Source organism: Paramormyrops kingsleyae, chromosome 6 (genome assembly GCF_048594095.1).
Source record: "Paramormyrops kingsleyae isolate MSU_618 chromosome 6, PKINGS_0.4, whole genome shotgun sequence".
NCBI lineage: Eukaryota > Metazoa > Chordata > Actinopteri > Osteoglossiformes > Mormyridae > Paramormyrops > Paramormyrops kingsleyae.
Genome location: NC_132802.1, coordinates 24,854,869 through 24,920,440, shown reverse-complemented (window position 1 = coordinate 24,920,440; position 65,572 = coordinate 24,854,869). Strand labels below are relative to the sequence as shown.

Below are 65,572 nucleotides of genomic sequence, written 5' to 3'. Positions count from 1 at the left end.
GGGGAAGGGGGGGTGGGTGCCAGTGTATGTATATGGATAGTATGACAATAAAGCCTTCAGGGCTTGACCTGACTCAAAGAGCAAACGCACGAAAACATAAAAGAGAGGATGTTATTATATTTGCCCATCTTTCTATTTTGGTATCCTTATCCACTACAGGGCCCTTGTGAGGCACCGGAAGCAGAGGGCAGGGGAGCCCGGGGCTGGCAGCCATTCTGTCACAAGGTAAACAACCACACAAACACACACAATGGAGCTTAGAGGCACCGATCTGCCCAACGACATGACTTGGAAAACCTCACAAACAAGATAACGTGTAGAGCTCCACACAGACAGAATTTGAACCCTGGACCGGTGAGGCAGCAGTGTTGCCCACCAAACACAATTTCATTATTTGTGGAAACTGCATGTGCCCACACTTACATGGGGTTCCTCTAAGTGGATGGATGGATGTTATTGAGGTTGGAAATAAAAGTGAACGCAAATTTAAACCAGTTCCAAGCAGAGAAATACTATTAAGGGATACATAACACATATACTTTAGGTGGCAAGTCAAAGTACTTAGGAAAGGAGAATAAATATGTTTTAGTTACTGGATCTGAGGTGTACACTGATAAGGCTTACATTATGCCAGGAGAAAAACAGAAAGTGACATTTAGTATTTTGCAGCTCTGTTAACTTTAAGCTTGTTTTGTTGTGGTGGACAAATGGCACAAGTGTGTAAACATAGTGTGCTCTGTCATCACATCCATTGTGTAGATCACAGGGAACCCCAGTGAGAGAGGTCTCACTGCATTCTCACTGCACCAGAACCATTACAGATATTTATGTAACAAAGCAATCTTACCAAAATCAAACAAAAACAACAAAACAGAGAGAAAACATGTTTGTTAAGGATAAAGACCCACAGTAAATGACCTAAACGTCACGTCACTGGTCTATTGCTTTACATTTCAGTGTGGATGTCAGCTTTTGCTTGGGGATGAATAGTCCTTGGACAGAAAACTGCTATGACATAATTCGCTAAATATAATTTCTCGGTAGAATTTCACAAGGCAGTGAGGAAAAAAACACAGATGGCTGTTGTTTTTGTTCTTACACAGACCTGTTTGACCTTTGAACAATAATTGCCAGACGTGTCGTCTACTTTTTTGTCTTGCGAACACTGATTCCTGGCAGCTGAGATTGAGAGCTTCCTCTCTGCAGAGCACTAGGTCAGAAGTGGCAAAAAAAGAACCCAGTCTTCTTCTTGCAGAGTCAGATTAATAAAAATATTATTGTTACGACACTACTGAAAAAAGCAAGCCAGCGTAATACTAACATAAATCACACCCTGATATAAATATCCCTCTACATTTTTTTTATCCATATGTCTCAATATGTTAATATCTGTGAGACACACAAATAGGCTAATAATATAATATTATCATATGAAAGGTGTGACACTTCTGCAACAGTGAACAGCATCAATTGGTGAACTGGCTAGCCAACTAATACAGTCAAAAGATGTCAGAGTGTCCTGAGGAAGCGGACAGTGCAAGTAACGTTAAGTAGTGAAGTGCACTACCTGCAAAAAAATAGGGAGGGACACTTGTGATGACCATTTGATTCGTTTTTTTATTCCCTGTGGAATCCCATTGATCGATTGGTCAGATTTAATAATGATTAAAAAACTGTTGTGGGGCAGATAGAACAGTCTTGCAGGCCTGTACTCTGAGACTCTTGTGCTAGAACAATGCATAAGCTGATGTTCATGTGACCCATATCACTGATACTTAAAAAAGTTACAAAAAGAGGAGACATATTTCATGCAGCTAAACACATTCATAAGAATTAAATGAAATGAGTTCATGCAATAAATTTTCCATGTTTGTATTGTGTTCCCAAGCTGGCTCGGACCTCCCTCCCAAGCACGCTGTGGTTTTGAGAAGCGCAGTGAGGCACCTTATACTACAGCAACATGAAGCAGTTAAAAACAGACAGGGAAGGTTACTGGTTGTCATATAACCAATTAACTTTGAAAACCAGAAAGATTAGAGAGTCAGTAATGATCTGAACGGGAAATGCTAATGTCTCACATTAATAAATAATGTCATAAACAAATATCTGCTTCTTTCATTTAATTTATCTTGGCTCATTAACCCAGAAACGGTGAGTAGAGTAATTAATATTACATTGTGATTATGTATCGTGGAGTAGCAGGATGGTACCGGCTGAGCAGAATGAAAGCGATTCTGTGGACCATAGGTAATTCCCCAGTGAATCACACTGTTTATGAGCCTAGCTGAGCTCTTACACATGGCTTTGTCCTCTAATGAGCAGTGGTCTGGCATAGCTAGAAGTCCTGTAATTATTCTGACAGAACGTTATATTATTTGTTAACAAACATTCTAAAGGACATACCGAAGAACGAGTTTCTGTCTGTCAAAGTTCTCTGTCCAAGTACATGGCTGAAAAACCAAGTTTGATTTAGTCAGAGGTCCGAATGTCAGCTGTAACGTGTGACTTTTTTTTTGTTCCATTGCTTGTGTTGGCTATGTTCCTCTACAGGTGGAAATTCCCAGCTATTCCCGCTATGGGATTCTAAAAGCATAGCTACTGTTTTGGCAGTAAATTGGCATGAATTCACTCAGCAGTACACATAAGACAAGTTAGAAGCACCAACACATCAGCTTCCCATCAGCCTGAAGCACTGGGGACGATCACCTGTCACTCATCTGACCCTCTGTACTGTGAATTTTCACTGTCAAGACATTTTCTCAGTTTAAGACATCCGTTTAATGAAGCCCATGATATTGAGTGTCTGTTGACCACACATAGAAGCCAAGGGTAAGCATTAGCAGGACAGAGAGGTGAGACAAGTTTAATACAAGAAAAGGAGTCAATACAGCTGACTGTCACCCATTACAGTGCGCTGACTCACACATCATAATTAAACATTGGTGTAATTGATCCTGGTACATTCTTCTGAGGGATCTTTCAGGGCATAAAGGCTGTAAATATATGTTCTTTCAATGAGGTGTGAACATTTACCAAACTATAAAAAAGGACCTAACTGCAGTGACAAAGCCTTCATTTGCTGTGTAAGAGTCAGAAAGAATATTAGTGTTTACCTAATACAAGTACAAAATATATAAAATATATACAAAATATATAATAGATGTGAGAAAAACAGGTTATTCAATGAACTGTTATTGAACTGATTGGATTGGACTGTGGAGTATGTGCATCACATGCATGGAGTTTGTGTATCACATGCATGGAGTTTGTGTATCACATGCATGGAGTTTGTGTATCACATGCATGGAGTTGTGAGATGCATCATTTTGAATAATTGATCATTGTCCTGTAGATGACAACTAATGCAAATCAGATGTTAGGAAAAAGTAACTATTTTTTTTTCTGAATAAGATCTGTGACATGCACAGCCAGGCACAAAGTCGCTGTTCCTGTGTGATTTATGCACAGTCAGTGTGCCCAGTTTGAGCGTGCTCTGTTTGGTTGGGCGTGCCAAGGAAATTAGGAAGACAAAGGCTGAGCTGCACCATGGATGCAGGCTGACGCAGGCCTTCGCTGTTGGGGATCCTTTTTTACTACGGGCGGATTTATGGGTCCATTATGCGACCAAGGTGGCTCAGCATTCCTCGGATATCTCTAAAGCAGGAGTGGAGTGGGCTATAAAAAGTAAATACGTCCTGGGGACAAACCTCCTATCGAATTCCTATTGTGGATATATTCATGTTTATTTGCCTATATAATGAACATGCTTTTGATGGCGACATCAATGTTACCATTTTAGCAACAAATTCTGGCACTTTAGCATTTTCCACAACACTGCTCCAACGTTGTTATCCGTATGTTTCAGTTTATGGACTTTAACTACGCCACGCTTAACATGTCTTTCTGCACCTATGCTTCAGCAAAGGAAGCAAAATACGGAATGTGGAAGGAGCACCAAGCACTTATGATATGAGTGTTAGAGAATTACAGAGCACCCGAGAGGAAGATGTAGCACCTGAAGGAAAAGGCACAAAAGTCAAGTTCATAACAAAGAAACGGGCTGAATATGGTATAGATATAGATGATAACAGCTGAATATAATCTGTAAAGTATTCACAGTGACTGAGACCACCCCGGCTCATCCGCAGCTGCTTTACATGAAAGAGATACATTAGCTCATTAGTGTATCATGTACATGTTATGTGTCACAGCATGATGAAGGAATGAAACCAGGCAACAGTGCTTAGCACAGAGCAGACTTGGGGCTATAACTTAATTCAGGGCATCTTATATAACCTCATTCAAGATAGATACATATTTAAGATATAGGCTGTGGCTTCCTATAGCCTATTTGTGGTGTGCATTCTAAATGTTATACCCTCTACAGATTAGTATCCTATTACCTGTAATTAGAGTAACACTCAAACACAAAATGGCTGCCTCATATACAGCATATCTTACTGTTGACGCCGCAAGAACATTAACCTGTGGTGAAAAAAATAGACCATAGAGAACATTTTATAGGAAGGTAATTGTCTCCATATATAAGAAATGGTGGGAAAGCTCAGTTTTGATATTTGCGACATTCTTTTCTTGAATAACTGTGCTAATTTAAACTTTTGAGGACTGGACATGTTCTGATGCTAGAGTGACAATGTGTCTTCTTTCTTCCAGACTTTTTTTGGGACCTGAAAATAACTGAGATCTCTGGGATTTTACTTTGTTTCATGTTGACATTTGAGTTCTACAGTCAACATTGCTTTGGTCCCTCTCTTTGCCTCCTTTCCCCAGTATTTAGATGCATGATGGATGGATGGATGGATGGATGGACAGATGGATGGAAATATTTGCAATAAAACTCTGAGAATAATTGACCACCTAAGTTTCCAGTGGTATACAGGAATTTACTGAGCAGGGGTCTGTAGAGGAGGCCCACACTAATTTTGAAATGCCAACAAATGTATTGTGTACAAAGGTAACCTTTCTGTCTGGCCATTATCTTTCAAGCAAGGGGGTCAAACAGAACACATTTTGGTGATGATGCAGACAATGAAAACCCTGTTTTGTATAACGCAGAGGAATGCAGTTGTGTGTGGACCGTTCTGGGTTCTATGAGGGAGATAGTATTGATGATGTGCTTGTGTGTGTGTATTACAGTAGATGTATAAGTGCTCTTTTACATTTAATAGTGCTGCACCACATCAAAGCAGATGAATATCAAACAATTGAGGCACGATTTGCTTACTCAGCCTTGGAAATCCCCAGATGCTAGGAAGTGCACTTAGAAGAAATATGAAGGAATTAGAATTAGACAGCAAAATTAAAAATTTCCAAAAAAGACAAAATGAAATAGGAGTATGAAGTATTTGAATATAGATTTCAAAAACAATGCTTTGCATAAAAAAAAAACAAATTCCCTAAGTAGATTTCCTCAAGAATTATTAATAGAAAATTAAGTTTCAGTTTTTATGACACGCTATTGTGTTCGTTCTGAAGCATTGTAAAACGTTGCGTGAGACAGCTATGTGTGACAGGAAGTGAGCCAGCATTGGCTTCCTTTCAGTACTCCCTCCCCCAGGAAGACCCCTGCCTGCTGGCTTCATTACCTGGCCACAGAGCTGCAGTTTTGACGATTGTCACCAGACAGACAGACTTTAATGGGACAGCAGCCTATCTATCAGACAAAGTACTGAGAGCTGAAAGAATGTGGCAGGAAATCAGTAGCACCATACAATTGTTTTAGGTTCCTACTGTTAGTTGTTTGTGATCAAAGTTATTTGCTGTTATTCTATGTACAACAGCAAATCAGTAACATGGTTATTAATAGTAGTTATTCATTCCACGTAAGGGCCCTAGTGAAGCCGTGGATCAGGATTACTACTTAATTCCAGCTCCTATAGTCACAGGACTAATGCTGTAATTATACCCCAGGGAATGCCACTGAATATGGTATCGCAGGGGTGCCACCTCTCACGCATCTGGCGTGACACTCACGTTTGCATAAGAAATCTTACTGCAAATCTATATTATTCCATTATAAACCTAAAATTAGCTACATCAAAAGTGTTGGGGTATTTTAACCCCACAGACCATTTACAAGATAATAAAACATTACATACAGGTAAATGAGTGTGCAGGCTTGTCTTGAATTGAAAATCTCACGCCAGCCAGCTGACCAAAGTCAGTGAAACTGACATCCAAATGGAAAATTTTCCAGTCCCTATAAGCAGTTTCATAGTCAATTTCAAAGGCAAAACCAGTTCTAGTAACAATCCTGCTAAATCTTGCAGTGAAAGATCAATTACTGCAGGTTATAAAGTATTACAATTTGCTCTATGCACCTTGAAACACCAAGAAATTGATTGGTTCAGTGGTGTGTTAACCATTACACAAAACATAACTGTTTTGTGTTTTTAATCTGATGAGACATTGTAACAATAAACAACTGAATAAAAGCAGGATGATGCTGAAAGTCTCACATACTGCTTTATTAAATGGAATCACTCACTCATGTCTGATAAGCAGATTGCAAACAGGATGACATCTTGGTAATAATCTGGCAGGGAGTGCACCCAAAAAGCGCCACCTCTCACAGGGGAATTATCTTTAATAAAAACTCCATACCCCCTAGAAGGTTCCGGTATATGAAGGCAGCAATAGCTCATACCCCCAAAATTTTGGTCAATTAATCTTTTTAAAAATTATTGTTCTTATTCTTGGCCCCATCCTGGGCTGTTCCCTGCCTTGCGCCCGTAGCATCCACGATAGGCTCCAGACCCCCTGCGAAGCTGAAGAGAGCAAACGGTTTCAGAAAATGGATGGATGGATGTTAGCAATTTTGCAGTATATACTAGACCTTACCTGAGCCGCAGTTAGGCACTATGCAGTTATACAGCATAAATGTTGTTTTGGTAGATTTATGCATCTAAATGAAGACATAGATAAACATATTCCATCCATCACTGCTTAAGCCCAGCTGGGGTCACGGGGGGGCCAGAGCCTATCCTAGGAAAAAGGAGCACAGGCTAGAACCAACCCTGGGCAGTTGCCAACACACCACAGGGCACACACACACACACACACAGTGCTAGTTTAGACTCACCAACAAACCTGCATGTTTTGGACTGTGGGAGGAAACCCACGCGAACACAGGGAAGGCGTGTGAACTCCACACAGAAAGGACCCAACCCAGGACCTTCTTGTTGAGAGGCAGCAGCACTAACCACTGTGCCACCGTCACCCACAATTAATGCATTCAATTAATGAAAAGTAGAAAGGGTCTAACTTGGGCATTTGCTGTAATAAGGATGCTCCAAGCATGTCGTCCTTCAAAAATGGCCAGGTTCTGCATTAATATTTTTTTTATTATTATCTATTTATTGTAAATTCTGCTTCAATGCCAACCTTCTGTATCAATTTGCACAATCTCTTCCTACCGATTAAGTGATTAAATGTCTCTTCCTGTCTCTGTCTTAATGTCACTGTCATGATATTTGAGGGACAATAGACTCGAGGGAAGGTGTTCAGGAAAACAAAAGGGGCTTTATTGGCAAAATGGTGCAGGGACACAAACGGGATCACAAGGGGTCTAAAGGGAAGACTAACTCTGGGCTGGGCACAGGCAACAAGAGAAATGATGCTAATGACTGGACTGGGGAACACAGCACTGGGAAGCAGGTATATACAGAACAAATGAGGGAATGAATGAGAAGCAGCTGGGAGATGATTAACTTGCAGGTAGGAATGAGGGGTAAGACAAGCAAGTAACAGGCGTGACTTGTTAGGGTCACGCTAGCGAGGAAACAGGAGGATCAGTTGGACATGATGGGCAGGATGTGAGAGACATGTCCTAAAATGTTATATCGATATTACTATTAGCAGGTATTAAAATTGGATGGATAGATTTCTTAGTATTTAAATTCTGTTTATTACTTTTCATTGTAGTATATCCAATGAGAACAATATGTCATCTCAGTGTATGAGTCAACACATCATATATTGGAAGCTGACAGTAAGATATACTTTAACTTTGAATAGTCTGTTTTATTATGATGAATGATGCAATGACCACACCAGCCTTAACAAATCAGGGATACAGTATGCAGGGCATATAACTGAAGAATATTTACTGAAATATATAGTAATAATACCTATATTATTATTATTATATAATACCTTTTGGCCCATGGACCCCAGATTATATCACATTGGATATATTTTGTGTGTGTACCAAGTGGATACGATACAAAAACATTTCATGAAATTTTTAATGGTATTTATATTTTTCCTGGTCTTCCGACAAAGAAAGACAACATATAGATGCAAACTACAAGCTCCATATCCTTCATAGTTTTCTTTTTGACCCCCCCCCCCATGCCTGTAAAACTGCATTCATGAGTGGGCCCCTCTTCCTTCATTGTTATAAAAATGACAATTGATTGTCCTCTCGATGCACTGTTTGATGACAAGAGAAAGGGATTATGGCCCAAATGATGCATCAACCCTTAACTGTCCACCAGCCAGCATAAACCTTCCATTCAATCCAGTGATTTTTGAACAAAAGAAAGTATAAAGTAGCCAATGGCTTCTGAGCAAAACCCTGTCTGGGTAAAGTTATGATCAGAGACAAGGGTCTGCATTTCAAAGTTATAGAAATGTAGTAATCAACTGCAATCACTTGTATCTCCATGGGCTTGTTACAAATAAGGCAAGTGCTTTTGTTGTTCCACTGTTGCACTTACATAACATATTTTCCAAACCTCAAGCTTTAACAGCCTCCACAATCGACCCACTGCGTCCCTGTGCCTCCACAAATCTGCTTCAATTGCTTGGCCTATTTACAGTAGGAGACTCTTACTATCTAAACGTGATTACGACCTCAGAAGAATACTACCCATAATTTTAGGTGCACAGAATCACTATTATACCATTTAAGGATAACTAAATGCAAGAACCTAAAATTAAAACCACCAATTAAGAAGTAGTTTAATTATATACAATGTTTAAAATAAGATTATATTTACTTATATAAATGTCGATTACACTATTGTAGCCCAGGGTTTTCATTGGGGGAAAAAGGGATTCGCTGGTTTAATAAATCAAACCTGGAACTATTTAGTAAATGAATATATGAAATATTAATATAGAGTATATTTTTTATATCTTTTTGCATAGTAGCCTTGCTCCATTCCATCCTCTGCAGCCCTCAAGCTGCAGCCCGGTTTGACATACAGACCACCACAAAGGCATACAGTGTTCCCTCATCACCTGAGAAAGGAATTATGGGAAACTGAGACTTATTGTGACTTGTGAAAGGCTGACGTGTAATTAGACTATTAATTGTTAAAACGACAGGTTAGTAATAGAAATATCAGTAACACTTTCTATAAGAATCTATAAACATTCATAGCATATTACAATGAATTCAAAAAGCTATTAACACATGGCTATAAATATTTATAAAAAGGCATAACACATTATAGCCATGTTTATTATGCATTATGAATGCTTTATGAAACTCTCATCTATAATGCACTATAGATACCTTCATAAAGCAGTATAAAGCATCCTTAATGCTTATACTGACCATTATAATGCGTTATGAAGCTCTCTAATCACTTCAAGCTATTGAATCACTTCAAGGCCCACACAGACAGATATTATTCATTGTATGAAAAGCTATATTGTCACAACTACATTAAGCAAAAAGCTAAATGAATGGTTTATAAACAAAAGATAATGTGGTAACACTTAAAGCTGTTATAAATAATGCATTATAGGTACATTAAATTATAAATACCTTCATATACAGTCATAAGGCATTATTGTGTTGATTATAATACTTCATAAGCGACAATGAAGCTTTCAATGATAATAATAATAATAATTAGTATGATTATTATTTAATAATTAATAAATATGTATTATTTATAACAGCTTTAAGTGTTACCACAATATCTTTTGTTTATAAACCATTCATTTAGCTTTACAGTGACAATATAGCTTTTCATACCTGTGACCAGATCCTGCCGATACTCCTTAATTCAATAGAAAGGAATAAACTGATAAGGGGTGAATGGTGGACTGCTGTAATATTTGAATGCAATGTGATGTTTGTGGTTCTGTCAGGGGTGCTGACCTGCTAGCTGTTGCTTTTGGGTCAGTGCTTTCCTGCTTGATGGGAGCTGGATGGCAGCATAGCTTCACCGTGACCTAGAACTTACAGCTTGAGTTCTAGATCTCTCAGATTCAGGTGCCCTTTACTGAAATCCCATCTAAAATAAATATGCATGTATAAAAAGTTAATTGCAGCTCTCTGCTGCCCATTTGACTGTGCACCCATCTCAGTAACTAGGCTTGGCATCCTAATTTATACGCCCGATCTTAATTGTCCCACCAGAACTGGCCATTTCACGGGCATTTATGGGCTCACTTGCACAAGCAGGCATGCATCAGCCCAGGCAAATTTCCAGTTCGTTGTGCCAAGAAAATGAAATATGGCCGCACCATCAAGACAATCAGGAATCCACTACCTGCTTAATTTATTAGCAATTGTTAGCTAGGGGAGGCAGTCGTGGTGAATGTTTTACTTAGACTAAGTGGGTTTTGAGCCATCCATCATGGCATTGATTGACTGCAATTAACTTTTTATACATGTGTATTTGTCTCAGATGGGATTTCAGTAAAGAGCAGGTGGCAAGCACATTGTGTCTCATCCATAAGCGAGGCATTAAGAGAAGCACTGCAAAGATATACTCAGGAAGAATTTTGTTTAATCTGTGAAAGAAAAGAAAGTGCTGTGCAGAATGTATGATGTTGGGAGGTATTAAGGTTCTTTTTCAACACAAAATTTATTTCAGTTAAATTAGGATTCCTTCATGTGAGGTAAAATCAAGATAATGACAAGCGCAAAAAAGCAGAAAACAAGCAAATATTGGGACAGTAGATTATTAGGGAAAAAATTGTATTATGTTTTTGAAAAAATTACAGCGAAATATAATTTTTCTCTGTATTATATTATGCTCTATTCTGCAAAGGATAAATGAAAAATGATTTTATTAAGGTCCCAGGTTGCTTCATCTTTGCACAATCCTGCTGCACAATCAACACACACTTCTAACTGCTACAAAAAGGCTGCATGGTTTACGTTGCATGAAATTGCACAATTACATCTCCACCACAAACCTACATCAAAAATGGCTGCAGCTGGACTGCAGTGTCTGACTCTGAGCCCTTCCTCACTCATCGCAGCTGGACTGCAGTGTCTGACTGTGGGCCCTTCCTGACTTATTGCAGCTGGAGTGTAGTGTCTGACTGTGGGTCCTTCCTGACTCATTGCAGCTGGAGTGCAGTGTCTGACTGTGGGTCCTTCCTGACTCATTGCAGCTGGAGTGCAGTGTCTGACTGTGGGTCCTTCCTGACTCGCCGCAGCTGGACTGCAGTGTCTGACTGTGGGCCTGTCCTGACTTGCCACAGCTGGACTGCAGTATCTAACTGCGGGCTCTTCCTGACTCACTGCAGGAAGTTCCTCTTCACACGGTCACTCTGTTTCAGGAATTTGGTCTCACTGAAACCATATCTATTTAAAACTCTGAAGACTGGCTTGTACCCCAAAACAAACACACAACCAGGCAGGTTTACACTAGCTGTGTACATGAGAGTCAGGTTGGTAAGAGGTAAAAAAGCCATAAGCACAGATAATGAGAAGTCTCCTGTTTTGTCTTTAGATTAGAACAATTGTTTTTCAATAAAAGCAAACTTTTAAATAATTATGACTTGCTAAAGCAAACAATCTTCCTTTGAAAATTTTAATATAGATATATAATATATTACAGAAAGCTGAAAACCTGATTCACAGCCTTAGTCCCTATCTAATCCCTTTGTTACTGGGTAGAAAGGAAAGAAAAACAACCACATGACCATAAACACGACCGTTTGGAAAATTACAATGTTTATGCAAAAAATAGAAGGAAAGAATTGTTTCTCCTACAGCCACCAATTACCACATTCTGTCATATGGTTTCTAGGAATGCAAGAAATTACTTCTTGATTTTTCAAAACAAAGCAACGATGGAAGACCTGTGCAAAGCCAGGTGATTGCTATTCATCCCTGGGCAAAATGACCATTGTATTTAGCTTTGCGCAGATATATTACAGTACCTTCTATTACACAGTTATAAATAGAAACGGAAACTTCAGTCATAAAAGCATTGACTTATTTATGTCAGCACATGCAGTGTATTTCTGTGTAAATCTGCATAAAAAGCCCCAGACTGTCCATCACTACAGCCCCTTTGTGAAAGTGGTGAATCAGGGCCCAAGAGGGTGAACAAAAATAAATAAAATCCCTGCTATTGTAGGGATATACATCAACTTCGATACTGTTAATATATATAAAAATATGGCTACAGTATGAACTGAAGGATCCACAGGCTCACATTTTCATTTGTATGATCACTACCAGGAATGGAGGGGGACTAATTTTCAGTCGTATGCCCATTTTATTCTGGGGGAACTTTGATAAATGATGCCAGAGTTAAAGTCTTATTATCACGTACTGACATTTCAAGAAGAAAATAAATATTTAAATTGCATATTGGACTGTTTAATCAATCTAACTTTTTCAGCCTCGCCTGGTCTCTTTCTAACATCCATCGTTTGAGAAACTTGCAGTGATTAGCAACAGCAAGCGATTAGCTACAGTATGACACCTCCGCAACTGCGCACTGCGCTCACTCTGCTCTAAATGACAAGCGACCACACTGGTGTGTTTGCTGCGTCTTTCTGCATTTCTCTATGCAGAGCAATTGTGGTCTATTGTGTGTGTGTGTGTGTGTGTGTGTGAGAGAGAGAGAAAACCCGGGGACTAACATTCAGAAGCGTTGTTGTAGAAATTTTAACTTGTCAAATTTTTTTGATTCTAACTGGCACAACAGCGGCCCACTGTGAATTCTCACGAGTCTCCTGATTGGCCACTTAGGGCTTCATCACTACATAACATAAATGTCCCAGAATAAAATAGGGCTGTTTTAATCAAGAAGCACATTATTCAACAGACACTAGAAACAGGGGAATTGTATGTATGTAATGTCAACAGGAGCAGCGATTCTCAGCTCATGGGTTGCGACGCAAATTTGGTTTTCGGCAAGTTCTGAAAGAGTCGTGAGGCAGAGTTGGAGATGTAAGCATTTTAGAACCAGCAAGCTCCTATGCCGATCCACGGTTAGATTTCCCAGCCCCAATCCTAGAATTAACCTATATAAACAAGTCTTGGGTCTGCAAATGCTTAGCACAAAACTAGTGAACACTCAACCAATCCAAGAAGCTATATAAACCTATACTTGATATAGGGTCACAACTGAGCTGACATGGTAAAAATTAGGTCATGGTGCAAAAAAGGTTGAGAACCACTGAAGTAGAAAGACATATTTCCTCTCCATACAGAAGGTCTTCCAAACTGAAATAATAATAATAAAGAAAAAAAAAAACACAGCAGTACTCTGACGTCACTGCCGTCTTAACACCCCATGAAATGCTGGAGAAATGTTGAGTGCTTGGCCATTTGACTTGATGCATTAAGCTAATCCCACAGGGAGACCCAAGCTGTAATGGAGAACTGTTTGTCCTCCAGTTCGCACAACAGAAACGAAGCCAGGGAGAAGGTCACAGGTGTGAGAGCAGGCCGAGCCCTCGCAAGAACGTGGAACACAAAGAGGGGAAAAAACATGTGAGTCAAGGCCACTGTGTTAGGCGTCCGCCTCTTAATCAGGAAGTGCCCGGCACACAAGGTTTCCAGGGCTCCGCCCCTCCAGCAGGAAGTAAACAAAGCATGCGGAGTCTAGGACTCCTCCCCTATACAGGAAGCCACATCACACACAGCTTCCAGTGGCCCTTGCCCTCAACCACACAGAACACAACAGCATTATTAATTTCTACCAGTCCCATTATCATGGCTCACTGCCGCCCTCCAGTGTGCGAAAAACAAATAGGATTTTAAAAGATTTAAATGAAACAAAGGTATTCATATATTTTGTATAACATGTTTATCAGAATCAGAACCACCAATGACCCTTATTCACCAAGTACTACACATGTAAAAGGCTGGTTTGTTTGGTGCCGTATGCAAAGAACATGAAATGAATACACTGTAATAGCTCATATTAAAGAAAAAGTGTTTGAAGGATCTAACAGACCATGTTTAAATACTCAAGCAGGAAGGGAATAAAGTTATACTCGTACATACTCTATAGAAAATGGTGTATCTTATACATTATAGAAGAAGAGAATGGGCTAATAAAATGGTGTGCTTATTCTGCATGCAAACTCCTGGATCAATGCCACTTTGTGTCTCAAAAGCAGGGATTTTACAGCTAATTCTTTGCTAAGTCCAAAATGGCGACTTCATGGGAAATATTCATTGAATATTCAGAAAGAATCATACACTTTTAACTAGAAATACTAAGACATTTTTTCTGTTATTTGATGTTGGATAATGGACACCATATTAAAAACCAGAACCCTTAACTATGTTGAACTTTTTCAGTTATGTTACAGGCATAAAAACAGACATGACCAGGATTGGTGCAGTTTGATTTAGTCAGATTTAGTCAAGTGAGACCGAACATAACACACTGTAAAACACACACACATATAGACACACCTTGTACTTGACGTGGACATTCTTTGCAAAACTGTTGCAATGAATTGGTTTCTTTGTGAGACCTCCCACGCTGTTAATCCTGCAGACCCCTTCGGCATTCAAAAGGAGAGCACACACGCTGAACGTGAAGTACAGGAACACAGGGGCATTCCAGCTTTTACATTTACAGATGTTCCATATCACAGGCTACATGCAGTCTGTAATAATATGTATTACATTCAAAGTTTTTCCTTTACTAAAGCAGAGGGCAGTAAAGCACAGGCAGTGGACACTGTCAGAATGGCTGGAGTGAGTTACGCTCTTGCAGTGCGCACTGTCAGACTGGCTGGAGTGAGTTACGCTCTTGCAGTGGACACTGTCAGACTGGCTGAGTCAGTTACGCTCTTGCAGTGGGCACTGTCAGACTGGCTGGAGTCAGTTACGCTCTTGGAAGGACAATATCCCTGGGATGAGATGGAGTGTGAAGTTAGTTATCTATTGGATAGAACATGTATTAATGGCAAGTAGGGGAAGATACAGCGGTGGGTCTTGAGCCAGACACTAATTTGAAAGAAGATGGAAACTGAGTATGGTGAACGGCCTAATCGCTAAGTTAAAGTTTCAAAACAGAACTGGATCTTGGCGGCACAGATAACTATTTGGGACAAAAAACGAACCAAGCCCACATCTCTTCCAAGATAGTCCTCAGCTTGCCCACTTCCCACTGGCAAACATCCAGTGTCGCCTGGTGGAATTGGGAGATGGGTGGGTCATGTCTGACCTCTAGCAGAAACAGGATGGGTGGGGTACCAGCAGAGGAAATTCAGTCATAAATTTTTTCTCCAGATTCTTCGTTACCTGAGCTGTTATGAAGAAAAACTGAGCAGTCTTCTAACAAGTGATGCTGGTAAATTGCGATACAGAAAAATAATTTATCACTTCATCCTATAGATCTACCTCCTTTTGCATTTGAACTTGGGTTAGAATGAAAGTCATACACAGTTTATGTTGTACCTCCGTAAGTGAAAGAAAATGACACCTGCAGGCAGAGTCCGTTCTTCTGGTACAGGCAGAACGTGGAAGCTATGGGGATGCAAGCGGCTGCCAATAAGAGAGTCATGGCAGTAAAGTATCCACTGAGGTCTGATATAGTCCCACGACCCGGGATGAGAACAAGTCATTACTTGGCGAGTCAAGTCTCCAGTCAAAACAAGTCAAGTCTCAAGTCATTTGCCCTCAAGTCTAAGTTGAGTCCAAGTCTTTCCTTCATTTTTTCTGTCGTCACAAGTCATCAGATTTGTGACTCGAGTCATATAACTTGAGTCCCTACCTATGTCAGTTTTTTTTTACCTTTAGTGATTAAAACTTGTTGCAGCAAAAACCCACCACAGTACATTGTAAGATACGTTCCTTATAGGCAGAGATAGGTTGAAAAGAGAGTGTCTTCTCACAGTTGTCCTCACACAGTTTTTATGTCTGTGTACATGCAGGGAGTGATGCATCTTTCCAGCAAACTATCTCAGGAGACCTTACATTCAGCCGATTGAAAATGCAGACAGCAGAGAATTAATATATATTGAAGTTATAAAATTAACATTATGGTATACAGAAGGAGGACTATAACCTCAAGTCTTCTCGAGTCATAGGGTCATAGGGTCCAAGTCGCGTCCTAGTCTTTCCATCAGTTTTGCTGAGTTGAGTCACAAGTCATGCAATTTGTAACTTGAGTCCGAGTTGAGTAGTGAGTCAGTGACTCAAGTCCCCAGCTCTGCTAACGATACAGCTGATAAAAGGAGACACTGCTTATGTGGCAAACATATGAGGACAATGGAGTCAATCAACATGGATCTTATCTAATAAATCTTGAAAGATTTACTGGATAAAATGTAACTGTATGTTATATGGAATGTATTTTTGTCAATACATAATTTCTTACTAATATGTGAAACCCTGGTTTGATACACAGTAATGAAAACGCATATTTGATATCCACTGCTTTGATTAATGACTTGATTCGTGAGTATGAATCCTTAAATAGGTGTGCCTGGTGGGACTGGCTGAGCATGATGATGATGCCTTTAACAATGACGTTATTTATCACCGCTCCCACTGCAAATGCCATTTTTTTTATTTTGAAAATAAATGATGGCAGAGTGACATGGTGCCTGCAGGGTTCTGGTTTGATTGTTCTCCCCTGTGATACAACAGCTTGCTGGGAATCCACCACCATGCAGGTTGGCAGTAACCGTGGTCGGCCATATGGAGAGCCAAAGAAGCGTGCAGCCGGTGGTCGATGCTTTCTCCAGTCGGGGGACGGGACCACCTTACCTTGTAGGGCCTAAAGCCTGAGGGAGGGGCAGAATAAGTCAGCTGTGCAGGCATTCTCTCCGTAAGAGACAGCTGGGGGATGAATGACCCAAAGCAACCACTGCCTCCTGACTGACCCCCCTTTTATATGTTTTTCCCTCCCCCCCCCCAATACATCTTGCCCCCCAAGAGGCATTTTCTACTTCCTCCCAAGCCCTATCTTCTTGCCCAGCGCACGTTATGTGGTTTCCCTCTCAGAGACATACAGCACATATTAATGCATGGATTTACTGTCCGCCAGGGTCTGGTTGGTGAATAGCGATGCTTTCCATTTCTAAGAGCAAGGAAAGCTGCGTATTTCAGAATCACTGGGGTTCACTGCTGGCTTTATGAAAGTGAAGAAGCAGTTTAGCATCTAATTGTAGCTCATCCAGCTGCTCGCAAAAAGGCTGCCACAGGTTCCAAGTGCCGACTGGTAACTCAACCTTCCACTTCTGGCAGCTGGTCAGAAGCTCTGCAATGTTCTTCAAGAATGTGGCACCTCTGTGTAGTGAGGCTGGATAGTCACTTGGTCCATATTTCAGCCAGTCACTGCACTGACTTCATCGCTCCACTGCACTTCATCGCTACACTGCAATCCAAAATGTCAAGTTTCCATGAAACATTCAATCAAAAATCCAAAAATGCTGCTAATAAAATTCAGATTTTATTTCGTTCTAAATAGTGAATTTTAATAAATAACATTTCTCAAAGTCAAAATCTGTGTAAACTAGAATGTGTGCCACTCTTTAGGCACCTCTTTTATAGGATAAAAATATACTGCTTTCTTGATTGATTCCTTTAAGATTTATATTGGCAAGGTCAGTTTTGCCAGTGGCAACAGGACATTCTAGATCAGTCTATGAAACAATGAGCTTTGAAATAAAATTTTAGATGCTTGAAAGACCACAACAAGAAGTTTAGTCATAGAACACTTATGTTTATTTGAACTAAAAAGTATCTGACTCTTTCTAATGACCATTAATCCATAATAGCACAGCACTGTTTGCAGTTAGATGACCAGAGGTGAGTCTCCTGCAGCCTTCTTAATGCGACATCGTTTGTAAGTTCTGTTTTTTAACTGAATAATCTGAATGACGTAGCGTTAAGAAGGCTTCGGGAAACTCACCCCCAGGGTTATTAACATCAAGGAGTTTCTCTTGTTCTTCATTCTCTGCAACGTTCTGCTGCCGTATTCTTCTCTCTATCACCCAAATAACTTAGATACTCACTGACACAAACCTGTAATCTCCTACTATGCCACTGTTTCCCCATAAAATCCTGACACATCAACCTTTCAGGCCATCATTGTAAATAAGAATCTGTTCTTAATGATTTGCCTGGTAGAATAAAGGTTAATGATTGAAAGAAATGAATTATTTCTGTTACCCTGAATCTAAGCTTTTGTATTAGGACAGCCCCACTGTGCCATGATGGTTTGTCTCACTGTTCCTAATAAGTTAAAGACTGCAGTTGAGGCAGCTTTCACAGTGACATTTTGGAAGATATAATGACAACTTTCAAACACTTCGGATGTTAAACATTCAACAAAACTAACACAAAATCCAATACTGCAGTATTCTCACTGAATTATATGCAAACTGCATTGTGAAATAACAGCTGGCTGTTTATATGATTTTAAAAGCCTGTTTTCTTACAGTAGATTTGAAGTTGGGTTCAACTCTGCCATCTACTGGAGCTTAAATGCTAAAGCCTTGTTTTTTTAAGTTTATTAGGGAAGGAAAAAAATATAATTTTACTGCACTATTCCATGGAATATATTCATACATATATGATGATTAAATATATAATTAAATGCTAATTAATTCATTTGGCAGAGGCTTTCTTCTGAAATGACTGAAGTGACATTTCCAGTAAAAGATATGATAGCAAAAAAGGTTAGACCTGTGAGGATTGCTTATTATGACCATTCCACAATCTCAATCTATCAAAAATAAAGAATTAAAACATTTAAATGATCACATGCAGCTTGAACATTTTAGTTTAAGAGTTAAGGTCTGTGCAAACATTTAAGACAGTTTATTCCAAAATCTTTTTATTTTACTATTAAACAAGCTTTGCATGGACAATTTTATAATACTTCTAATGTTCTATGTGCAATTATAGCATTTTTGTATATCTGTTCATTTTCCACAAAATGACTAAAACACAAATGACCAAATGTCTTCTTGTACAAAGAAATACCGTAACATTCTCTCTGCATCAAGACCTTTCATTCCAAGACCCTCCAATCAATGGAGACATTCACTCAAGCATCAAGACCAAAAATGATGTGTTTATCATAATTGTGATAAAAAAATGAACACTAATAATTCTATATTCAAGGTCATATATAAAATGAAAATTGTGAACTTTTAGTTAATGAAGGTTTTCCCAAAAAGGGAAAAGAAAATGAAAAGGTTTTGTTAAATAAAACACCATAAAGCAAAATTGTGAACTAATGGCAAAAGGCTAATATAGGTATATGTACAGTATATGTGAATGATGAGTCTAAATGGTTATTATGAATTCCCCAGTCAGGTAAGTCCATAAAAAACTGAAAAAGGATCAGAGCAGAATCAAATAGATGGATTGTTTCAAATTGGGACTAGGGATTATCTTCTAAATCATGAAATATATAGAGGAAAAATGTTTGGGACAACTGAGGTTTGCTGTATTTTTCATGGTATAAATGTGGAGTAGAAACCCATCTAAAGTTGGTGACAGATATCTCTAAGCAGGACAAATAGTTTTAAAATGATTTCGCAGCCCCTTAGAAAGCACACAAGATAAGCCTTACCACAAACATACATCATATTCAAAGGCCTATTATCCAAAAAATGTAGCTGTTCATACTCCCAAAGTGAAAAGCATCTCAATACAACTAAAGTATGCATGCACTATTCATATTTACTCAGGTATTAGCATAGTTTTAATTGCCCTTTGTTTCCTGGATATCTCAGTATGAACATCTTACATTTATGTGTAACAAAATAAACAGTTGATTTCTATAAAAAGGTCTATCGAATATGCTTCCAGGGTATACTCCAGCCACCGTCCAACAGGTAAGTTTTATCGTGTGCTTTGACCAATTGTTCAGTTATATAACTAGCGTTTACAAAACTGAAACCAGTTTGTAACTGTACTGTACTTTAAGTTAATTGCAAATGTCCTTTAAATGTTTATATAAAAGTTTCCTCTTTTGTGATTTCTGTTTGTGTTCTTGGTTATGGTGTTAGAAACAGCCATCGAAACATTGTTTCAAACATGCAGCTGAAAAAGCAAATAGCATATGGAATCATGTTTATCTGTATCCTGGCATTATGGACGGACTCTGCCCAGGCAGGATCCAGCTTCCTCAGCCCATCTCAGAAACCACAGGTATCCATCCATCCATCCATCCATTTCTAACCATCTATCTTGGTCAGAGTTATAGGGGACTTGGAACTTATTCCAGACAGCGTAGCATATAAGAATGAGGTATATCAGGTCGGTCCAATGCAGGGCACAGTCTCTTACACAATTACACTCGATGGACAATTCAGAGATGCCAGTTAGCCTAACCGTATGTCTTTTCCTTGTGGGCAGAATCCTGTGTGACACAGGAAGAATATGCAAACTCCACACATACATAATAATATTAGGACTTGCTGCATTTAGTTTAATATCACTAAGTATTTCATTTTAAGTATGGCACATTTTTGTATTCTGTAATTGGAAGTTAGATATTAATCTTTCATGTATACTTCCTGGGTACATAGCAAAAGATGTGTGTTTGTTTTCCTCAAGCCACATCTTGTGACAAAATAATATATTTACAAGAGTGGATAAGAAGCTGAAAACCGCTGATTGAAATGAGCCCTGTGTCTACAGGGGAAAAGTGAGAAGAAACCAGTGCGTGTGGGCAAACGCTTCTCCGAGGGGCTGCCTCCTCCGTTTGAGACTCTGGAAGGAGAGAACAAGCATGTTTTGGTTGGTGGGAAAGACATTTTCAAACAAAACCAGAGAATACTGAACGGTGCCAAACGGAAATGTCTCGTTTGTTTGTTAAAACAATTATTTGAAATAAAAAAAATTTGTGCCAAACAAATAACATGCCATACCACTTTGAGAATAGCGTGAATAATGTTTAAATTATAAGAGTGCAATATTAGACTGAAATGTCTTTCTAAATATTGTTTTTTAATGCTGGATTAGTTCACCTTTCCTTTTGAGATGGGCATCACCATGAATGAAGAAGAGTTTCAAGAATACGGAAATGTACTGCAAACAATTGTACAGGAGGTGCTGACAGATGGCCCATAAATTGGGAAAATATTTGCCTGTGAGTACAAGGCGCCAACGTAGCTACACTGCAAGTGCTGCCTTGCTATTTTGAATGAATTGATTAGTGCTCCTGTGTTGTTTACATAGATTTTTCTGTGATGTGTAAACACAAAAATATTGTATATTGTATTGTAATATCGAATATTTGCATCAACTTCTTCATCTACGATCAACGATGTTTATGTATTAGATAACATTAGCTCAGTCCCCTTCAGGTAATTCTTTTTTTCACATGTTGCAGGGTCAGTGAACGACGCAGACTCCCATGAATACGGTGTCGTATGGGACAGCCTGTTGCTGTTACTACTCTGAGTATACTCTTTGAACTTAAAAAAAGAAAACACATCTATCAATCATTTATATGCTTCCAAGCCCTCTTCAAAGCACTACACTATAAAAAAATTAAGAAATAAACTTTAAAAAGCTAATGCATGGGATGCCTTAATGTCTGTGTGATTGTTCTGAAGTAGATGTTTTAGTTTATGTGAAGTTATTCTGAAAGTGAAGCAGTGCAAAATGACCTATGGAACAGCGAGAATGAAGATAATGGCAGACACTGCTTTATCAAAGCAAATTAAACAGAAAAAATATTTGGCATACAATCTCTTTATACTCAATTTCAAGGGAATTATTTTGTCATGCTTGAAAACTTTTCATTAAGACTACATAGTTTTCCAGTTTTGAGTGATCACAGTTCTAGGCATACTGACACTGACTAAGTGATGATGACTAATAAGCAAGCTTATTTTTTTTAACTCTATATTACATAATTTCATTTCTGAGAACTTCAGTTATAAAGTTATAAATTGAAATTGTAATTAAAATACAATAAAAACAATTACACAGAAATTTTAGATTTTACTTTATTAAATGCGGTCCCATAAAAATAAAAAAAATATATAATTTTTCAGGTTTCTCAATCTTCAAAACTCAGAAAAAAAAATCCTGACTGTAAGTGCACATAAAATGCCCAGTTGAAAGGCAGTAATCTAACTTACTTTAGTGTATTTAAACAGGCAGAGATAGAAGGTGGTAAAATATGAATCCATCCAATTAAGTCAGACACACATTCATGCATTAATGCAGGACTATCTACAGCACTCACATGACAAAAGTAAATGACTCCGTCATTGTCAGTAAAGTCACCCATCACCCAGAATGTTGGTATTATGTCAACAATGCCACCTTGTCTCTTAAATAAAAAAACACTTTGACACAGAGGACCAGCAAAATAGGAGTAAAACAATCAGTAAAAATAGAACAATAAGACATGCTCAGATTAATATTCAATACATTTCAGCTGAACTGATATCTCGTTGTACAGCATTTAATTTTGAGGGAAAAAATGGCACACCAATCCTGAATTACACGGGCAATGTTACTAGGCCTTTCATACCTTTAGGTGATCATTCCCGTGTTGAGCAGAACAGATAACGGAAACTCTAACATAAACAAAGAAATTTCCTCTGTTCAGTTTGTTTAGCAGTTTTAAGGTATAAAAATAGTGATAAATGATTATACAACAAACAAAGGTTGTGGTCATTTATACTAACTACTCCTCTTACAACTGCAGCCCTTACTGTAAAATAGAGAGTTCGTTTGGTAATCAAATGATGAATCAACGATGAATGTGGCCTCTGATTGTTGATGGGCGCCCACACTGGGTCACATTCACAGGTCGTATAGCTTAGCAGTGGTCTGCCTCAGGGTAGAAAGGACAGTAGAGAAGAGCTCCCCCTTCAGGCGACTGATCTCATGCAGGGTATGGATGGCCATTCCTGGGTGAGAGTACCTGCACACACTCTTTGAAACCTAAGGAGGCAAAGACATGCTTTCAGCTAGATGCATAAATTACTCTCAAATTACCCTTGTATATCTCCAACAGATTTCATTATAGCTATGCGTCTCATACATGGATATGAGACGCATAGCTATACAGAATAGGCACAAAATAAGACACAAAATTAAGCAAGGCAATGACTCAGTCCCATATTTGAAAACGTATGAACAACCAGCATTGCCTGTATTCATTTTTTCACAAGACTGTATTAGCGTACCTGGTAAGGAAGGAAATAAGGTGCATCCGTTTCTACTACAATCCTGTGGAGAGGAATTCTCTTGATGGCATCCTTGACCTCCACGGCTTTAGGGTAGGTGAGCAGGGCTGTGAACCCTACTGACATGTTGGGGAACTCCTGGAGAAAGGGCTCAATGACATCATAGCTGTTGGTGAAACAGTGTCTGTAGCACAAAGAAAGTCAGTTACTAATGTATTTTTGGAGGGACTGACAACACTAATCAGGTTCAGAAAGGATTTCGACGCGACTGACTTTTCTGAATACAAGTTACTTATAAAATTGCAATTGCAGTCTTCAAACATAACAACCTCATATCAGAAGTTCTGAGAGCACAGTAAAAAAAATTTTTTTTTTTACCGGTCAAAAAATTTACACAATTACATTCATTTGGCCACTTCACCCTTGCGCATCATCTATGCCCTATATCAACCTGTGTATTTTGTAGTCTCTGGGTACAAGTCTCTTCAAGATTTCCAGGAGATCTTCATCTGCATCTCTGCAGTGGATCACCAGAGGCTTCTTCATTTGTACAGCCAAATGCAGCTGGCGCTCAAACACCTAATAAGATGAAGAATATGGGAAACGTACCGCATTGCCACATACACAAAGAAAATCCCAGTGGGTGAACAAACTACAATACTTGATTTAGTTTTCACCAAATAAAATAAAATCCAGTAGATCCATTATCAAGTATTAAACCTAAAGTTCAGTACCTAAGAATAATAAGTTCATTAAATAAATATACACAGAAGATGGACAGATAATCACCAGTACAACATGATATAATCCCCTATACTGATACCTTCTTCTGTTGGCCAACAGTAGTGGAGCATTTGCTTGAATAGTCTAGCCCAATCTCCCCAAAGGCAACTGCTTTTGGGTGTCTCATAGCGGTCAGGATGCTGTGCTCATCAATAATGTCGTATTCCTTGGCAAAATGTGGATGGCAACCAAAAGCCCCCCAGACCAGCTCCTCGCTCAGAAGGGGTTCCCAGAGCTGCTCCCTCACCATGAGGCGTGGGTTACAGAAATCTGCAATGCAGCCTTCAAACTTGGAGGAAAAGGAGCTGTGGTACAGTCTACGGAAGTGAGCAAATGTGCCACGAAAGCCCAGTTTCGTATACAGCATGTCCAGATGACAGTGGGTGTCAATGAAACTCAGTGGCCTTGCCTTTTGGTCACTGTCAGAGTCCCACATAGATTGTGCTTCCACAGACACTTGTCTGGTTCTGTTATTCGATGAGGTTTTTAAGTGCATCGGGCTACAGTCTGAATCGCTTCTAAGTTCATCACCAGAAGAAAGTAAATCTGGGCTCCATAAAGGAAAACTGTAAGTTAGCAAAGACGACCCCGCTTTAACTGTACAACCCGGTGTTGCAAAAACATCAGACCTCTTAGATATTTCACTGCTGTGGGACTTGTGATTTCCAGTACTGCACATCACAATAGAAGGTTCACGAGATTTATGATCTGCGCTGTTCCGCTGTCTCTGAGAAAATTCCACGGGTGACTGGACAGCTGTATTCCAGTGGTGTGAAGAGGAGTCAGGTTTCCGGAATGCACTATTCAACTGCCGTGGAATGAATCCACAAGGTGACTGAAGTATATTATTTCTCTGGTTTTGAAATGGTTTTGATGGCATCTCAAGTGCATTGTTCCACTGATTTGAAGAGGATTCACACGATGTCTGATCTGGACTGTTCCACTGGTTTTGAGAGGATTCACAAGGTAGCTGCATTGCAATCTCTGAAGGTGGCTTACGTGGCACCAGGATTTCATCATCACATGCATTAGAATGTTTGAAACATGCTGCTAGGTATGGTAGAGGACTGGTTTCATATTCACTGCTGTTCTTCAACTGGGATTTTGTGAAAAAGCCCTCATCCTGTGAAAAATTCTTTATTTCCACTGGATCATCCACATCAGACCAATCAGGCTTTTCCAAGAACTCTCTCTGGAGAAACATTGAACCAGTGTAAGACTCAACATAAACCAAGAGTAAGCCCAAGCGCACACATTTGGCTTCAACATCTGTGGGGACCAAATCAGCCCTGAACTCCCTACCCCCTAAACCAGGGGTGGCCAATCTTAGCCGTTGTGTATGCAGGTTTTTGGGATAACCTGTAGGTCAGCTGTTCAAACCCAGGTGTGAGGACTCTTCAGCCAATCAGTCCTCTAATTAGTAATCTAAATAGGGAGTTGCATCGAAATCCTGCATACACACTGGCCCTTTGCGGAAGAACAAGGGTAGGGAACCAGAGGTGGAAATTTCATGTCCAGAAAGTACAAATCCAGACCAGGATTTTGTTTCAACCAACCAGTGGAGTACTCTGTAACTGTGACTCTTTATGCTCAACTGGTTGGTTGAAACTAAATCACGGTCTGGATTTGTACTTTCTGGACCTGAAATGATCACCTCTGGTAGGGACATGTGCCTACGATCCATACCCAAATATACGGCCCTGAGTAGGCAGTTCATTTTGGTACTGCTGCAGTAACAACCCCAAAGCATGATAGTCAATAAATGCCTTAACAGAAATTTTTGCCAGGCAACATTTTTTAAATCAAATGATTTCATTATTTTTTCCCCCTTCATGTGAAATGTTGAAATCCTCTACTTACGGTAATAATAGAATATATCCCAGATAATAGAACATTATCCCAAAAATGTACCTGATTATCAGTTTCAGTTGAAGCAAAGCAGTCTGATCAAGAAACCAGTGTAGTTTCTCCACTGTCTCTCCTGCTTGGGTGCACATGCTCTCATCTAGCTCTAGATCAGCCATACTATCACACTGGTTTTCAGACACTTCTCTCTTGAGGTGGCTTTCCCCGATTTGGCTCCTTTGTAGACTTTTTAGTGCCAACTGCAAGAGCATCTGTTACAGCCCTAATAAGTACAGCTTTAAAACCTACCTCTGGTGTCCTGTCATTGTTCTTCTTTCCACATGGCAGGACTTTATTGTCGGATAAAATAGATTCTGTCAAGATGGGTGATATGTCACAGTTTGATACCTGAAATAACAATAAACACAGTAGCTTGAAACACTATCGTAATATATTTCTAATGAAATATTTCTCTCTCAAACACAAATACATATCAGTTTTGATATTTAGCAATACCAACTTCTCTTTTTCTCCTGAATGTGCTAACTTCATGATTAATACCAAAAGTGAATTAATACTATTTTAAAGTACCATGCCATTCTGTGGAAAAGAATTATACAGAGCAGTATATACCGTACAAAAAGCAATATGTTCACAGAAAACATGGTACCAGCAGAGAAAACAGAACACATGCACACACAATTGGAGCTTTAGGCATTTCTTTTTGACAGTCATAATATATTACAAGTTACCATGCTAAACATTATGGTGCTTAAATGCTCTACTTTGTTTTATTTCCTGCTACATACCATTGTAAAAAGTACTGTAGGCGTGGGGGATATGATAATATTCTTGCTGCAATATTAGCAGCCTTGAAACAGAATGCTATTTTTACTTTGGCATGATAATCAGTTACTTTTCCAATTAATTGTGCACATGGGTGTAGCGGTGCGTGAAAATTGCTCGAGAAATACAGCCCACACTCTGGCCTGTATGAGCATCTTCATATATTCAATTCACTAATCAGTGTGGCAACTAATCTAACAATTTCTACAGCAAAGATGAGTGACCATGCCTCCTTAAACTTAACAAAAACCTGTGGGATTTGCATCTCACAGCCAGGACATGTAAAAAGTGATATCTAGGACTACAATCCCCCCCTCAGAAATGGAGTACCTTGGCAGGGGAGACCGTCACTTCAGCACCTGTTCTGTAGGACTTCCTTGGCTTCCTTTGGCCTGACGTCCTCCTAGTGGGTGTCCAGCCCAGGGCTTCCGTTTCAGTTGCCCGCAGCTTTTCTGAAGGTGAATGAGTTGGCTTATGCATGGCTGTATTTAGGCAGATGTCCTCCAGCATTCCAGGGCCCACTGAAAGGTCCTCATCCTCTTTCTTCCAAAGGCTGGACCCGACTCTGTCATTGCTGATTCTCCTGTTCTTTGAAGGGGAGAATGCAGCCGCACTTTCCCATCCAAATTCCTCTTTTGGCTTGCGGTCCATTTTACAGAGCTTGACAAGAGAGAGGAACAGAAATATGATATACCATCATATATGTGTATAAACCTCCCAACAAGATGCGATAACTCGAAGAAAGTTCTGGGTGCTGAAATGTATTCACAAATAGTGGAGTGATATAAATTTTATTCTAATTGTCAATACTATTATGAAAACAACACGGATGTTCAGCCGAGAAACAACGTTATGCGTGTTAGCTACGGTAATATCATAGTTCTGTGGTTCGCATGAATCATACATTTAGCTACCACGTCAAATATGTTTTTAAAGGGTATTAAAATCTAAAGCGGATTAGAAGACATAAGGCATAAATTAGCGAGCGAGCTTGTTCTTAAACAACTAGCATAAAAATGAGCACGCGTAGTGTTTGTTTCCTATTTACGTCGCTTTTAGAAAATGCATAGAAATGTATGCAGAAACCCTTAAACACGTAATAATATATTACATTTTGCCACGACGTGCTGCAGTTACACACGACAGCCCGCTCACACACCGTAGCTCACGACCCTCACACGTCGTACTGCGGTCGTTTTGACTTGCATTTATAACCTCCGATTTAAAACACAGCTTACTAATTACCCAATAAAACGAATTTTCTATGACTTCCAATAGGTACTAGTGGCTTTGGGGATAGGTCACCTATGCCTGTGGGAAGAGGGAAGGAGGGAGGGTCGTTATTCTGTCATTTCATGTCACCTATTCAGTTGGTCTACAAGGAGATATGTAACGTCGACTTTTTCTCATTCCTTGCGGCTTGTCCGTGCTGCTTAAGTATGGTTTTCTTTAACTTGATTTGTCATGTTAATTCTTTCTTTCTTTAACCGTATCGAAACTTCTCGATTGTGTTAACACTTGAAATGAGCAAGGCCCCCACCAAAGGCTGGCCACGGCTACCTTTGGAAACCTCCCGCTATTCCGAAGTGCCGCTGTAGAGATTTTACTTGAGAAGAGGAACCATCGAAAGCTGCAGTGCCCCACCGAATGGGTGACGGTGTAGCACCTGCCTTCAGTCGAATAATTAGTCTTGTGTATATAGTTAGCAATGTTCAGGCAGAAGGGACAACGCCGTAGGAAACAGAGTGAACGGGGAGGAACGACACAGCCCCCCAATATCGGCAGACTAGGGATGAAACTATTACCGGTTTCGTGGTAAACCCCTGTAAAATTAGTTTTTGCGAGTTCAGTCAAATTCAGTGACTTTGGCTTCCAACAACAAAAACATCAATAAAACGGATATTGATTATAATAATAATGGTGACAACAGCGACGACAGCAACAATAATAATAATATAGCATAATTGCAAATAGCATCTGCCTTAAAGAAACTGTGATCGAGTTAAGGAATTCTGAGTGCCATCCGGGACAGAGTTAGGGAACTGGAGGGTCTCATCTCCAATGCTGAGGATGTCACCTTGATGTTGTCAATGATGATGAGCAAAATGAAAAATGTATGGACGCCCTGTGGAGATGAATGGAGAAACCTGAAAATAGAAGTCAATGTAACAAGTTCAGACTGATAGGACTGTTAAAATGTCCATTTTTATTTTTGTACCTCTTTACAACCTTCCACTGAGCTGTACTAGTAACTCCATGAGTTGACTCTAAAATTATCTTAGGTTAGGTTTTAGTCATCCACCGAGGCACCATACTTGTCTCAGAAGTAGGCCATTATAAGGAATAGTTCATCATTTTTTATTTGATGTAATGTAACTGTTCTACTTTGGAATTCAATGATTTTCTAAGAAAGCTGTTGGCAGTCAATACAAAAATCGTCATTCAAAGGAATGGGGCATACCATTGCTTGGCCTGCATTTTCTGGCTGCTTTTGTGCTGTATCTACATCAGTCAGAACTTTTGAAATGTCCATAAAAGGTGGTATAATGTGTAACAGTGTTTGCCACCCATTTCTTTCCCTGTTTCTTTTTCTGTCTGCTTGGCAGCTCACTTGACTTTACATATGCAATCATTCTCTGACATTTTCTTCTCTAGTAACTGAAACAGTAATGTAATATAGTGTAAAGTCATACATCTACAGTTTACAGTCTATTTTATTTTGGAATAATTATAAATGACAGCTGATGAACATGTTAACAAACAAATTTTTTTTTGTCCAGGTAATGAAAAACACACAAGAGCAATATATACTTCATGTTCCGCTATTTTTCATTTGAATTTTTAAAAATATCTTTAATATACTTTTCTCTACTCCTAACAAGGTACTCCTCTCTTGCTGCAGGGTCAGGAATGAACACTCTGCCTATGGCAAGCAGAGTGATTGCCATCTGGTAAAATAAATTAAAATAGAACAGTTATAAATAAACAAATATGTAAATGAATATATAAATAATAAATTACTAACACATGGATAATTATCAAAGTGAAATTACATGCTCTAATTTTTTTTCCGTATTTTTCTCATGATAATGTACAGAGATTAAACTAACTTGTTATTGGTTAAAATGACTCAAATTGCATATAAATCTATTTCAAATAACACTAAAATAAAGTACCTTATGTATATACAGTAAATCAGTAATTGAATATAAAAGCACAAAAACTGCCAATCTTGAACAAATATTTATCATGGAAAACACTGCAATAGTTGCACCAGATATTATTTTCAAGTTCAGTAAAAATTTACAGGCAAAAAACTGGCCACCTAAACAAAACAAGTTAGCTTCCCAAGAAAAGGTCACTGTGAAATTAAAAAGTTATATATATATATATATATACACACACACACACACAGCCGTGGGAAAAATTAAGAGACCACTCAATATTATTAAATAAATTTGCATTTTTAAATCATGATTTAATTGTGGTTCTGCTGGCAGAAGGCTACGCTGAGCAGCAGGATGCTTTCAGGTTCAAAATTTCTAAGACAGCAGTACACAAGAATAAGGTGAAGCAGGAGACACTGGGAACAACCAGAAACCAGCCTGGTAAAAGGCGGAAGCGACATTCTAATGCTAGAGATGACCATCAACTTATCTGACAGTTTCTCATGAATCGGAGGATGACATCAAGTGACCTTCAAAAGGGATGGGAAACATTAAGTGCAGGTGTGAAGTGCACTGCTAGGACAGTTTGTTGACACCATGCCAGGTACTTGTAACATTTACATAACTTAAGCATTTAGTCTCTGCAATTCTTTGCCAAGCCAACTCCCTGGCTGTGTTTATGGCCACAGTATTGCCTTTTTTAGTGATTACATCTTTGTATTTTTCATACAGCTCCATCAGCAGTGTTTGTTCTGCAGTGGAAAAAAACACCGCTCTCATTTTACATGAGGCTAAGTTTAGAGATGGCGCTAGTTTGAGTCTGACTTTTTCAGGAAAGTCTGGTTTTCTTTAGCTACTTTTATGGAATACCCCACAGGCAGCATTGCAAAGACGTGAGAAACTCCCCAGCAATAGTCTAAATACGACAAAAATAACAGAAAGGGTATTCAAATTCATTGTTTTGGATGAGCAACCCCTCGCAGTTGTAGAAAATGAGGGATTCTGCCGCCTGATTGAACACTTTGAACCCCGGTACAGTTTGCCATCATGGAAATGTTTTTCTGAATTTTTCTTTTTTCTGTATAAAAAAGTATGCAAACACGTATCAAATTTCATGAAAATTTCACGTATCGATTTCAATGGTTATAAAGGTAATGCCTGATCAATGGCACATTCCGTTGAGGAAAAGTGCACGTAATTTTGCAGGACCATGTTAGGCAACACTTTACTTGAAGCAGTCTACATAAGGGTGACATGTAACCGTCATAAGAATGACATGACACGTCATGCACATTAATGACACATCATTGATGTTTATGACTGTTGTCATAATGTGTCATTCAGTTCCAAAAACTGAATGACACATTATGACAACAGTCATAAACATCAATAACACAAGGCAAAAAAAAATAAATTGTTTTGTTCCTGGTATTTTCGTGTTGCTTGGGTCAAAAGCAGCTAGTAATAATCATCCATTGAGTCAAAACATTGGTTTTGTTACCTAATGTTAGCAATATGACAAAAGCCTTGGACAGCACAGGATTGAATAGCTTAGCCGACATAGCACATACACTGTTGCATACTGTTACCACGTTGTTAGTATTATGTTAATAGTAAATAATTAAGCTTATACATATTTGTTAGTGCGTATTTTTTTTTTACATTGTCTTCCAAAATGAGGTATTTAGGTCATTTAGGCCTGATGTCTCCTTAAATATAATCTCCATCTCCTCTCCTAAGTGTGACATACGTCTTATTAATTAATCACTGGTATCGGATCGGTACTCGGGATCGGCCGATACTCAAAGCCCAGGTATTGGTATTGGTATCGGAACTGAAAAAGTTGGATCAGTGCATCCCTAGTTTGAATCTGTAGAACATGCAAAGAGATAGTAGGGTAATGCAGTGTAGTTTCTGGTTAAGGGTCCCTGCTGGGTAAAGAACAACGTGAAAATATTTCCTGCATCCTACTTTGTCCTGGGGCAGCTGGAAGATTTGGTCTCTCGCATTCAGTGTGGCCCAAAGACCAAGGTGAAACTGGTCGGCCATGACCAGCTGGAACCCTACCGTTCACGTGACACCTTGGACAATTGCTGGGCCTTTGAACAGGCTCAAAACTGGATCCCTGCAGAAGTTCACCTCCAGACCTTGATACAAGCCTGACCCTGCTCTTCTCTGGCACTGGTGGTGAGGAAGTCTCCGACAGCATCTCACCTGCTTCATTAGGAGATCGTCCTGCAGAACCTACTCCCTTCCCCTCCCTTCCCTTCACTTCCCAGCCCTCCTTTTCCAAGAATGAGTGCTGGTCGGGATAGCGGGTGTGGTGTGGAAGAGTAGCCTGATCGAGTCACCAACCTCAGAGGCCACCAAGTTCATGGATAATTTGTGATGCCAAATAAAGAGGGTGTTAGAAAATGTTACTTTTGTGTTTTTTATGTTCAATTAAGAGTTCAAGATTCATGTTATAAAAAATAAAAAAAACCTTGTCTTTAATAGCCATTTATACTTATGGTAAATGTTAAAGGTCGAGCGTTACGTGCTCCTGATAATCACTTATGTTAATTATCTGTACTGTTTATGTTATTCACATTCTCTGATAGGACCCTTCTCATAATATGGTAAATATGAACTTTCATAAAAAAAAAGACTGCATATTCCACTGTGATCAACTTCATAAGAACATCCCGTTTTGAAGGTTAGAGTGAGCCCTCTCCAATGGACTGACTGTTAAAAATAATAATTCTGAACCATTGTATATATGGACATACTGGAGTGACATTATGTGATATTGCTATCCTGAGTGGGGGGGATTCCTTTAAAGGGGCCACTCCAGGCTGTCTGTGTATGTGCAGATGAGAGAGAGAGAGAGAGAGAGGGTGAGCTGAGTGTGGTGGTGGTGGTGGTGGGAGCGGAGCCAGGTGGGCTAATAAGTTTAGATCTGAAACAAAAGCCGACAAAATACCAGATTTATATACTTTACATTGTGTAGCTCTGGAATATGTGCCTATGACTAGAATGGTGTGGGGTCAAATTCCATGTCTTTTATAATAATATCACCAATGGGCCCCAAATCCAGGCCCATAACCCCAGCTGCTCCACAGACGCTAAGTGACCATGCCCTGTGATCATTACTTGCTTGCATTTTGGACAAAAGCATCTACTAAACAAATGAATATAGACCTTCCTTTTAACCACACAAGTCTCTTCAAACCTGTGGCATGTTCAATAGCAGTCCAGTTCTTATCATATTTGAAGCCTCTACCTAGACGATTTGTTTCCATAAAGTTACATACTGCAATGAATAAGTGGATGCAGCAGTAATATCTAAAACTATATATTCAAATTAATCTTTGCACACTTATAGGTGGCCATTAATCAAAAGTGTACTGGAGGTTACTGAAAGGAACTAAATGTTAGTTTTGCCAAAACAAGTTTTCTGCCATTCACTGATGAAGAAATCTCCAGATTGTCATCAGTGAATTAAAGCAGGAATGTGGCCTGTATGCTGCACAATTCTCACCAAGGAAAGATCTGGATGCCAAAATATGGGGCATGACCAGTCCCTCCCCAGTATGACCAGAAGGCCTCAGCCATGGAACCTTCAAAGATGAAAAGTGGAGAAATAGAGAATTCCTCAAAGTAGGATGTAGAGTCACAGTTTTTCTAGTCATCCATTCTGTATTTAACAAAGACACATTCACAAATAAAAATGTGGATATTACATACTAGATTATATTCATTTGCTCATATTGCAGAAAAATGGAACATACATTTTTGTAGATTTATGTGAGATGTAGGTTTGCTGACAAATCACTGTTAATCCTAAGATTAACATTATTACAAAATGATTAAAGTCCCCTTAAACAGTAGCAAGATGTAAAAAAACAAAAAAAAAACAAAAATAAATACACTTGCTTAGTCAAAATAAGTTTCAAAACTCTTAAAATATAATCAATCTCAGATTCCTTTTTTCACAATGCCCCTTGCAAAGACATTCAACCGCAATTTGAAAAGTCAATGCTCAGAAGCACAATCATATAATACATTTCTCTTTACACCTCAGAAAGAAAGCAAGCACCCAACACTGACATACATGGATTACCTAGAAAAGATTTCAAAGACAGGCTCAAATCCACATTGTTGGAATCTAGAAGACTAAAAACGGGTAGAAACTTCAAAAGGGAGTTGAGTACTTGTTCCCCAGATGTGCTGTTTGTCCCCCTCATCCGCTCCTAAACATCAGACCGCATGCAGAGCTCCCTGTAGGTAGATGGCACCACCTCGCCTACTAGGATAAAGAGGTAGGGGGCAAACAGCAGTAAACACATCGAGTTGTTGTGGATAAGTGAGTATATGGACGCTGTGCAACGGCGGTGCTGAGTTGATAGAGCTCAGCAGACTAGCATGCCATGTTTCTGATGTGACAGTCTGCAGCTAAAGCTACTCTCTTAGCCTCTTTGGGTGTCCTTAGTCAACACTGCCGCCCAATTGCCCCTACTTCATGCTTATTTCTAATGTATTCCCTTGACCAGGCCAAAATGCAATCTGAAAGCAGACATTAAAAGAAGTACGTTGTTAGCTTGACTATTACAGATGGAGTTGTTTCCCGGGGCAGCGCAGCCACTCATAGGCACAGCAGCCGGGACGCCTCCTCGCCGTCCTCGCCGTCCGTCTTGGGGATGCGAGGGAGCATGGCGGCGCGGGTCAGGCCCCAGAAGCGCTGCGGGGACAGGTCTTTTTTAGTGGCCGTGAACTTCCAGCCCATGTGCGAGCCGCAGTTCCGGCACTGAGCGATCGTCCAGGCGTATCTGGGGAGCAGAGGAGGCAAAGCGGGCAGTGAGTGGGAGACTCCATCACCCCTGTGCGGCAGGGACACGCAGCTGTGCCACACTTTACATACTAGTCTTGCGCTGACACTGTCTCGACAGGCATTCTATCTGGGCACCTAACCACGGCCTCAGCTCCTCTAACAGCCTCAGTACTTCACATCCTGCGGCACTCATTAAACAAGCTTTTTGTAAAAAATGAGCCAAAAGCATTTTGTGATCTTTCTTTCTTGGGAAGCACATCTGCATCACATAAATATTCTCATAAGTTTAATATTTTTTTTGTAGCCTTTGAGGATTACAGGACATTCAGTAACACCCTATCCGGCAACAGGTGTTTGTAAAAATTACGGCAGGAACATACAGTATTGACAGGACTAGGGATGTCTTCCACCTTATTGAGGTTTAAGTCTAATTTTCTCTTATTGCCACATGTGTCCCAGGAGCAAAATGACTGAATCTGGCAAAACCAAGCATTAAAATTATCTGCTTTAAACTACTTCGATAAATCAAATAAATAAATAAATTAATAAATTGAGTGGTTTATGTCGTATTATGGTGTCTATATATTAATCAATAAATGAATTTATGAAGATGAAAAGGGTCTGTGGTGGCCATATTGAAGAGTTGTGCAAGGGCTGTAAACACCACAAATAGAAAATTCAATGCCACATTATGTCCATGTGAACATCGTTCAAACTGATTCGCAGCATAACAAAGCAACAAAAAATATACAAGATGCACAGTTGGGCCCAAGGACCACAAACAAGAAAGTACAGATTCCCACTGTTGTAGCCGGTGCCTGTGTTTATATCTGAATGGTACAATGCAATCTAAACTGCAAGGTGCTATTCAGGGGAGATTAGCCAAGAAGAAACCCTTTGTCTTTGAAAATCTATTTCTACATTTTAGATGTGAATTGATGCTCAGTGACTCTGGGGTTGTTGAGACTAAGGACTAAAAGAAAATCTTTATTGTGGGGGCCTGGCTAGTGTGTGCATGAGGGGTGAACACATCACTGGCACTAGAACACGGAGCACATGGGGAGTTACCCTGGAAACCAGCTCTGCTGTGTGGATGGTCGTCCTATCAGGTTGAGATTGTTGGCCTTGTAGACTGTCAAGGTTTCGTGGACGTATCCATGTGGATTGACGTAAGCAGCCATGGGTCCATATAATGAAAGGCTGCATGAGAGAAACACATTAATGATCGTGCATTCCAACACTCATGCAGTGATATGACAAGAAAGGAAGGCTCCCCCATTGATGGGCCAGGGAAGGAAAAATTAGTTCAATCAAATAAGCCTAGTCTGTAAAAATACTTGTGATAAAAGGTTATAACCTCAGCTTCTAATGAGATTTTTTCTGGAGTGTAGTCTTATGAAATCACAGAAACATTAACAAAATGCCTGTCAGAAAGAAGGCCTAGATGAGAAAAAAAAAAAAATAAATAACAAATCATACTATGAAGTGTACGTGTATATATGTATACATTAGTGTTTATATTTGTGATATGAAATATGTGAGCAAAATTCAAACCAAGGACACCATGAGCCAGTCATTCTACATTTCCCTACAGTACCAACACTGGAAATGTCACTTAGGCCCCGTTTACACTGCAGGTCTTGATGCCTAATTCCGATTTGTTGCCTATATCCGATTTTTTGGACCGTCTGTTTACACGGTCTTTTTAATTGTGACCCATATCCGATTCGTGTGTTTACACTTGCTATAATTTCACGCATGCTCAACGGGGGTTTTTGCACGACACCGTAGCCAAGACGGACGAACGCGAAATTTGTTTTATGATAGCTTTGCGATGTATGCGAAGTTCGCCGAACAACATCACGATTTTGAGGCGAAGGAGAAGGAAAAGGGCCATCATTGCAGCCGAAATATCCTCGAAAACAGATTTGTTTCTGTAGGAACCTTTAATTTTATCCTGAACGGATTCTTCTCCCCACAGGGTGAGAAGGTAGGCTATTTCAGGCGCCGACCACTGCCCTACACTTTCCTCCTCCATGTTTCGTGTGTTTCTTGAATGTTACGCTTCCACACGTACTTCCCACGTACTTTTCACGTACGCTTCACGTACGCAGTTTAATGACGTATAGAACTCAATGCCTCAGAAAATCCGATCTGCCTGTTTACATTACAGTCGCATTGGCCCATATCTGATTTATATCTGATTTATTTCCACATATGAATGAGGCCTGAAACCGATCTCGAAATATCCGAATGCATGCGTTTTTTTCCCATTTACACTGTCACAGAACAGATCCGATCTGTGTCACATATGAGCAAAAAATCGGAATTAGGTCGCATTTAACAGACAGTGTAAACGGGGCCTTAGTTATACAGAGTCACAGCAAATCTGATGTTCTTGCACTGACAATTTTCCCAGTCAGTGCTCTGCTTTTGAGTAAATCAAGACGTTCATGCAAAATCAAATGTTCCACTGGCATTTGATGACAGCAGTACGAGAATTGCAGCTGTAACTGATCATGCGAGTCCATTCAAAGGCTTGTGCACTTCTGTGAAACTTCTATCCATCGCTATAGAACATGCAGCAGGCTGGACAGTAGAATGCATTTTGAAGAGATATGCTTTGGTTCTTTCCTAACCGTAATTAAAGGTATCGCTAAGTAAGTAAAGGGAGCCTAGCTGAGACTAATGATATGGGCGTTGATAAAGCTCAACAGCCCCTGCATTAGACCAGACTGCTTATCAGAAACCATATAAATGGAATGACTGGACATGTGCACAGACACATCAATGCACTCACACATAAAAAAGAACAAAAATCTTAGAGAAAAAAACATTTCCCTGAAGTCTGTTGTCTTAAGATGTACCATATTTTGAAATAACCTTCACCTAAAATTAAAATTAAATCCTAACTTTGTATTTCACTAGATGTTATCTGACAATTTACTGGTATGTCTTATTAGAATTCTTATTATGATTAAGGCCTAAAAAAAAACATCAAAAACCCGAGAATGAGCATGATCAGGTGTCATGACAAACTCACCTGAAGATCTCATTTTTGGTCGTTATCTCGGTGTCTTGACACTGCTTGCAGCACAGTGAAGTGCACTGCCACAGATAAAAGAGTGAACGACAAAGTCAAGCACATAGGTGGTGATTTTATCCTTCACCCAAGCAAAATCAAAAATATGGAAACAGAATGGTATTTTACACATCAATCCATCATAGCGGACCTAAGTACATAAGGCAATCTTAATGTAGCTAGAATAAAGTTTCTGCCCAAAAAAAGGTTTAAAAGACTAGGGGAAATGTAGTCCGCTTTAATAACACTGCTCTATAAATCTGTCTTTTATTCTACAGATGAGAAGTTCAGGACAAATTAACCTATAGTCAGCTTTACCCTGGACCTTAAGCTCTAGACAGAAATGTTTCAAGGGGGGCTGGCTAGAAGTAGCAACACCAACAGGCTGAACACCTTCCAGGAAGGGCTAAATAACTAAAATCACAGTACTCTGAACCAAGCACACATGACTATCCTGTACCTGCATTGCACAAAAGCACACATATACAGTAAGTCAATTATTCTACTACTGCATACGGTAGTAGGTCCAATAGTCACTCGAACCTTTGCCAGGGAATTATGAGACGTCTTTGCAAAGAGATATCAGAAATACAATAGCTTTGATGGCTCACTGTAATACTGGACCTGACGTACGTTCTCAAACACAAGTGTAGAGTGGGACAAAGGTGACGACCGCAAGTCTAGCAAAATGCAACCTTACGCGGTCCATGATGTCCAGTTCGCAGCGGAGCCTCTGGATAGCACTGCCAATCTTCAGGAGCTGGATGCGGAGGGCGTCGTCGATGGGCAGGCATGCCGCCACTCGGTACGAGAAGTCTGGAGGAGAGGGGTAGGGCTTAGGCTGTCGAAGGCAGCACTGAGATCTCAGGACAGCCAACTAAAGGTGGCTATTAATGCGTCTTTCATTTGTTTCCTTTAAGAATCTTGCTTTTTCCACATGCCGCAATATAGGCCTGAAATTAAAGACCTGAAGGAAGGTACCTATAGCATTGGTGGGGAGGGAGTCATCTTTAAGGTTCTCGTCCCATTCATGTAGCTGTTGTTTCACTCTGTTCATCAGGACCTCCTGGTCGAGAAAAACAGAGCAGTAATGAATGGGTTGAGAAACAAGGTCTATCAGCGTTGGTTACTGTGTACAGAACCTGTCTACAATTATTTCTTCATTCCCTGGCTGCAATTTCACAAGAAGAAAAAAAAACATCCTTTGTATCAATAAAGAGTGTGTAGGTTCAGAGATATGGTGCCCAAGCGGAATCGCTCTGCCTACAGTGTATACAAAAATTCCTATTGGAATTATAGGTTCTTCTGATGCGAAGCCACTAATCAAGATAAATCATGTAATTTTTTTATGTTTCATGTGATTATTTGTCCTAATTATTTGTTTTTGCTTGATTTTTTTGGGTGTGTGTGTGGTCACATTAAACAAGGACAAATGTCCAACTTTGATTTGTCTTGATTTCTGGCTTCACATCACAAAAACCTGCAAATTCATTAAGGGTTTGTAGACTTCTTAAAATCTACTGTATATCTGGATGCCAAATGATTTCCTAAAGCAACTAAACATTGATCCTATGCGGTTATCTGAAATTCTCCATCTCTGGTTCCTTCTGTAATTTGTTCCGTAAGTTATAAACAAAACTGCCCGTCGCTTCCAAACATTCCATGCGTGACAATTACGTCAATCTGCAATGAGATGACCCTTTGATACCGATTTAATCATGTAATGTAAACTGTCTTTCAGACAATACTGATAACTGCAGTGGTTGCAATTTCCAGGACTGTCTAATAAATGCCTCAGATGTACCTCACCAGGTACTTAGGTCAAGCGTCCTTATATTGAATGGCTGCCCATTTTCCATATAAATAGTAGGATCGTCTTTACACAAGGCCAGGTCTCATATCACAATCGTTATGGTCATTCGGTTCTCTTTTCCTTCCATTTGAACTAGTGGCATGTGATGCCTAATAAAGATACATTATCAGCACCATCCACACAGACATCGAGAAGCCTTAGAGCTGCATTCCACAGACATGCAGAAAACTATGAATCAGGCCACTTAGCAATCACCCTCACCTGGTCTTATCGAGATAAGGCTATGTGCTCCTTCACGCTGCTCCTACTTACAGACCAGCTGAAGTCTTAGCTGTGACATTACCTTTGCAAATCTATGCCATAGGTCATTCTTAGCTTCCAGCTCAGGCTACATAAATGTTTCAGCGTCCAGCTGGCTCTCTGCACTTTATAACACAGCAGACGGAGAAGGTTTACAATAAGAGAGACGTCATCTATGAAGACTTAAGCATGTATTATTCAGGACTGAACAATACATCACACACTATCACTCGAAAGTTTGGAATCGATCACAAAATTCCACGTTTTCCCTGAAAATATATACTTTTATTCATCCGAAAAGCTGTAAAATTAATAAAAAATATAGTCAAGACATCAACAAGATTACAAATAATGTTTTTTTTCTGTGGAATACCAATCCATACACAGCAATTACAGCCTTGCAAACCTTTGGTATTCTGGCTTGTTTGGGTAATTTGCAAAAATCTCACCCATGCTTCCAGAAGCACCTCCAACGAATTAGATTAGCTTGATAGAGACTCATCGTACCATATAGTCTGGCTGCTTCCACAACAGCTCAATAGGGTTGATGTCCAAGGTTTGTGCTGAAACCATTACAGGCATCATACGAGGTGACTGCTTCCTTTCTAAAACCTCACATAATTTGAAGCTGTGTTTTAGGTCATTGTCCTGTTGTAGAATAAAACTGGCTCCAGTCAAGTGCATGACATTGCAAAGTGGAGTGACAGCCTTCCTGGTTTTACATTCCTGTTACCCTGTACAAATTTCCCACTTTGCTAGCACCAAAGCATCCCCAGACCACCACATTTCCCCCACCATGCTTGACAGTTGATGTTATGCAGTTCTTTTCTTTTTTTTCTTTTCTTTTTACTGGCCAGTCTCAGATACTGCATTTTCTTTGCAATTCTGCCTAGATGATCGGCTTCCCAGTCACCTCTTCACTGCTGAAGATGAGACTGGTGTTTTGCGGGTATTATTTAAACTGCCAGTTGAGGACCTGTGAGACGTCTGTTTCTAAAACTAGAGACTGATGAAGTGATCCTCCTGCACAGCTGTGCAATGGGCCTTCCTGTGTGTCATTCTATCATGGTTAGAGCCAGTATGTGCTGTCCGGTAAAGTGAGTAGTGGCCACCTTTGTAAAAGATGTACAGTTTCTTGGCAATTCCTCAAACCCATTGAAAATGGCAAGAGATACACAATGCATCAGTTACAATATTGGTATCGGCCAAAATTAATTACATTTGTCAATTTGTGTCAATATTGGCGGTTAAAATAATTGTTAGAATTAAGTCCATTAATTTCGACTTTATCAATATGCAAAGTTAGTGCCACCAGGGCTAAAGACACTTCTACTACAATAACAGAGATGAATGCTTTAGACAATCATCCATTTTCCATAGTGGAGGACAAGGGATTTTGTCGGCTCATTGACCAATTTCTCAGTGATTCCAAACATTTGAATGATAATGTATATCTACAGTATATACACATGCAGAGTTAGTGACTCAAGCACTCACCGAATCATAAAGCGAGTACACCCAGGCTGGCCATGAAGTCACTTTTGCACAGTGAAACTTCCTCTGTTAAAAAAAGAGAGAGAATAGAGAGGAAATTCAGGCAGTTTTACTGATAAAATATGGAAATACAAGGAGGAATAACCAACAAGTGCAAACATGCTTCACGGGGGAAGCTCTCTTTCAATGGATTTAGCTTAATTGACTGAGTTACTGTCTGTGTCCCTAAGACGCAGCCCGGATCTTTCTCTCAGTATCTCTGCTCCTGGTGACACGGGCAGGTCTCTCAGTTTGGAGACCAAATGAATCTGACGGGCATCAGAATCACAGAACTTCAGTGAAAAGCAAAGAAGTTCCTGGAGCTCAGGAAAAGTACGAGTGTGTGGTGCTGTGAACACTGGTGCTTGCATTAGTGAGCAAACTGAGCAAAGAGAGACCATGCAGACAGACACAAAATACACAAAAACCGCAGGATATATTTATGTGTGAGCTAACCGGCTATTTGTCAGGGCCACACGCAGAGTCTGCCCATCGCTAAACCATCTTCTGCTGCAGCATGTACGTGGTTCTGAAGGTTGACCATCTGGATACATACATAATAGATGGGCAGAAAATTCCTCATTGGTAATCACTGTGTGGCAAAGCTCAGGAGGAATCTGGATTACTGTCAGACAAAAGTGTTTGGGATCATCAGAGCAACATATGAGGCTACTGCCTGTGCCATGGCCTTCTACAACCCTGAGAGGTGGTATATACGGAAGTCTAGAGGGAAACCAATTTTTCGGCTGCGATTGTGATTTTTTGGGATTGGGCCGGCTATCGAAAATATTATAACAACTGAGCAACAGACAAGCAGTGTCCATTGGGGTCCTGGCTGAGGTTAACCTATCAGCATTCTCATGACAACTGTAACACCTACAGATAAAATGAAGGAACCAATTTCCCCAAACATGCAGACCTTACTACAGCAAAACAAAGTGGTACTTAACGTTATGGTACTTAACGTTACGGCAGTTTTCCTGATAAGTTATCCTTCAGCAGAGCACTCAACTTGAACTACTCTAGTAAAACATACATGTGTTAACATGTGAAAAAGTCTTAACTCAGCACCTTAAAGCAACATCAAGATGGTAAACTAGCAATTATCAACTGATGCTTTGACTGGCTGCCAATAGTCCCACATTTCAATGTGTGGCACTTTGTACAGCTGGAATTTTCCGACACTGTCCATCCATCCATCCATCCATCCATCCATCCATTTCAGCCGTACTCATATAAAGTTGCACCTTTCACCACAACAACAGTACTTAAGCTGGATAATTAAGAGCTAGAGAAGCTCAGGGCTGAGCAGAGCAGACAGGGCATCCCCACCTTCTGGTATCTGCTCCACCAGCGCTGGGCCTGGCTGCACTGCTTGGCCGGGGGCCTGGAGCATGGATGCATGTGCAGACGGGACAAAGGGGTGAGCTGCACTCCCGACAGGGGGTCCGGCAGAACCCTCTCAGGCAGAATCTGCACCTTCGCTTGGCGGATCCTGCAGCAGACAGACGGGCAGCTGTGAGTCTATACAACAGACAATTTCACTATATTAAGTTTCAATCATTATAAATTGCCCCATAGTACAGAAAGTAATATTCTACAAAAAGCATTGAGCAATACCAGACACACAAGATTCTGTATGAAATCCACAAAACAAAAACTCCAAGCTGTGAGCTGAATTTGAAATAAAAGGTGTCCTTTAATCAGGAGCCTCTGCTGGGTAGTAGCCCACAGCAGTGAATAGCGTTGGGTGCTCGGTAACAGCCGGCACATCTCGCTTCTTGACACATGGAGGAGAAAAATAAATGGGGCCACCACTTCAAGGAGTAAAGCTGATAGCAGAAAACAACACTGCCATTGCTCTTTTAATGTACAGCCCACTGTTCGGCTTGTTAGCCATTTCACACAATTCCAGGCAACAGTGTTTAAACAATATGCATGCTCCCATTTTCCATGATGGCGGCAGCTTATTCTACAAAAATCAAAACATAAAATCCCTCACGCGAGACAGACAGTTCCTGTTATGTAACCACTGTGCAGTGAGGCTCAGGAGAGGACTGAATCACTGCCAGACAAAATTGCTAGGGGTCGCCAGGTTTGATGGCGGTCAGTATGAACCATAAAATTAATTCACTCACAGTAAAGAACCCTAAATGAGGGTATTGTGGGCGGTTTGCTAAGTTGGCACCCCATCAGAGATGCTGCCCTGGGCGACCAATTCAGCGACCAATTTCCAGGAAAGAGAACTGATGACAGGTTAGATGTCTACAGAAGGGAGAAACACAGGTTTCCTATGGGGAAGTAATTAATGGAAGAATCAAACTTGAAAAAAAATCTAACATCTATAGTATTTTCAGGAATGTATAACTGAATATAGCCAAAATGGTACTGTACTGTTAACACTTATTTACAATATTCTCTCGCTAATCTTCACTTATGGCCACGAGTTCTAGTATTTAAACTAATATTGAAATAGCCATTTGGCTGAACAGCATCCAGACCCATTAGAATTTTATAGACCTGGATCATGTCCCCCCTTAGTCTCCTTTGCTCAAGGCTAAACAGATTCAGCTCAGCTAACCTCTCCTCATAAGACATTCCTCTAAGACCAGGAATCATTCTCGTGGCCCTACGTTGAACCCTTTCAAAGGCAGCAATGTCCTTTTTAAGGTATGGTGACCAAACCGGCACACAATATTCTAGGTGGGGTCTTACCAAGGAATTGTATAATTGTAGCATCACCTCCCTACTGGATGTAAATTCAGTTTACTCAGTGCCTGAGATGTAACTTGTTATGCGGGGAAAAACTATTTTGAGCATAGTGACATTCAAAAAGTCAATCAAGGTAAACAGTGTAGCATATTAGCTGACTAAATAAAAAGGCATTTTTAATGCTTAATTGTGTAATATCAGTATAAACAGGATGCTATTTTTTAAAAAGTATAGAGCTACAAAGGTTCTTATTAAGGTGCCTATATATTCACATGGGACATGGTTACACACTCTTAAGAAAACCATCTGCTATGTATATTATCAAAATGCCACAATGACAGAGCAATGCTGCAGAATTGCGATTATAGTCACCTTCCATATAAACTGAAGGGCATCTTTCACTTGTGTGCTTAATAGGGATGTGCTGGTGTAGATTGACTGTAGTGTATCATGTTAAAATTGACATGGAAAGGTTGACCAAAAAACATGTGCATTTACCCTGACCTCCCACCATGCACACTTCATAAGCAGCACTATACTCTGTGACTGTATTCTTTGTGTTGTAAGCAGGGTAAACTAGAGTACTAGTAGAATCCTGCCATCTACTGGTGACTACTAACTGAAATGGTCAATTTTTATTTTTATTTTTTTAAACCAAAACGTCTTACCAGGCACATTTATACAGCACATAATAAAGACTGCCATAATCTCACAGACCACCACTTTATAGACACGACCTAGAAAAACTGCAGCAAACTGTAGTTATTGTGTGCTCACAATTTAATATATGCAATTAAAATATAGTGCATTTTAAGAACACGTGGCTGTGTAAACGGATGTATTCTGCTGCTTAGCCATACACTTACCCGTCAGCTTGGGTTCTAATCTCATGAACCTTGAACCTCTGACGACCCACGGCCTTCACCTTCACGGTCTCGATGCCGTACTCCTGCTCCTCGCGGTACGCGTAGATCTCTGCTGTCGTCCCAAACTCCGGTTGCTGTTCATCTGCGTCACTGAACAGGAAAAAGCATCACTGAATCTGAATTGTGTCCGAATGCTTAAGATGGTGTTGATGGTGTACAGGCCATTTTATCAACTGCATCTATGAACTTCTTTTACTGACAATATCGAAAGCTTCAGAAATCTTGATTACCAAGACTGTATAAATTTGTGGAAGTAAATCGATATACTGCACTCTTTATTCTGCAGAATAGGATGTCATGTTGCCTTTTATCTTTCTTAACATTACTATAATGATTATAGTAAATCGTTGGCTGATCAGGTTTACACAAAGTACAGATAAAAACAAAAAGATGTTTTCTGGCAATCAAGGGCAGAGTTCAGCAGAGTACATAGATTCTGCACAAATGACCAAGGGAGATGACTAGATTACTCAGATGTACATGCACTCTAGAGGGCACGATCCACAGCCCTATACCTGTATGCAAGCACAGCAAACGTGCGGTCCTTCTGGATGAGGCTGCGCATCATGCTGACTTCCTGTGGCCTGAAGAGCTGAAGGGGAAGAGTCTGTCCCGGGATCAGCATCACGGCCATGTGCGGCAGCACAGGGATTGTCTGGCAGCTGTCATCATCATGCACTGTGCGCCCATGGAACTCCTCCATGTCCACACCCAGGTACTGCCAGGAAGAGCCACGATACACCTTTCTCAGACCCATTAATGACGGACTGTTTCTGTGTCTTAACCCTTAATCTTCAGTCCTTCTAGTTTTATCTAAAAAAATATAATGTTATGCTATGCAGTCTTTCTACCGAGACATAAACGCGGGTACAGTGCAGATACAAAAAGGACGGCATTTTGAAACTAGCAGCCAGAACGATTTAAACATTTTCTGCGTAAAATCATGACTGCATAAGTATATGGTGTATTTTTTCTCTAAACAAAGTAAAACAAAAAAAAATAAAAGCGGATTTCATAATTGTAGCGGCAGTATTGCTAACCACTCACCGCATGTGACGTTGGAAGGCTGGGGTCAAAATTTATAATATTTGGCTTTTTCGCGTCCTCACTATCGGGATCTTCAGTTTCCATGTCATTGTCACCCTCTTCTTCATTTTCTAAAATAACAATAATTGTCAACTCGTTAATCTGACACTATGCTTAGGATGTGCTTCTGATTTTACCAGAGCCATCGCCATTAAGATGCGTTTAAGATTTCTAGCAACTACATACCGTTCGACATGTATTGTATAGAACACTCCCAACACAAAGCTGCAAGCCTAAAACGCTAACAGCGGCTAGCCTGCTTATCTGCCAACCATGACTTGACAAGCCTAATATGCAACTACCCAGCTCGACATCCTCGCCTGACCGCCACTGTCAGGAGACAAGCAGGCTAAACATAGCGCACAGCCAAAATATAAATAGGTTTCGTAACACGGAGACTTTATGAGTAACGCTGTAAAACTGAAAGCAAGTTAGCTAACGACAGCAAAACATTCTGTTGGCACATCTATTTACTGGTTTAACCCAAAAACTAAAGTGAAACATTCATTGCAAAGGCGTTTAACAAAGCCGATGTATCAGACGGAAATGCGAAATTGATCAGAAACGAATTGCTAAATGCTTTACCAGGCAGTAACTGAAGCTGGTTTCCCATGTTGTTGTTGATATTGTTATCGCCTCCTCCCCCTTCGTCGGCCATAGCCTCCTGTTTACACTCGTCAGCGCCCCCGTCCTGCCAAACGACTAGGGGGCAAGTCGACAAGACAGTAGTCAGCTGAAAGATAACTGCTGGAGAATCGAATGGCGACATCAAGCGGTGAGGAAGGTAAATGCACCGACGTAAAACGCGCTGGACGGCCAAAGAGACGAGGGGCAATTACTCTGTCATCAGCGTAGCGCTAAGTCAAGTGATATGGTATAACAGAAGAATGTGTCTGTTTAAACAGCAGCTTTCTCTGTGTTACCCAATGTACATGTCCTTTTACAAATAGCGGAAACGTTTTTTTTTTTTTTAAATATAAAAAAATCTTACGCTTGCTCAGCATATGGATTAGCTGCGATTTATGTTTCAACTTTATTGCTATATACAGATAACAATTGAGTATCATTACCAGTAATGACTGATTATTGCACAGTAAAATAACACTTAATACATAGAGTAAAAAGTATTAATAGAAGTAGTAAAATAGTAAATAGTAAAAAGGTGTATAGTAGAGAAACAGCATTTGCAGTACTTATAAAGTGATTGTAGTGCAAGTGGGTTTAGTGTATACATGGTCATGTATATAAACATTTTCACATATGTACTGAGGGTAAGTTTAAAATAACTATTTAAAAGCAAGTGTAGATCGATAGTCATAGTTTAAACACATTTCCAAATCAAATATCATTCATAACTTATTGAAATCCTTCAACCTGTAATCAACCTTAATGAATCTTTGGACCAAAGGTTTGTGTAATTACATATTTTACACAAATTTTGTATATGTACTTTTTAACTTCCTAAAGAAACAAAAAGATTCTGTTTAACTTACTGCAGACTTAGAGAACTCAACTAAATACTTCCCTGGATTAAACCAGTTGGCAAGAAGAAAAATAATATGTAAAAAAAAGTATTAAAAAATGTTTAAAAAGCCCATTTTTTATTGCTCTTGGCCAAACTGAAAATGGAGAGGACTGATATTCTGTATTTTATTTTAATTTAGGACATAACTTCTCATTCAGGCTTAAAATATCACATTTACCTGAATTAGTTTAGAACCAAGTGCTGCTAAGTTAATGACAGAGCAATTGTTCCCAGTGGTGGATCTACCTTTTCAGAGGCGCCTGGCAAAGCTTCTCATGGGAGCCCCCTCCCTCCACCAAGAAAACTGATAGATAATTCACTTCATCTGCAACGTAATTTGGAGCCATAACATTAACACAATGGACAGGTGAAGTTAATAACTTTTATGTCATTTCAATGGCACTTGCTATTATATATTAGGCAAGTGAACAGTTAGTTCTTGAAGGTGATGTGTTTGAAGCAGGAAAAATGGGGACGGTAAGGATCGGAGCGACTTTAACAAGGGCCAAATTGTGATGGCTAGATGACTGGGTCCGAGTATCGCCAAAATGGCAGGTCTTATAGGATGTTTCCGGTATATAGTGGTCAGTATACCTACCAAAAATGGTCCAAGGAAGATCAAGTGGTGAACCGACAACAAGGCCGTGGGCTTCTTGATTCGCGTGGAGAGCTATTGTAGCAAAATTGCTGAAAAAGTTAATGCTGACTATGATGGAAAGATGTCAGAACACACAGCACATGGAGTGTAGGCAACTTTCTGTGTATGAGGCTCTGTAGCCGCAGATGAGTCGGAGTGCATGTGCTGACCCCTGTTCACCACCGAAAGCACCTACAATTGGCATGTAAATGTCAGAACTGAATTGTGGAGCAATGGAAGATTGTGGCCTGGTCTGATGAGCCACATTTTCTGTTACATCCTGTGGATGGCTGGGTGCGTGTGCATTGTTTAGCTAGGGAAGACATGGAACCAGGATGCACTATGGGGAACAATGCAAGTCAGCAGAGGCAGTTGGATTGTTTGGGCAATGTTCCACTGGGATCCTTGGGTCCTGGCATTCATGTGGATGTTATTTTATCATGTTCCACCTGCATTGTTGCAGACCAAGTACACCCCTTCATGGCAATGGTATTCTCCGATGGCAGTGGTGTGAGGGGCAAAGAGGACGCTGTCGCGGAGTCAGGTGCAAGTGACTTTAATAAATAAAGCGAAAACTGTCTGAAGACCAGAAGGTTTACTGGCTAACGTATCGCTCAGAATAAACAAAAGGAGCAGACTGGATCGTAGTCGTGGGACAGGCTGGGGTCGGGCGATGTACGGAGTCGGTCTTGGGGGCTGGGCAGGTCTCGTAGTCGGGGTACAGGCGGAGGTCAGGCGATTCACGTCGGGCATCAAAAGGGGCTGGACAGAAAACTCGGAGTCAAAAACGGCAGAACAAACGGTCAGAGAACACGGAGAGGCAAAACCAGAAAAACGCTCGAACTCAGAAGTAACTTTTGAAGATCTTGCATCAGGGTGCAAGATCCGATGGCTAAAATAGTCTCCCTAATCTAGAAATGATCTGCAACAGCTCGCGGTAGGTGGATGCAAAGAGAACCGGAGAAACCGGACAACCCGGTATAGCGGCGTAGAGCTGACAGCTCATTAAAACGGGGAAGGTAGGATCAAGGAATCCCCGGAGGCGTGATCTTCGTGACGTCAGTCGGGGATCCCCGGGGTCGATCCGTGACAAGTGGCCTCTTTTAGCAGGATAATGCGCCCTGCCACACTTCAAAAATTGGTCAGGAATGGTTTGAGGAACATGAAAAAGAGTGCTGACATGGCTTCCAAATTCTCCAGATTTCAATCTGATTGAGCATCTGTGAGATGTTGGACAAACGAGTCCATGCATGGAGCTTACAGGGCATAGGATCTGCTGCTAACAGCTTGGTGTCAGATACCACAGGTTTTGGCGGCATGAGGGGGACCTACAGAACATTAGGCAGGTGGTTTTAATGTTATGGCTGATTGGTAAGTGTGTGTGTGTGTACATATTATATGTCCCCCCCCATGACTTTGTTTAGGCCCTTTTGTGCCAGTTGGCTGCTAGTTTGACTGGATCCAGCCCTGATTGTTGCAATTTTGTTTGTCGAGAACTGATTTAGCAAAACACTACATATCCTATAAAAATGCAACCATCCACCCAATATCCATAAATCCATCCTGAATAGCTTTTAATTTAGTTCATTACTGGCCAGACTAGGATTAAAAATTGGCCCTGGTCCCCCACAATAAATCTTACACGGGGGTTTCTCCTCAAATTTTGCCAGCCCACAAACTAGTACTGTGGCCTGTATCACAAAGTGCGATTTGATGACTAGATAACTTGTAGAATTTAAGGTACCCCAGTTTAAATGGACTATCTTTGTTCACTTACAGTTACTTCCAACATCCATAAATCCATAAAATTATCAGGCTAAGTGAGAAAACCTACTTTGTGATACAGGCCCCAGGTCTGGCTCATTTAAACTTCTTTCTAGAGTTTAGAAAGAATCTATACGTTGTGTTTACAAATGCTGTAAGGCACAATACAACCCAGGGCCAGATCCAGAGCAGAGGGTTAACAAACAAGTACAATGCCTCACTGACATAGATTCTGTATTATACGGCATGGGCCTATAGGAAGGCTGCTAATAAAAATTCCCGTTTCCAAATACACTATATGGACAAAAGTATTGGGACACCTACAGGAATGTCTATGACATCCCATTCTAAATCCATAGGCATCCGTATGGAGTTGGTCCCTCTTTGCAGCTATAACAGTTGCCACTCTTCTGGGAAGGCTTTCCAGATTTTTATGGGGTGTGTCTGTGGGAATTTTTGCCCATTCATCCAGAAGAGCAATTGTGAAGTCAGGCACTGATGTTGGATGTGAAGGCCTGGCTTGCAAATTCTGTTCTAGTTCATCCTGAAGGTGTTTGAGGGAGTTGAGGTCAGGGCTCTGTGTGCACCACTCAGGTTCTTCCACATCGAATTCACCCAACCTCGTTTTTATGGATCTTGTTTTGTGCACTAAGGCACAGTCAGGCTGGAATAGAGAAGGGCCTTCCCCGAACTCTTCTCACAAAGTTGGAAGCACAGAATCCTCCAAAATGCCTTGGTATGCTGAAGCATTAAGAATTCCGTTCACTGGAACTAAAAGGCATAACCCATTAAAGGTATACCATTATCCCTCCTGCACCAAACCTTACAGTTGGCACAATGTAATGAGGCGGGTAACGCTCTCCTGGCATCTGCCAAGCCTAGATTCATCCATTAGATGGCCAGACAGAAGTGGGAAACATCACTCCACAGAACACATGTCCAGTGCTCCAGTCCAGTGGCAGCATGCCTAACAGCACGCTATCCAACGCTTTGCACTGTGCTTAGTTATGTGAGGCTTGCATGCAGCTGCTCAGCCATGGAAGCCCATTTCATGACGCTCCCGGCACAGTTTTTGTACTGGGTTTAATGCCAGAGGATGTATGGAATTTTGCAGTTATTGAATCAACAGAGCGTTGGCGAATGTTATGCACTATGCACCTCAGCACTTGGTGACCCCACTCTGTTGCTTTACGTGGTCCGTTACTTTACGTGGTCTGTTACTTTACGTGGTCTGTTACTTTACGTGGTCTGTTACTTCATGGCTAGGAGTTTCCTAAACTTCCACTTTGCAATAATACCACTGTAATGATGTGGAACATCTAGCGGCAAAGAAATTTCATGAACTGACTTATTGCAAAGGTGGTGTCCTATGACCGTACCACACTCAGATTCACTGAGCTCTTTAGAATGACCCATCCGTTCACAAATGTTTATAAACCTGACTGTATGGCTTGGTGCTTCATTTAATGCACTTGAATGAATGAAACACCTGAATTCAAAAATTAAGAGGTGTGTCCCAATATTTATGTATTAGGGGGGGGGGACACACATGAATATCTATATAATTCATTTGCTGATGTAGCAATAAGCTGCCGTAAGTTCACAATATTTATAGGAAGCCGGGATGGGCAGTATTTCTGAATCGTGTTTAAAATATGTATTTTAAATATAAAATACAATAATTATGTAATTTGCATCAAAATACCCTGGTGTCCAGTATTTTTGTATTTTGAAAATAGAAGAAATACTTTCCCCATAATGTATGCATGATAACGCACGCCATGCATGTGAAATGTTTGTGCATACATATCGAGGAAGTTTTGTTTTTTCATACATTTTAATGAATGGTCATTAGAGCCAATAATTGATCCCTTCCATTGAGGCCTATTTGTGTATTTAAGATCTTGCTGAAGCAAAGTGCTTAAATTGTTTGTCATTTTTTCATTTTAAGTGTCGTGGTTTTGACAGCTGAGTCAAATAATCTGTGGTGCAAAAAGGGAGTAGTTCTGTCAATTCAACTGCAAAAAAAAACCTTTCTGAGTTTATTAATACTTTTTGATTTCACTGACTTCACATTATCTGAGTCATCGTGTAACTTGTAATGATACATTTAAGGCACTTCAGAATATTTGATCTTTTGCTTGATTTCACATTTGTATTGTGTGTGGTTAAGCAGTGAACAGATGTTGCTCTTATGTTTGGCCATTTGAGTCAAGGAACAGGCTGATATACAATAGAAGTATATGAACGGTCTTTTTCTGTTTTTTAAAATACAATGTACTGTAGCTTAGCAGCTTATTTTGATACTTTGCTTGGTGGCTGTACTTTGTAGTTTATTTTGGTATACTTAAAAATTGGATATTTAGTATCAAAATACATATTGATACATTTTGCACATCTCTGATAGGAAGTCGTATTTATGGGAAGTTTGTTCGTCAGTTTTCTCCAGATTTCCAAATCACATTATGCTCCGTTTGCTATCGGCGCATATGACCAACCAATCCTCAATAACCGCAGTATATGCAGGTGTTCATTCAGACCGAATATTTTAATTTAGCAGTAATAAATACCTGATATTCATCTGATTTTTCATGCTATAATGAGGTGCTAATTGTCATATATTTCGGATTACGTTAGCACCTACACGTGTGACATATTCACCACTACATTTTCCTAATTTATTAAATATGAAATAATTCAACTGAACACAATATTTATTTTCTAAATAAAGGAATATAACATTCATTCAATATGATATAGTATTAGAATTCTGCATGACAGTTAAAGGAATGGCATATTTAGTCTAGTAATATTGAAGTCATACTGCAATATCAAAATTAAAAATTCTAAATAACATTATAATACGTGTTTAGCACATAGATCCGAAACTACATGGTTCAGTCCTTTCCACCAGACGGGAATACGCCCAGGTCATCTAATTAGTTTAAAATAGGCGCCGGTGCTTTGAACCGCGAGTACGTACTGTAGGAGGTGCTGCGTTAATTAAGCGAACCCCAGTTTAAAATGAATCTATTTCCACCCCACCGGGACCTAAATAACTTTTTTTGTTTGTTTATACTCTACACAATAACCTTGTGTTGTACGCAGCCTGACCAGGCGTGTTTAATTACTGAGTTGAAGTTTTTCTTTACCAGGAAAATTATGTTTTGTTTTAAATACCTTGCGGTGGCGAGCGTGTTATTGTGTATGACCGAGGCTGGGAAAAACTACTATGAAATTTTGGGTGTGCCGCCTTCGGCCACGGGCCGTCAGATAAAACAAGCGTTTTACAAGAAAGCAATGAAGTACCATCCAGACAAAAACAATCATCCTGACAGTGAGGCCGTTTTCAGAGAAATCGCTGAAGGTGAATATGCGTGTGTATAGAACAAGTAATGGAAATGCCATGTACCAGTAATGCAGTACAGTACTGTATGTGCTTAGTGTGTGTGTGTGTGTGTGTGTGTGTGCGCGCGCGCGCGGAATTGACGTGCTATAAAATGCCTGTGGAATTTTTATCTCCAAATTTAATGACCCTAATCAGCTAAGTTAGTACTTTTATTGTTGCAAATAGTAAATTCCACATCTGTTTTCTTTCAGTTAATGTGCAGTAGTTTTTTTTTTCTCCGACTTAAGTTGCAGCCAAAGTTGTAGTAATAATGAAACGTCGTATTTGCATTTTGTGCAGCTTACAAGGTCCTCTCGGCTGATAGGCAGCAGAAGAGGTATGAGGAGATAGGAGGCAAGGATGAGGTCACGTTTGGGGAACGCTTTGCCAACTTTGAGGACTTCCACAGCCAACATAATAGTGAGCCGTTTCATGATTCCGGAAACATCTGGGGATTCCGTATGCAGAAAGAAAGCGAAGATCTGGAATGGCAATATTTTTTTGATGGTGACTACTTTGACATCACGGAAGATCCTTTTAAAGAGTTCATGTATGATTATTCTGATGATGGTATACAGGCCCACACCGGGCCAGAATTCTGCTGGGGAACAATGCAGGGGGATGGCGGATCCTGTGAAGGACTTTAGTCATGCCATTTGTGTAGTATTAAAGTTTTCATTGTAATGATGAAGCACAGTGTTTTTTTTTCTCTCCACTTTCTGACCTGTAATATATTTGCCTTCCTGTACAGAAATGGGTGTCATTGTTTTGCATACAGGTACAAGAACACTTTCAAAGTGTCGTCTTTGGTAGTTATAGAGTAACACATTGCTACTGAAACCTTTGAAACATTACCATAGCAGCAATTTTATGACTTTCATGTGGAATGAGCATGCACTTTGACCAAAGAAAAGAAAATTCCCGCACTAGTTCCAAAGGAAGTTTTTAATTCTATGCTTGTCTGTATAAGGAGATAGAAGCTGCAATGAATTTCCTTTAAAATCCTGGAATCCTTAAGTTACAGCCCAGTGTGGAATACTTCTGCATATGGTGGTCAGTGTTTCAGAAATGATGGTAAGGTGAAAATGGATGTTTTAGGTATTATTGATGTGCATATTCTTTGCAGCATACGCGATTGGCCACATGCATATTTGGATTGCTTTGCTTTTCAGGGGCTGCTAAAATTTTAATTTAAAAAATGCTCTTTTAATGATTAAAAAAGTTTGCACCCAGTAACTGAATACTTACTATCTGTGTATGTAGATTATGTCCTTTTTGTTTTTTACTCTCGACCAAATGGTTTTGTGTCAAACGTATAAAGGCATTGGTTCTTCATTCTTTTTCACATTTTAGCCAGATGGCTTTGCATTTACAATATTCTTATACTCAGTAGTACATAAATCAGTGCTCCTTTACTTTGATTCTTTGACCCAGCTGTCAAACTAATTTAATAATAAATGTCCCCAAAATTATGAAAATTGCTCGTTGCAGGACGACGCGCCTGAAGTTTCAGTGTCTGGTTTTAATCTAAGTGTTTCCAGCATCAAAGTGACTGAAGCCATAAAAAAAGAAAATTCATTGGTGTTCGTTGTCGGAGCCCAAGAGGTAAGAAAATGGAACTTAGAATGTGAACTCTTCTGTGCTGTGAATTCACAAGCCAACATGTGCTTTGTGTTGTAATGACATTTTCAGCAAATATCCTTGAAATTTAAAGCTTCTGGTTCCTGCATTGCTTTTTCGAGAAGATGCGTCTTCCTTAAGGGGCGTTACAAAGTATGCGTAAGATGTACAATTTTAAAATGAGTCCAGCCTCTGTGTTTCTGTCAAATGTACAAGTCGTTATTGATTTAAATGAGTATTTGGCTTTAGAACAACACTACCAGTCAAAAGTTTTTGCACACAGAGATTTTCTACATTTGCGTGTCACTCACTTAACAGTAAAAATACACTCAATATTCTTTGCTAACAAATTTACAGTATGTTCATCATTTGAGTACCTTCATTAGCAAGAAAATGTCATATCTTTGATGCATCAAAGTAACCTCCTCTAGCAGTTAGAATAGCAGAGAAAATTTGCGGCACTGTTTCTACAAGGGACATTAAATGCTGCTCTGTTTCATGGGATGAAACGGGTAACTGGTGCATTTGTTAAAGCCTAGAATTTGACTATGCCATCACTACAAAACCAGTTAATAGGGTGTCAGACATGCACTGTTACATACCCTTTCCATGTCATAAAAGAAACTTGTTTTATTTGACATATATTTTGATTTATACTGTAGTTGTTCCCTCAACTTTCCAATGCTTAACGAAAATTAAAAAATTGCAGTTTATGAAATAAATGGAACAGTGGTAAAAACCTGTGTTGTGCAAAAACCATTGACTAGTAGTATTTGGTGGCGTAAAAATGGTTTCATTACACGTGTTTGCCTTTAGCTGTGCAGCTACTACGTCTGTGTTGGTAAAAATGGCTGCTTCTGTTGCTGTCGTCTTTGCAGTTTCCCAGCAAGAAGCAGCACTTCGTGGACAGGAAATTTGAGGATTTTGAGTGGCTTCAGCAGTGTCTGCTAATGCCAGATGGCATTCCTGGGCTTCAAGGAATTATAGTCAGTCCTCTTGTCATCCTTCAAAGCTTATGAGTAACTGACATAAAGTCCGCACTCCTCTGTAGGTCCTGAGGGATTTGCCACTGATGCCAACTTGGTATTGAATTCCTTAATAAAGGTTACCGCCACAAAAGTGTTATACACGAGGCCGGCAAATACGGCCATAGAAGGCTACTCTTTCATGCTAACAGGGATGTGAGTAGGCAGACATTTGCGTTGCCAAGCAGTGGTGCCATGATAAATAATTATGATTTATCTGATAATGTTTCTCCTCACAGTTTCCACCTTTGCCAGCAAAACCTTGTGCGTTTCAGTCAAACACGCAGGAAAAAATGATTAAACAGCTTGGTATGTGTGAAATAAAACAATTTATTCCTTTTTTAATTTAAGGGAATGTCTAAGTAATTAAGAAAAGCACCATCTGTAATTATTATGAGCTGGATATCTTTATTGTCCAGTCTTCATAATTAGCAATCTTGCCTTTCCAGTAGTGTGATGTCTAACTAACTAATACCAATGGGGCTCTATCGACCAGGAGATTACAGTAGGTTCTGGTAACTACTGTACTAAGCAAGACAAACTATTTTTGGAATTAACTCCAGTAGTCCCACAATGAGTCTGTGTTTCAGGCCTCCTGGGGTTAGATGATGACTGGAAAACCTATTGCATGGCCTTGGAGATGTACCTGCAGCTAGTGGTGTCTCACACCACGCTGGGCAAGAACCAGGTCCTGCGGAGCTTCTTTACACAGACTCAGGTGGGCGAAGACGGCTGCCTCAGTCACACGCAGGTTTATGTCCAGCTTCTTCTAAAAAGCAAAGAGATGAACGCTGTCCTCCTCACATCACCCATTTGGAATAAAGATAAACCTGTTCCTCTGGCAGGAGAAGCAGTCGCAGCGATTGAATGTCGAAGGGCTTTGAGAATAACATCTAAAGTGGGTGGAGTTACATGAAAGGTTGTTCATCCAAAATTTATGCACAAATAAAAAATGTTTTTGGTGTCTTATAGTAACTTAAACAGAAACTGCCACTGAAATAAAAGTAGGCAGAGAAAGTTTCACAAAGATTTATTAATCATCTACTGTATGTTCGCAAGTGATTATTGTGTTAGCTGAGGAAAATCCGGTATCTGCTCTGGGATGTCTGAGACAACCTAGGAGCTAGTTGTCACTCTCTATTTCGGCTGTCCTTATGAATGTGCATTATTACTCCCACATATCATCAAGTCATAGTTTTAGAAGTGAGACTTTTAAGACAATGAAGATTCTGACCTTTTCATAAAGGCACGTTCCACACGGTACAGGGTGATGTTCTAGAACAGGGTGACCAATCTTATCCGCAAAGGGCCGGTGTGTATGCGGGTTTTTGGGATAACCTGTAGGTCAGCTGGTCAAACCCAGGTGTGAGGACTCTTCAGCCAATCAGTCCTCTAATTAGTAATCTAATTAGGGAGTTGCAGCGAAAACCTGCATACACACCGGCCCTTTGCAGATAAGATTGGCCACCCCTGTTCTAGAATGATTAATAAAATGGTTATCCTAGTGGATCAGTGCTGTGTACTGCTTCTGTGTTTTATCATCTCTGTGTCGCCTCTGTCTCCTTACTGAATGTACAGTGTGTCAGCCTTTGTAGTGAATGTTGATTTGTGTTTCTGTGGTGTGAATCACCGATGTGCTGCCTTTTTCTGAGCTAGGGACCTGGTGGGCAGGCGGGGCGAAAAGGGATCCTTAACCGCCTCAGCCAAGCTCTGGAAGAAATAAAGAAGGAAAATCACCAGGTAGCTCTGCTGTAACTTCTCACCCATCATACACCTCAGCTGAGCAGTGCAAAAGTAACAGTAGAGACAACTATAGTAGCTTAATAAGGTTACATCTTCCATTTGCCCTTCCATTCATTCACATTTGTTTTTTTTACTGCAGGATGTTGATGAATTCTTTCGAAATGAGAGGGCCAGCAACTCATCTCTCGTACGATTAACAAAAGCTACAACAGAAGTAGGATCTTCATTTCAAAAGAGACCTTGATGTCCATGTTGGTTACTTGTTATCTCTAAATCCTAATCATCCTTCACGCTTCTTCTGTAGAGACTCATTGCTGTAGTGAGGACACAGCAAAGTAAGTGAGATGTCTGTATCCTCCATGATTTGTTTTATATTTAGTACAATTGAAGCTTATTGTCTGGCTGCCCTTGTCTTTCTGTAGACATTGCCCTTGCTTGTGGACATTTTTCAACCACTCTGCATCTTGGAGTTGGGCCAGATGAAGACCCAGCAGCCAAAACCTTCTCAAAGTAAGACTATGCATTAATTCTGTGTCCAGTATAGCAGTGTGAAGATACAGTACCTATATATAGAATTTTTAAAACGTCCTTTGCAGGATTTTAAAGATTATGTTTATACCTGAAAGCTTGATACTTGAAAATTAACATATTTTGGAGAATTGTTCCATTTATCTTAACATTTTAAGTTCTCTCAGTAATAGCAACTTAATTTTAGAAGCTGTAGCACTCGGCATGTCTATCCACTGGTCAACTTATGAAGCGTGCATGATTTTGATTTTGTGGCTGCTTTTATATTTTCTTCCAGACTATCCCTGAAGCTGTCTGAAATTATTATCATTGTTAAGGTAAGGTCATGTTTACAGAGCAAAAAACTAACCACTTCAAAACTAACTAGTCTACTTCAAAACTAACAAATGTGTCTTATATATAGCAAAAATACACTTGTTCCATCCATCCATCCATTCATCCGACCATCCATCCATAAATAACCACTTATCTAGTACAGGATCATAGTCAACCTGTGTAGCATCGTAGGAAGTTCAGGGCAAAAGGCAGGAGAAAACCTGGATGTTCTGACAGTCTATGACAGGGTATCCATCACACATACAATGCACACTATGTGCAATTTAGAGACACCAGTTTACTGAGCCACATGTATTTGGGCTGCTGGAGAAAACTAATTACTGTGCACAATCTGTGCAGGGACAACATATTACCTGTGATGTTACACCCATTTAAAACTGGGTTTAACTCATTCACATATATCTCAGATAAGGAAGGAATATATAATAATGAAATTTACTTTAAAAAACATTTTCAGTATTAATTTCGGCTGACTTGGCACCACAATAGTGAACATTTTTTAATAAAAGGAAAAAAAAGACTGCTTCACACTGCTTTAGAAGGTCTCTGGTTTAGATTTGTTCAGATGTGTGAAGGATATCAACCAAATTAATCCGTGAATTTCAAAGTTATTGAAATACTGAACAATATTACTGTACATCCCCTCAGTGATTGAAAGACTGAATGCAATCTGAAATGAGATATGAATTAGAATAAAGATGAGAGCCTCAGTAGTAAGAGAGAGCATCTTTGAATATGACTATAAATTGAACAATTAGGCATAAGCAGACCATTATGTAGTTGTACTGTGTTGCAGTACTTCGTCCATGGGTCATGGAAGGAAATTAAACATTCGTAAATTATAATAACCATAGTTTTCCGGGCCAATCAGTGTTAAAGCTGAAGATACTGCATATTTGAACATCTTTTTCTATTACTTTACGCCCCAGGTCACACACAATGTTTTTTTTTTTCTTTAATAATCTGACCTATTTTATTGCTTACACTGTGTGACAGGTGTTTATTATTTATTTCTTTGTTTACTTGTCTGGGTTAAATCTAATTTTATAAACTCATTGTGTTTTATGACAAAAATTATATGAACTATATGATATTTTGTTATATTGATTTGTTTGGGGCACAATATTAGGAATTTTGTTCTAGGTAAAAACGCTTCAGTTGTATAAAGATTCTGATAAATCAAACGAACTACTCATTACAATTTAATCTCTTCTGTAAAGAAAAACTTTGAGTGTGTTGCTGAAAACAACTTGAACATACTTGGCCTGGGGCTGGACCTGGTTTCACGTTACGAAGAATCGGAAAAGGTGAAAGGCTTCTTCATTCTTGTCACTATGTATGTTAATCATAGAGCACCATACAACAGCAGCCATAGACATGCAGAGCACATCTACAGTACAGATGTGACTCTAAACGTGATTCATTTGGGATCCAGCTGACATGGGCATGGAATAGCATGGGAATATTGGGAAAGAGATTTTACATGAAGGAGGGGTGTAACGAAAGGAAAGGAAAGGTTGACTGGAAGGGAAGACAGGATGGAGGTTGAGTTCAGGGAGGGTTAACCCTTCCACATTCTTAAAGCATACTACATACAGACGATTTGGTCAAATAATCCTGCTAATCCTGCTGCTAATTACTGAAAGTGTAATATGGTCACTGTAGAACAGAAGAATGACAGATCTCCTTGCGAGATGAAGCGTCTGATGTCAAACCCTTTCACCTGCATCCGCTACCTTTGCCCACCCAACACTTGTGCCATCACTCACCGGATTTTACGATCACATCTTCGACTCTTGTCTTCAGACATCCCAGATACTGTTAATAGAGCTACACAATGATTTGTTTAATTTCAAAAATGACTGACAAAATGACTCACAAAAATCTGACAAAAGAACAAGTGGAAATAATGACATGAAATGGAGATTACAGAGGCGCTCCTTTGCGTGCACCTTGTCCACTTATGCAGTTGGATTCCATTGGAATCCATTGCTTGATTTGCGTTTTATTGCGTTATTGATCTGTGTTCCTTTATCGGTACTATTGATTGGTCATTTTCGAAGTATTGCTTTGTTATGCTGTCACACAGGAAATGCTGTTTCGGAGGACCTGTAAGCTAGTCGAGTTAGAACAGAACAGTAAAAACCTGGAGAAAGCCAAACCAGCTAAGAAAGCAAATGTAAGTGGATGCACGTATTTGAAAAGAACCTTCTTCCACCACTTAAATAACTTCATTTGGTTTTCTCATAATTAATTTTGCTAGCTCCTTTGTGTTCTCCAAATTAATCTTTTTTTTTTCTCATGCCTGTAGGCAAATCTTCCAAATTGAACCTACTGCACAGTGTGTAATGCTAACATTCATGCTAAGGGCTATGCAAAATGGTTAATTTTTAAGTGCTCTGCTCTTCATTGGCCACTTTAACTTGAAAAATACAATGCTGCACTAAAGTTATTCATGCATAATTCATCTCAGAAAAATAGGACCATATTCTTCCAATGAGTGTAATGTAACTTACATGCTATGGCTTCTATTTTGACCAGTAGGGGTCAGCAGTATCCTCCATATCCGGAGTAGACAATTTAGTGCATGATACTAGCAGACAAATCTTTTTAGAAGTATGATACATGATTCCCGGAATAAAGAATGTCTGCAGTGTCAGTTTTTTTTTGTTACTGTCTTATTGCGATTTTAGATGGAGGAAATCAAGAAAGCTAGCGAAAAAGAATTCAGACACATTTCTGATATTGCCAGACTAGAGGTAGGTGACTGACAATCACATCCATCCATCCATCCATCCATATTCTATACTGTACCTACTTAATTAATCCCAATTAGGCTAAAACTTAAAGTAGATACCATGATTCATAAACAAACAAGTTCCCTAAAGGTCATTGTCTATTAAGATTATTATTGATATTGACCATTTCCCAAACTGCTGTATTGTGACTTTCAGATACAGAAGCTCCACAGGGTGCGTGTGGAGGTCTTCCAGCAATGCCTGACCTCCTGGTGTGAGAAGCAGCTCCACGCAGCCAGGGAGACCTCTTCAATCCTCAGCCAACACCTCCGTGCATTCAAGCAGCTTGACAGCACAGAATAGCCATCAACCTGTTATTTTTTTTTGTGTTTTGATCATAAATCAAATATGGACACAGCCCAATAATTTCTGCTGCTAATGATTACTTTGACAGAGATGTTGACTGCTGTGACCCCAATTCCAAACATAACTAATGAATTAAGTGGGCTTATCATTGCAATGTGCGATTCCCAAATTTTCAGATGTTTCATGGACATTTGCCTTCCATTTGTTTGTGACCTGGGTGCCAGTGTGATTGTGTGCTGCTGACAGGACAAACAACCCAGTGGTATTAGGCGGTTTCACACCACAGGAACTTTTTTTCTGGAACCAGAACCTTTTTCCAGAACCAGGAACTCTTGTCTTGTTCACACCACAGGAACTCGGCCCAATTGTAGTTCCTCTGAGGCAGTTCTGGAACCCTTTTTTAGTACCTACTCCAGACTATGAGTGTTTCTCAATACCAAGAACACAAAGATCATACTTGTGGTCTTGGCAAGAACGGTCTTGCTAACTTGACTCCCAAGAATGAATTTGGGGTGCAATGAATCATGGGATTGGTCTTGCTTGGCCAGTTTGCAGCAGATGTATCCTTGATATTTGGTGTGGGGAAAGAACGACATCCAGGAATTTTTACCATCCTCTGTGCTTCTGTTCTTGAGCATTGGATCTGCTCTTTGGCAATGGAAGATGACATAAAATGGGTACATGAGAACTCAAGGACGGTCAAGTACACATATTGAGAAACACTCTAGGAGCTTTTCGTTCAAACACAAACTATTGGGGAGGTGTTACAGTGACAGGTTGCTGATTGGTTGACCACAAGCACCAGCTCTAACTTGGAAGTTATGTGGAAGCGCATAAAAAGAGAAATTGAGCAGATGGTATTATTTTTTCGTACGCCAATTACATTTAATGCATCAACTAACAAACTTTTTTCTGGATCAGAAAATTTTTTCGCTAACCAATATACTTTAACCTTTTATTCTGAGGAAAGCTAAAGATTGATCTGCTGGCCAGTTTTAATAAGAATCATATCGCGGGTCATATAAGTAAAATATAAATAAAAGGCTGTGTTCCGTTTTAATCATGATCGATCCCCCCAATAACAAAAGAAATTACTAACGAAACGAGTTATCCTCCGTTGTTTTGGTGCAGAGGTGTAGTTTCGTATGGAATCATGTGTGAGGTTTAACCTACAAACTTTTTGCATCTCCCGTGCTTATTTAGCATAAAGGTCCTAGTTCCTGTTGTGTGGTGGCCAGGAGCTACAAACGTTCCAGGTCGAGACCAGGTTCCGGAATATGCAGTTCCTTTGGTGTGAAAGCACCTATTGTTATTCTACGGCGTCTGCACCGAACGCCTTTCGCAAATCTCAAGCAGCTGCCACATCCGCAGGGGTCACTCAGACTAAATGATGGAGAATTGATTGCCAAGCTGGGAATTTTAAATGTGAGTCTGTGTTGTTTTTTCCTCATCTTTTTTTGTCCCTGAGGGCCAGACAGCATGATTTCTTACTGTGTTTTGTTGCTTTACTGATCTGTGGGATTCTGAATAGTAAGTGTTCAATAAAAATATATAACCAGGGTAGTTAATAAATAATATCTGGAAAAAAAGTGTTATGGCACCCACATTGGCACTGGCGCTCTGTCTTATAGATGGATCATAACCTCCCTATGTTATATTAATCTTGTGTAATACTCTCACTCAGTAATTATTCTATGACTATAACCCCTATCTAACTTAGTCCTCTATGGGCTATAATTTCATTTATTAGTACTCTGTCATTTACATTTATTTCAAATATTTGGAGTATACAGTACATGTCTGTGGAAAAAAAAAATATTTCCAATTTAAAAGTATAATTTAACAAAAAAATACAACATGCTATCTAGGCAGTTAAATTACAACAAACTAACATGCCCATGTAACACCATTTTATATAAGATTCAGAAAAACTAATTTTTATGATTTGTGGTGGTTTAGAAGTGATCTGTAGATGTTAGAACTATAATCTTTGGTATAACCTGCAGAATTCTCATTCTTCTTCAACATACAACACTTCTTTGGTTACTATATACTACTACAGTACATTTCCTACATGAACAATGCCAATGTTTATTTGTTAATATGTAATGTTTACAGTTTTCCCATTTATGGCCACATACAGTTCATCACTCTGGATATGTTTGCCAGCTACATGAAGAACATATAAATAATTTCCAGATGAGCAGCTCTGTGGAGTGATTAAATGCTGAAAGGGCATTTAATCACACTGTACTGTTCTGTACTGTACTGTGGCCTCTGATAATCCTACTGATGTCTTAAACATCATGCCTCTACTGTCAGAAATATACATTTTATGTTACACAATTAATTTCCTGGGTTTGGATGAAAACATGCTCTCCCAATCACAGTTCATCGGGAGTGACTAAGCAATCTTTTTGGGAGGCTGTTCAGTATTTCTTCACTGAAGTTAGTTAGATGGATAGATATATATATTTTATTGAGCCGAAGAGGAAATTCACTTAAGAAGCAAATAGAGATAAAGTACACAGTTACATAGTTGTGTAATGTATGATGTCTGTTCATGTTGTCCTGTTAAGTGGACCTCTAGGTACTGATTGGACTGCACCACCTACACTTTCTCCCTCTGGATGGTGATGGTGACTGGTCTCAGGGGCTCCTAGTCATACCAGAAATACAGTACCGACTCCATCATTTAGAATGACTCACATTCCTGGAGCTTCAAAAACTGTTAACTGTTGATAACACAGCCCATGATCCAGGACAGTGTTTCCCAATTCGGTCCTCAGGGACCCCCAGTCAGTCCATATTTTGGCTCCCTTGAGAGGTGGGAGGGAGCAAAAATGTGAACTGTCTATGGGTTCCCGAGGACCGGACTGGGAATCCCTGATCTAGGGGACTGTGGGGGTATTAAGCTGCATTGAGCTTGGTCCCCTGTCGGAGGCGATGCCATCCATTATTTTACACAAGGTCCAATACAATGCCGGGTCACAGTAAGCCTGATGCCTATCCCATGATGCACAGGGTACAAGGCAGGGTAAAATTCAAAACAAAGTGCCAATGAAATTGATAAATGTGAAATGAGACAATGGGAATGACCAAGACTGACTGTTGTCTTGCTGAAACAAGTTGATGTATTTTATTGATCTATGCATTCTGCCATAAGTGTATATACTGTTACGCAGGAAGCGTAGTAAGACGCAGGATGCCAAAAGTCGGGGCAAACACAGGGTTTTAATAGAGGCAGCAACGACAGGATCAGGCAACACACACACACAGGCTGACATTACAATGACCGGACTGGGGAAACAAACGGAAACGCGGACTAAATACAATGGACTAATTGACAACGATCGGGAACAGCTGGTAAACACGGGGAATCCACATGGGATTAATGAGGAGGCGTGGCACAGGCATGACAGTTACTGTGCTCATGGCAGTTTTACAAAAATGTTCTGAAAATGATTGATTCAAAGAGATAACTGATCAGATTAAAGAGATATGTCTCTCCTCCCCTAGTTGCTTGGACTCACCTCCTCTACAATATGATTGGTTATCTCTCTGAACCAATCATTTTCCGTGCTGCCCCCAGAACATTTTTGTGTAAGTAAAACTCCCATAAGCTGTTACTG

The 65,572-nt window shown here is 39.8% G+C and overlaps 4 protein-coding genes across 6 annotated transcripts; 2 read left to right on the top strand and 2 right to left on the bottom strand.

The window, feature by feature from the left end:
• Window positions 1-20,027: 20,027 nt before the first annotated feature.
• ghrl (ghrelin/obestatin prepropeptide) lies at window positions 20,028-21,738 on the top strand. Its single transcript, XM_023805516.2, has 5 exons — window positions 20,028-20,049; window positions 20,224-20,365; window positions 20,858-20,956; window positions 21,182-21,308; window positions 21,552-21,738. Exons 2-4 carry the CDS (start codon window positions 20,252-20,254, stop codon window positions 21,287-21,289), a joined length of 321 nt encoding a protein of 106 aa, XP_023661284.1. The 5' UTR covers window positions 20,028-20,049; window positions 20,224-20,251; the 3' UTR covers window positions 21,290-21,308; window positions 21,552-21,738.
• A 417-nt stretch (window positions 21,739-22,155) lies between these two features.
• tatdn2 (TatD DNase domain containing 2) lies at window positions 22,156-28,521 on the bottom strand. Its single transcript, XM_072712913.1, has 7 exons — window positions 28,402-28,521; window positions 27,172-27,501; window positions 26,305-26,403; window positions 24,191-25,342; window positions 23,819-23,946; window positions 23,368-23,551; window positions 22,156-23,122 (listed from the first exon to the last, which is right to left on the bottom strand). Exons 2-7 carry the CDS (start codon window positions 27,490-27,492, stop codon window positions 22,982-22,984), a joined length of 2,025 nt encoding a protein of 674 aa, XP_072569014.1. The 5' UTR covers window positions 27,493-27,501; window positions 28,402-28,521; the 3' UTR covers window positions 22,156-22,981.
• A 5,145-nt stretch (window positions 28,522-33,666) lies between these two features.
• crbn (cereblon) lies at window positions 33,667-47,054 on the bottom strand. Of its 3 annotated transcripts, XM_023805568.1 has the most exons (12): window positions 46,856-47,054; window positions 46,232-46,341; window positions 45,700-45,902; window positions 45,125-45,274; window positions 42,879-43,041; window positions 41,511-41,573; window positions 38,882-38,966; window positions 38,601-38,716; window positions 37,862-37,926; window positions 35,887-36,018; window positions 34,600-34,816; window positions 33,667-34,296 (listed from the first exon to the last, which is right to left on the bottom strand). In XM_023805568.1, exons 1-11 carry the CDS (start codon window positions 47,037-47,039, stop codon window positions 34,633-34,635), a joined length of 1,455 nt encoding a protein of 484 aa, XP_023661336.1. In that variant the 5' UTR covers window positions 47,040-47,054; the 3' UTR covers window positions 33,667-34,296; window positions 34,600-34,632. The 3 variants fall into 3 exon arrangements, with proteins under 3 accessions (XP_023661336.1, XP_023661335.1, XP_023661337.1); XM_023805567.1 differs by having other exon boundaries at window positions 33,667-34,816; XM_023805569.2 differs by lacking the exon at window positions 46,856-47,054 and adding an exon at window positions 46,457-46,828 and having other exon boundaries at window positions 33,667-34,816.
• Window positions 47,055-53,154: 6,100 nt separating this feature from the next.
• On the top strand, window positions 53,155-63,476 carry LOC111840534 (sorting nexin-5). Its single transcript, XM_023805469.2, has 15 exons — window positions 53,155-53,563; window positions 53,885-54,658; window positions 55,076-55,189; window positions 56,083-56,190; window positions 56,469-56,538; window positions 56,820-56,947; window positions 57,886-57,969; window positions 58,112-58,186; window positions 58,277-58,307; window positions 58,395-58,482; window positions 58,778-58,817; window positions 60,057-60,143; window positions 60,926-61,015; window positions 61,530-61,595; window positions 61,791-63,476. Exons 2-15 carry the CDS (start codon window positions 54,632-54,634, stop codon window positions 61,935-61,937), a joined length of 1,155 nt encoding a protein of 384 aa, XP_023661237.2. The 5' UTR covers window positions 53,155-53,563; window positions 53,885-54,631; the 3' UTR covers window positions 61,938-63,476.
• The last annotated feature ends 2,096 nt before the right edge of the window (window positions 63,477-65,572 follow it).

Excerpts from the sequence above, each read along its gene's own strand:
- ghrl (XM_023805516.2), top strand. The coding sequence starts at position 20,252 with ATGCAGCTGAAAAAGCAAATAGCATATGGAATCATGTTTATCTGTATC. Across the intron at positions 20,366-20,857 it reads GCCCATCTCAGAAACCACAG|GGGAAAAGTGAGAAGAAACC; the intron begins GTATCCATCCAT and ends CTGTGTCTACAG. Across the intron at positions 20,957-21,181 it reads GAGAGAACAAGCATGTTTTG|TTCACCTTTCCTTTTGAGAT; the intron begins GTTGGTGGGAAA and ends ATGCTGGATTAG.
- tatdn2 (XM_072712913.1), bottom strand. The coding sequence starts at position 27,492 with ATGGACCGCAAGCCAAAAGAGGAATTTGGATGGGAAAGTGCGGCTGCA. Across the intron at positions 25,343-26,304 it reads ACAATGACAGGACACCAGAG|AGAGAGTTCTTGGAAAAGCC; the intron begins GTAGGTTTTAAA and ends ATGTTTCTCCAG. Across the intron at positions 23,123-23,367 it reads CTTATTTCCTTCCTTACCAG|GTTTCAAAGAGTGTGTGCAG; the intron begins GTACGCTAATAC and ends TTGCCTCCTTAG.
- crbn (XM_023805567.1), bottom strand. The coding sequence starts at position 47,039 with ATGTCGCCATTCGATTCTCCAGCAGTTATCTTTCAGCTGACTACTGTC. Across the intron at positions 46,342-46,855 it reads CCAGCTTCAGTTACTGCCTG|AAAATGAAGAAGAGGGTGAC; the intron begins GTAAAGCATTTA and ends TTGTTATTTTAG. Across the intron at positions 34,817-35,886 it reads CAGCAGAGCTGGTTTCCAGG|ATACGCCTGGACGATCGCTC; the intron begins GTAACTCCCCAT and ends TCTGCTCCCCAG.
- LOC111840534 (XM_023805469.2), top strand. The coding sequence starts at position 54,632 with ATGGTGGTCAGTGTTTCAGAAATGATG. Across the intron at positions 56,539-56,819 it reads AAAAATGATTAAACAGCTTG|GCCTCCTGGGGTTAGATGAT; the intron begins GTATGTGTGAAA and ends TCTGTGTTTCAG. Across the intron at positions 61,016-61,529 it reads AACCAGCTAAGAAAGCAAAT|ATGGAGGAAATCAAGAAAGC; the intron begins GTAAGTGGATGC and ends TTGCGATTTTAG.